Source organism: Mytilus californianus, unplaced genomic scaffold, assembly GCF_021869535.1.
Source record: "Mytilus californianus isolate M0D057914Y unplaced genomic scaffold, xbMytCali1.0.p SCAF_44, whole genome shotgun sequence".
Taxonomy (NCBI): domain Eukaryota; kingdom Metazoa; phylum Mollusca; class Bivalvia; order Mytilida; family Mytilidae; genus Mytilus; species Mytilus californianus.
Window position 1 is genome coordinate 1,719,093 of NW_026262695.1, and position 72,089 is coordinate 1,791,181.

General features: G+C 32.1%; 1 protein-coding gene and 1 long non-coding RNA gene across 2 annotated transcripts; both read right to left on the bottom strand.

Annotated features, from left to right (window-relative positions):
- Window positions 1-7,748: 7,748 nt before the first annotated feature.
- Window positions 7,749-36,818, bottom strand: LOC127699935 (uncharacterized). Its single transcript, XM_052203313.1, has 12 exons — window positions 36,696-36,818; window positions 36,067-36,129; window positions 30,619-30,737; window positions 28,626-28,731; window positions 21,685-21,843; window positions 20,897-21,015; window positions 19,723-19,754; window positions 18,558-18,618; window positions 16,278-16,479; window positions 14,437-14,560; window positions 9,471-9,592; window positions 7,749-8,640 (listed from the first exon to the last, which is right to left on the bottom strand). Exons 1-12 carry the CDS (start codon window positions 36,816-36,818, stop codon window positions 8,383-8,385), a joined length of 1,488 nt encoding a protein of 495 aa, XP_052059273.1. The 3' UTR covers window positions 7,749-8,382.
- Window positions 36,819-39,873: 3,055 nt separating this feature from the next.
- LOC127699939 (uncharacterized) lies at window positions 39,874-44,905 on the bottom strand. The gene is made up of 3 exons (XR_007981306.1): window positions 44,843-44,905; window positions 43,106-43,309; window positions 39,874-39,909 (listed from the first exon to the last, which is right to left on the bottom strand). It is a non-coding gene; the product is annotated as an uncharacterized LOC127699939 (long non-coding RNA).
- Window positions 44,906-72,089: the final 27,184 nt, after the last annotated feature.

Here is a 72,089-nt window from a genome sequence, read left to right on the forward strand (position 1 = left end):
GACCTTTTCAACAATTGTCTACACCTACAGTTGACAACGACTACGACAGGTGAGATGTAATTGGTCGTCACAAAAGTAGTAATGGTTGTATCTAATAATAATCGATATATATGCCTATTTGTATCTACTTCAACAATATTTTTCTTGTTTTGGCAAAATGACAAAAAAAATTAAATAAAAATTAAGAAGTAAACGTTTAATCAAGCATTTCTACGATCATTTACAATCGATATAGGAAGATGTGGTATGAGTGTCAATGAGACAACTCTCCAGCCAAGTCACAATTTATAAAAGTAAACCATGATAGGTCAAAGTACGGCCTTCAACACAGAGCATTGGCTCACACCGAACAGCAAGCTATAAAGGGCCCCCAAAAAATTACTAGTGTAAAACCATTCAAACGGGAAAACCAACGGTCTAATCTATATAAAAACGAGAAACGAGAAACACGTATGAACTACATAAAACGACGACAACTGTACATCAGATTCCTGTTATTTTTTGCCTCGATTGCTTTCATATTGTACTTTATACTTAGTTCTTTTTGATTCACCAATGTTATGTTCAATTTAATTATGTATTCAGTGACAGTTTGTACAGAACATTTACATATTGCGAATGTCCTATTTCATGTTTTGGTCTTATTCTATTTTTTATGTTGTTCCTATAGCAAAAATAGACTTTGACAAGAATGAGAAAAGAAACAGACAATCACAGAATGCAACACATAAAACAGACATTCAGAGTTACCGCGCGATCTTCAATACCGTCGGGGAAACCACCAACAAACGTCTACATCTAAAAGGCCGTAGCATTATATTGTAAACTTAAAATTCTACCGAGAAGAGGATATACACGTACCATTGAAAAACATATTTCGGGGTTGGGACAGGAGCGTAACATATGCGGCGGGGGTTTTACTAATTTAATTGGATCCAAAACCTTCTACTTAGTTTGGTCAAGGGTGAAATAAAAAAGAACAAAGGGAAGCATAGTAAAACTACATAAGAGAAGAAAACCGAACCGTAGATTAACAAAAAGAAAAAAAATGTCAAGAAACAAAAAACAAATCCTGGGACAAGAAAACTAGAGGCTCTCAAGAGCCTGTGTCGCTCACTTGTATCTACTTTGGTTTGGGAAATCATGTAAAATACGGTTAAAATAAAAAAAGATACCCTTATAATGATTGAGGCCAAGTTTGGTTTAATTTGGCCCTAGCAGTTAAATTAAAAGCAGAAGATTTTTTAAAAAAATTACAAAAATTACCAATAAATTGCCGAAAATGACTTTAAAGGACAATAACTCCAATAAGATGTCAATTGCCAATTTTGGTCATGTTTGACTTATTTGTAGATCTTTCTTTGCTTGATTTTTTTGCTGTTTACAGTATATCTCAATCTAAAATGATATTCAAGATAATAAACAAAAAATGCAAAATTTCCTTTCCTCCGCTCCAAAATTTATTTCACCCAGGGCCTGTATAATGCTGGAAATGTCTTTAAATGTGGTCGGGGGGGGGGGGGGGGGGGGGCATTCAACCAATATAAGTATGCTGAAAGAAAAGATATGATAATGGTTTTTAGAAAAAGTAACACTGAATAATTCTGAAAATGGAACATATCAAGGAAGAATTATTAGCAACCCCCACCCCCTGAAAAAAATTGCATCCCCCTGGAAAAAAATCAAGTCATCCCATTGTAGTCTTACAATAGTTACTGAAGACCCCTTATTATTAAAATTAGTTTTCAAGTTTTGACCATTTGAAATTGTTTTTTTACATTTTTCCCATAGACTTCTATAGTAAACACCTATATTCTATTTTTACCCATGGCGACCATGTTAGTTGTAGAACAGGGTCATCAGATACATTTTTCAATCAAGATACTATAATAATAATTGTGGCTAAGTTTAATTTCATTTGGCCAAGTAGATTAAGAGGAGAAGTTTTTTGTAAAAGGTTACAAAATTGTGAAAAATTAACTTTAAAGGGCAAAAACTCCTTAAGGGGTCAATTGACAATTTTGGTCATTTAACATATTAGTAGATCTTTCTTTGATGAACATTTTTGCTGTTTATAGTTTATCGCTATCTATTATAATATTCAAGATAATAACCAAAAACTGCAAATTTTCCTTAAAATTACCAATTCAGGGGCAGCAACCCAACAAGGGGTTGTCTGATTCGTCTGAAAATTTCAGGGCAGATAGATTTTGACATGATGAACAATGTTATTTCGTCAGATTTGCTCTAAATGCTTTAGTTTCAGAGATATAAGCCAAAAACTGTATTTTATCCCCATGTTCAATTTTTAGCCATGGCGGCCATCTTGGTTGGTGGACGGAATCATTGGAAACATTTTTAAAACTTGATACCCTAAGGATGATTTAGGCCACGTTTGGTATAATTTGGCCAAGTAGTTTCAGAGGAGAAGATTTTTGTAAAAGATTGCAAAAATTAACGAAAAACTGACTTTAAAGAACAATAACTCCTTAAGGGGTCCTTATTTGTAGATCTTACTTTACTAAACATTCTTGTTGTTTAAAGTTTATCTCTATCTATAATAATATTGAAGATAATAACCAAAAACTGCAAATTTTCCTTAAATTACCAGTTCAGGGCAGCAACCCAACAACGGGTTGTCTGATTTGTCTGAAAATTTCAGGGCAGATAGATTTTGACATGATGAACAATTTTATTTCGTCAGATTTGCTCTAAATGCTTTAGTTTCAGAGATATAAGCCAAAAACTGTATTTTATCTCCATGTTCAATTTTTAGCCATGGCGGCCATCTTGGTTGGTGGACGGAATCATTGGAAACATTTTTAAAACTTGATACCCTAAGGATGATTTAGGCCACGTTTGGTATAATTTGGCCAAGTAGTTTCAGAGGAGAAGATTTTTGTAAAAGATTGCAAAAATTAACGAAAAACTGACTTTAAAGGGCAATAACTCCTTAAGGGGTCCTTATTTGTAGATCTTACTTTACTAAACATTCTTGTTGTTTAAAGTTTATCTCTATCTATAATAATATTGAAGATAATAACCAAAAACTGCAAATTTTCCTTAAATTACCAGTTCAGGGCAGCAACCCAACAACGGGTTGTCTGATTTGTCTGAAAATTTCAGGGCTGAAAGATCTTGACCTGATGAACAATTTTAATTCAGTCAGATTTGCTCTAAATGCTTTGGTTTCAGAGATATAAGCCAAAATCTACATTTGACCCCCATGTTCTATTTTTAGCCATGGCGGCCATCTTTGTTAGTGAGCGGGGTCTCCGGATATGTTTTTTAAACTAGATACCCTAAGGATGATTTAGGTCAAGTTTGGTACAATTTGGCCCAGTGGTTTCAGAGGAAAAGATTTTTGTAAAAGTTAACGACAAAACGACAACGACGACGACGGACGACGACGACGGACGCCAAGTGACGAGAAAAGCTCATTTGGCCCTCTGGGCCAGGTGAGCTAAATAGGGCAATTTCTCATAGAAAAACCCAAGTTAAATGAGAAAACACAGACCCCTTAAAACTCAGATCAACGAAAGTGCTTTAACAGGGTAAGCAGTTATCGCTTCTTTCAAGACACTCGACGTGTTTCTCCTAAAGGTCATGCTCGGGAACGGAGAACATGTATCAATAACAAAGAGACAAGGTCTGATATCATTCGTGACGGAGACAACTTTTATAATTATAACGGTTAATTATATTCATATAATAGAAAAACAAAGGATATGGGGTATCCATCCATGACACTAAATCAGTACATGCACAGCAAAAGAAACACAACAAGCAAAGGCACAGTCCCTTTATTGTTGTTCTCCATCTTAAAGTCACAGTGAGGCCACCAAAACGGAGCTAAACAACTCTCACCTCACTGCAAGTTTAAGACTGCTCCTAGCACCGGCTTGAGCGGAATTCTTTGCAAAAACAATTTGGATAGACTCTGTAAGATGTAACACTACCGTATTGGGCCCAGTAAAATAAAACATACTGGAAAGTAGTACAGATTTAAAACAAAATAAAATGTGGTTCCTACGCATAGGTGTAAATATAAAGCTATGTAGACTATATTTTAGTAATTAAGGTATCAAATGAAAGGTGAAGGACTGGTGATCCTTGTAGAACACATATTATATAATTATATACAACACGTCCAGTGAAGACCTTTTGAGAAACACAACGTCTACAGTGTCCACAATTGTATTTCGGACGCGTTACGGACGGACAGATAGTCCCGTTACAATATTCTCTCCGTAACTTTGTTACTATAGGGATGATAAAATACAGAGTGAAAAATGGCAGTAAATACGAGTTAATGGCTATTGGCAGGCGGTGTAGTCTTCCATGAAAAACTCGAACATATAAGCATTAATAATGATAAAACTGAAGAGACAATGGATTCGGATGTGAATAGATTGCACTGAGTATTTTTTTTTCGGTTTATAGAATGGGATTTGGAATGGTTTATGTATGCATTAAATAAGTATTATATGTGAGAAAGAAAACAATGAAAATTCGCAAATAGCTATTTGCTCAATATCCGTTTTTTCTCTCAAAATAAAACCGTTTGAATTGAATATGTACGTATAATCTACATGCATGTTACACCTGAATGATCTTTATCTTTGATACGAGCCCTTCATTTCACATTGTTAATCTACATTTTGTTCTTTTATTTTGTAAAGTGTCCCATTGTAAAGAATTAATCATGTTGGGAACTGCACCCGGTATTTATAACCACTATATAGATATCTGGCTGCCTTACGCTGAATCTGCTCAACCTGAGTGATGTGATTCTTTTTGTAAGGATCCCAAACAGGAGAAGAGTATCCGACGACTGGACGGACAAGCGATGTGTACGTAAGGTTTTGAACCTTACGTGTGCAGTATTTTAAATTTCTACGAAGAAAGCCTAAAGTTTTTTTTGCCATACAGATTATATTATTTATATGTGTTCCCCAGTTGAGATCATAACAACACCTAAATATTTACTATCTTTAACAGATTCTAATACATGATTATGCAAGGTATAATTAAAAGAAGAAGGTATAATTAAAAGAAGAAGACTTAAGTTTTTTTAGATATATATATGACATAACATTTTTCAGGATTAGAATTCATCTGCTAGTCCCTTTCCCATTGCACTAAACTAGATAAATCATTTTGAAGTAATTGTGCATTATAATCATTGTTTACATATCAATATAGTAAGCAGTCATTTGCAGAAAGTCTTGCATTGCAAGTTACATGTTCTGGTAAATCATAAATAAGAGTAAAAATAACGTTGAACCTAATACTGTTCCCTGGGGAATACTAGAATCAACAGCTAATCTAAAAGTACATGCTGTTGCCTGTCAGCTAAACAACTCTGTTGTCCAATTTAAGTTTTGTTTTCTAGTACCTTAAAAATCTAATACGTGAGCGAATCTTTGACGAGGAACTTTATCAAACGATTTAGAAAAATCTAAAGTATAACATCTATTTGATTGTCATTTGCCAATGATTTTGCTAGATCTTGGAAACTGATTATGAATTAGGTCTCGAATGACCTTTGACTCATAAACCCATTTTGACTGTTATTTAATATGTTATTGTTTGTAGGATGTTTTCAGATGTTACTTGTTAAAATATGTTCTAAAATTTTACAGCATATTGCAGTTAGTGAAACTGGTCTATAATTTATAGCGTTATGTTTGTCACCTTTTTGGGCAGTTAAGCTGTTCTTTGCCTTTTCCCTCGGGAATGCTGAAAAATGTGCCATTGCCTTTATCTAGCAGGCTGGTAGGTTATTTTTAACTAATTGGAAAATGTTTCATACTTTTAATTCTGGAATTCAAAAGATATGTCCAGAATAACCTTACACATCGTCGAACAACCCAAAATAAATGACGTTGCACATAGGAAATAGTGCTCAATGGAAAGTTTTGCATTGTTTTTCTTTTATTTTTTGTGTTTTTTATAGGGATGTTTAAGAACAATTGTATGAAATATTTCATCGCCGAAACTTTTTATATACGAGTCGTTTGTAATTGTCAAATGGCAATAGGCGCATGAATATTGTTTGGCGGTAATTTTAACTTGAAGACGAGAAGTAAATTTCAAACTCTATGCGCGTTATAGCAGCCTCAGAACTAACTTCAATGTAATATGTGGCAGTCATGTATTGACCACTTAACGCGAAGTCTTCAGTTTTCTTTCCTGCATGTATTATATTATTCTGGTTTATTCCATAACTGGCCCTGTCAAATCTAGTTACAGGTGGACGGCAAAATGCCAAGGTCAAGACATTGGTCGTGTGACGAAAGCAGAATTGATGAAAAACTCGTCGGACACGATTGACAAAAAATGACGCGGTCCGAGTGACATAGGTATCATGTGGGTCCCTTTGTCCGGTGAACAATTTCGATCTTTTAGGTCCGTAAAACGTTTTATTTTTAAAGTCGAATTTCAGTTTCAATACATTAATTTTGACTGGTCCCGCAGTCACTTCGTAAACAGATAAGTAGAAACGCACAGTGCCAAAGTTGACATCTGGGTATTTGTGAATCAAGCGACTGCGCATGATCAATCGATGTGTACACTCGAGTCGTCCTTAATCACCGTTCGTACCTACGTTTTTGTAAATCTCTTATACGTCTCTTCAACACATAATATTACAACTAAATTCAGTTTTAAATACGGAAACAATAATGATTCCAAAGTTGAAGCATCATATAGGGAATTCATCGACTTAAATGTCTTTTCCTTATAACTTGTCCGTCAATATAGGGACAGAGATCTACATTGAGGCGAGTAAAACTATTTGGATACACGTCGTCACCAATTAAAAAAATAGCTGTGTCCGACTATTTGTAACTAGTTCTTTCTTTGTTTTTGTCGAGTACTTGAAAATTTGTCAATGACAACGAGTTTGCCATTTGAACCAGGTCATCTGGCAGTCTGAATAATTTTTATGTTTACGATTCATAAAACGTTCCGTGCTTAATTATTTTTTCAAGGGATTCATTAGTCCCTCTTTATTGGACTATTCCATTTAATATCTGAGAAGGGGGATGGATGGTATTTTCTGAGGGGTATAAAAAGTCATTTCTTAGGAGTACCGATTGGCTCATAATATATCTAATGGGTACCCATTTTTTTGTTTCTGATAGGTCTTTTCTTGTCTAAATGTGTAAAAAAAAAGAGGGGTTGGTGGCTCGATTTGGCATCGGAGTGGTTTAAAAACCAAGCATCTGAGGGATTGAAATTTTCCTGAAATTTTCTATGGGGGTCTTTGAATTGGTAACCATCCACCCTCCCCCTCCCCATTCATTGCATGTTGTAACAACTACCAAAGGTTAACTTTCTACTTTATTATTATCTTTATGTCTGCTGACATTTATTTAAAAACACTTGAGAATTAGTGCCAAAGAACACACACATATATGAATGTGCTGAATAAAATTGCTTATTGTAGTGAGACAACATCTTCTTCATGATCAAGAAATATCATGTGAAGAAAAAAGTGATTTGTTTTTCATTTTGTTCCGTATTTTACTGATAAATGGACTTATATTTTGGCAGTGAACATTATATGTTTACACGGACAGCAGCAATCACAGGCAAGATCCTGGGTTCTGTGGAACCTTTAAGAAATTTTATAGAATCTTCATTCATTAGGAATGTTAATTACCTTTAACCGTCAATGTCAAGGAAATGGCCAATATGTCTATATTTTGATAATGGTTATTCATATGTAAGATTACTCATATCAATAGTCTATACAGATTTTATTATAATGCATCAGAAAACTTATAATAATAATAAAAGCAAAAAAGCAATATTAATACATTCAATTCTTATAACATTAATGGATCTAAAGTATTGAAGGTATAAAGCAAAGATGTGCCTGATATGAAGTACGCTTAAAACAGTTAGCTGCCATTGTATTTTATGTTAGATATAAAATCAAAATATTAATTTAAACTAGTGAGTTTGACATAAGTAGAATGAATGATATTAGAGGGAGAATCCATATTAAAACACTCTGTAATAAGACGTATCATATTATGTCTCTGAAAGATGTCGAAGAAATCCCAAGTTTGTGGAAATCATGTTTGAGATTATAAACATAACATCATACAACCTGTTATTTTATTCATGGTTTAAATGTATGAGTTTAACTAAATTTTACCAAAAAAATAAAAATTGTCAAGCCTCTAAATTCTTCACATGAAAAATACATTAAAAGGCAATAACGAGCGAAATATATCATTTTCAGTATTTTGAATGTACTTTCACTTGTTCTTATTGCATGCAAAATGCATAGAAAGCATAGCGATTGTCTATTAACCTCCTTACATATAACCTAAAGGAAGAGAATGTCATTGGAAATTAATAACCATTTCATGACGAAGTTGAAGAAACTGATTGCGTTTCCTCATTTGTATTCATAAGCAAGTCATTTAGTCTTTTATAATCCCGTTGATTTAACACATGCTTTGATTCTTCGATGATTGAGTGCACATTTTTGCCTTGAAATGATTCTGCTTTAAGGACATGTTGCAAATTTTTAGGGTCTATTAGTGTCACAAAAATCTCAACTAAGGTGATGTCTAATTTTTCTATAGCGCACATTAAAGGTGTTCTTCCAGTGTTGGTTTCCTGTAATAAAAAATAAAATTCATTATCATATTTTCTTTATCTATAAAGTGAGCATAGTGGAATATAATATTTGTATGCTCCTTTTGTAGCTGATCTGGACAAAATTTGGTGTAGATAATTGTCATCAATTAACATTCGTTGTAAACTACTTAAAATAATCTTTCACCCACAAATATGGCCACCATCCGTTTTAGGTATTTAGTTTCCATATGATATTTTGTTTTCCTACTCTCCAACAAATACGGACTTCATTAGGGTAAACATAACTCAAAGTGTTGATATGTCATTCCCCGTTAATTGCTCTTTCGAGAATACTTGTTAGATAGTCTCAATTAGTTTACACTTTTAACCTATTTCTGCTAGTATGCAAAATGATCATTAATTGATAAATATAAAATGTAAAAAGTTGAAAGTTTTGTCCACCCTTTAAAAGCTCTTAACATCAATGTAATGAAGGTATTCAAAAGAAACCCAAAATGAGTCATTAAACACATAAAAATTATGATCTTGAAGTACGAAGATTATATTTTGACATCTAAATAATAGCTGTTTTGTAATTAATTCTGTTGAATATTACATAAGAAGTTGTCATTATAAATGTTGTAAGTTAATGAACATAAGGTCACGGATCTTTTTTGTTGTATCATATCCTTTTGATGTTTAGACAGAATCGGATAGCCACATGCAATGGCAATGCAAATGTGAGTCTGTTGCTTACATAATCAATCTGTTCAATTTTTACTTGAAATTAACTGTTAGTGAAATTCTATTTAACGTTTGTCAGCCATGTTTCGATTAACCCAATAAACAAGTGCATAGTTTTTCATTACCTGTAGGTTAGGATCAACTCCAGTCGCAATTAGTTTCTCAATTATATTTACACTATTCATATTCTCTCCCTTTGATATTTTACGCCCATGTGCCATTACTGCAAGGTGTAAAGCTGTGTATCCTGGAAGTGCAATTTCATATTTCAATATTCAATGTCACAAATTTTATGATATGGATTTACTTGTCTAACATAAAGTATCAAAAACTTTAAAAAAGATGTGATGCATTTCTAGCAAGACTTAAAAAGAAAGTTCTCTCTGTAAAAAAGAATAAAAAAAAAAAATACAAAACATTTCTAACTGAAGTTTATATACACTTTTCACGCTTTATAAATATGCATACATTGTATATGCAAATACTGTTGGAGTTTTGATTCATTGTGACGGGTGTCTGATAATCACGTACTGAATCTAGTGTGTGTGTATAAGATATATAAGTGGTATTAACCATATGTGGATTCTTAAAAATTCTAAAGAACTTCTGGACAATTTTAAATCTCGGTCTATTTCTGAAATTAATTCTAACATAACTTTTGATTTTTTAACCCTGTATACCAACATTCCCCATGTGAAATTATAAAATTGTTTTGAATAAACATTGAACGACAAAATTTCTTCTTATGTGACGTTTACATTTTCTGACGTCAGACACGCGAAGCAATGAATGTGGTTTTTCATTTGATAGATGCTTATGTGCTTTTTTGTAAATGATTGTTTGTTTTGATATTGTAACACAGTGATGACTGCTGTACCCATATTGTCTATTTTATTTATTATGTCTGTTTTGTTCACGCATCGTTGTAAATATAACGGAATTTGACGAGACTGTCGTACACCAAGTGAGAGGTTTAGCGCTATATAACCAGGTTCAATCCACCGTTTTCTACATTTGAAAATGCCCGTACCAAGTCAGGAATATGATTGTTGTTGTCCATTCGTTTGATGTGTTTTGTCATTTGATTTTACCATTTGATTAGGGACTTTCCGATTGAATTTTCCTCGGAGTTCAGTATTTTTGTGATTTTACTTTTTATACAATAGGAAATATTCAATATGTTGATAAATAATTATAGATTTCATAACGAGTGATAATTGGATACCGCTTGTTATCAGCTCGAGTTGTTTAATTTCAATATAATAATAAACAAGCCTTCGGCGAGTTCATTATTACTATTTAGATCAAATAACGATAGTTGATATTAAGTGATATCCAATTCTCACGAGTTGTTAAACCTATTTCTCTTATGGTCAAATCTCTAATATTGTTTAACAAAGAAAATCCGCCAATCGTTGATCTAGTCTTTTTGCACATACCAGTATGACGTCACATATCCTATTCCGGCGTCAAACTTTAACATTATACATTTTAAAACTTTTTGTACTTTTCAAAATGTAATCAAATTTGACAAATAGAAGATTTTTAGGTAAAACGTATGAGTGTTTTGTTTATTATTGAAGACATGACATGTGTTCGTTGCCATGGAAGAAATGTACATCGTCTTAACCTTTGAAAGTCACCAATGACCTAACGAATAGCCAATGGAAATGTTGTAATATCGTCTCATGATGCTGGATAAGCCAATCAAATTAACACAGTTTTCGTATCACTTTTTCGTATCACACTCCGTGCAGTGTGATACGAGAAAATTCTGTTCATGCAAGAAATAGACAACAGGCCACAACCATACAAGAATATAGTGTATATGTCTATCGGTCATTTGTAATTTTAGAAAGCTTACACCGCGGTGTTTACTTAAGATTTTAATTTAAAGCTTTATATTTCAAAAGGTAGCATCATATCTTGTAAACAGATCTAGATGTCTTACGGTCTAAAATTGCCGTCTTACTGATGTCCGTAGTTCATTATCTCGTTTTCATGATGGTTCCATGACCGCTTAAAGCTGCTTGAATGCCTCTCAAATGAAAGTAGAGGGCATTATGCTTTCTGGTCTGTGCAGATTTCTCTCCGTTTACGTTTTTGATTAAGGTAGTTTACCATGAAAAAATAGTCACATAATCTTGACACCTGGTACACATTTCCATTATTATGTAAATTTTGCAAAATTATGTTCTAAATTACGGTTTTGACCTCAATTAAACGGTTCACTGAACATATAATTGTAATTGTGGGAAATTAGTACATTCTCAGGTTAAATGATTGCGCAAGCGGAACAGTTGTCCTATCGAAACATATTCTTGTTATAAGACACTTCTATTTGGTACATATAATCATTCCATCAGACATTATTAGCCTGATCTTGAACTCATTCATGATTCAGTGATGAATGTTAAGTTTTCGGGATAATGACTTTAGGTAAAAGGTAGCTATATCGGTGTATATACAGAATTATTGTTTGGCGTATAGGTCCGTCAGATAGGGTTCATCTGACCTTGGCACCATTTTCATGGTTCATTCATAACATAATCAATTTATGTGATATCTGTGGTAAGAACCTATTCTTAAACACATTCACATAAATTTCAATCATAAATAGTTAATCTGGCTAGACACATCAGCGAGTGCACTCTTGTGTCCCTCAAATTAACAAAAAAACCTAAAAAAATAAGCATGACAAGGTCATATCACAAAGGGTACACACTAGTTAAAACGAATTCACTATTTTGAACAGACCCGTTTTTTAAAAAAAGCTATACATCACAGCATTAAAAATAACATTATGACCATACGACATAATTAACTAGATTATTAATCCTTAGTGAACAGAAGAATACAAATGTCTTTGCATCTGATAGTCTTCATTTACCTTACTATCAGAGGCAAATACAAATTTCATTCACTATACTTATTCAAATATTGCACATAAGTTATTCAAGATTTTAAAATTTATTCTATTCTAGGTAGAAACCGATGGTTTAAGAAAATTAAAAGAAATTTAGTAAAAATGGATATATGTTTTTCTATCCGTTCCGTTGGTTGATAATGTTTAACCTTTGATTTGTCAGTTATTATGGACTTCCCCCTTTTTTCGTTGGCGGTCAGTATTTTGTGATATCGTATTATTTGCCTCGATATAATCTTTCCAAGTGATCTCAGCGAACGAATCAAAAAAACTTTACTTTTTTTAAACATATTTAATTGTTCAAAATAACAAATTGATCAGACACAATATCACTGAACTAGTATATATATTTGTTTAGGGGCCAGCTGAAGGACGCCTCCGGGTGCGGGAATTTCTCGCTGCATTGAAGACCTGTTAGTGAACTTCTGCTGTTGTCTGTTCTATGGTCGGGTTGTTGTCTCTTTGACACATTCCCCATTTCCATTCTCAATTTTACAATGCTTTACATTAGTTGAACGTATGATATTTAACGATATCTATTGTCGTAATACTCAATATATGTTTATTTAATTCTGATATTTTCTTTCATCCCTAGATTTAAAAAAAATTTGATTGTTCATCGGAAATTAAGCTTAAGAATTGGTCGATCCATACGATGTGTCTTTGTCCAAACTAACTAAGGACATTTTTACCACGTGTTAGGGTGTGGTTTGACATTAAGTCGTCTGATCTCTTAATTACCGAACGTGACTTATTCCCGATTGTGACTGTTTTGCTGAGTGTGAATTCGCATTGCTATAAGACGTGTCACGGTACTTTTCTATCCAAAATTTATGTATTTAGTTTTGATGTTATATTTGTTATTCTCATCGGATTTTGTCAAATGTCTTATCGTTTGTAGTTGTAAATCTTATTTTTTTTCTGTTGTATTCGTGTGTTATGGTAAAGATAATTATTCACCTAGTTCATTATAAGATTTTAGTTTGGGTCAACTAAATTTATACGATATATTTGGTTTACAGTTTGATTTAGAAGAAACACCGACATAGCTAGATAATATTATTAATTATCTAATAACTACCACATTTTATATTAATTAGTATTGTAATTTTCATTGTTACTAATAAATGTTATATGAGTATTTTAAACCAAATCTTGAATTCTATCCTAATTTTATCCTATTTTGGGGAAATTTCAGAAATTCAAATGTGACGTCACCCTTTTTTTCGCGTTGATCTCTTTTGCTTACTCGGCTGTGAATTTTTATGTGCTGGTTTATGTTGTTTTATGTATCCGTTTTTATTCTATAGTTTGTCACCACTTCGGTGTTACCATGTATATCCATTATATAGTCATTTGTATAAATTTACTGTTTGCAAAAGTATGAATTATTCTAATACTAAGGATTTTCTTATCCCAGACATATAACCTTAGCCGTATTTAGCACTACTTTTTGGAACTTTTGGTCCTCAATGATCTTCAACTTTTTACTTGTTTTTGGCTTTCGAACTATTTTGATCTGAGCGTCACTGGTTAGTCTTGTGTGGACGAAACGCGCGTCTTAAATTTTAAACCTGGTACCTTTTGTTAGCTATTATTCGTATGTTTCTCTGTCCTATATGTTCTCCCATTTATTTGTATTGTATTCCTGTCATGTAATGTTGTCATTTTAATGTTATATTTAACATTGCCATAAAAGCGGGAGGTTTGGCTAGCCACAAAACCAGGTTCAACCCATCTTTTTTTTTCTTAAAATGTCTAGACCAAGTCAGGAAAATGGCCACTGTTATATTATAGTTCGTTTCTGTGTGTGTTACATTTTAATGTTGTGTTTTTGTTGTGTCGTAGTTCTCCTCTTATATTTGATGTGTTTCCTTCAGTTTTAGTTTGTAACCCGGATTTGTTCTTTTCTCAATCGATTTATGCATTTCGAACAGCGGTATACTACTGTTGCCTTTATTTGGTTGCCTTATGAATCTCATTGTATTTATATAACAGTAAACATGAATTGTATCCATATAATATTGTGTATATTCAATAACAGATCACGAAATATTCTACGTCTTAATAAGTATCATATATATTTTTACCAATAAAGTATTCGTACTCATACGACTCTCTTTAGTGTGATATCCATTAAAACAAATTCAATACTTATGCAATACCTGCACCGTTAAAACTGTTTAATGAAATAGTCTCGTCGGCAAGCAGTGCTGTTATTGTCTTTAAATACTGGTCACCTCCAGAAGCAGCTATATGGATAGGTGCGTCGAATTGTTCTTCTGTAGCCTAATGAAACAATATATATGTAACAGTACTAAATATCTATTTTCAAATCTATAAATGTGATAGCAATATTTTATGTTTAGATTAAGATGGGCGACTGCGGGCTGCATAACCTTCGCCACTGACAAGATTTATAACAAACATTTATCAAATTTGTTAATATTTTCATTATTTTATAGAAAATATAAAGTTCCAACTCACAAAAGTAAATTTGACCACTGTAGATTTGTCTATTCCTTTTAGTCTCATTTTGTCCTATAGTTTGTAAAGTATTCATAAATCCATGGGTCAAAATTATTTGGATTTGGATTTGATGAAGGTTAATACAGAAAACCTTTCAATTTATTAAGTACTATTTTCATTTTGTAATCTGTTTTTATCCTGAAAGTTCGTTATAGATCACAACTGACAAATAATGAATGCATTTCCTTGTCATGAGATTTATGTATAACAAGTTTCTCGTTATCATTCTGCCAAAAAAGGGACCAATTCATGAAAATAACAAAAATCATTTTTGTAAGTCGAACTATTAAATCAATTTCACTGCTAACAATACCATTAAACGTGATAGATATTTTAATAGCTATAGCACATGAATGTATACATGTAAAAACATCTTGTAGAATCGAATTAATTATTTAATTAGAAGTGTTAATATATTTCATGTTAATTATCAACATATTCAATGCGATTCATAATTCCATTTTGTTTATAATTGAAAGTTAAGCAAAGGGACGTCATGTAATGTTGCATTTATTACTGTGGTTTCGTGTTGCTCAATCTTTTTTTTATGTATTGTTTATTAGAGTTTTGATTGTCTTATCGTCGTTTTTCGTTGTTTTTGTTTGTTATGTTTTTGTTATTCGTTCTTCGACTTCCAAGTTTTGATTGTCCCTTTGAAATTGTCCTTCTCTTTTTTTTTAGTAATACACGTGTAAGATAAATAAAGTAGACATACACTGGTTGAGTATGTAGTAGAATTTGTCACGTATGGTTCAGTCTTTTCGTCGAGTATGGTTCAGTCCTTTCATCGAGTATGGTTGAGATATTGAAAACAATTTGATAACTGGTTTAAATCAGGTCATATAAAGGGCAAATACAGGTCGAGAATGGGTTAAGTCGGTTTCAGCCTGGTCGAGTATTAGGTTCAGATTTTTCATTATGGTCCAGATTAGGGTCGAGTTAAAAAAAGTACAAATTTTAAGTACAAATACGTATACTGTCCATTTCAGACTTTTAACTTTTTTATATAGTGATATACGATATGTTTAATCTGCTAACTTGCTAAATTCCTGTTTCCAATGATGCACAGTCCAACTCGGCCTTCGGAAATTAGTGACATTGTCATTACATGTGGTTTTTGCTGATAAATGGATTGTTGCCAGAGGAAACCGTTTGGCTTATATGCCTTATTTAGGTACCTTAAAATCGGTTAACATCCTTGTCCTTTCGATATGTTACTTATAAATATATATATATATATATTTGATTATTTTTGACAGTTGTCTCATTGTCAATTATAGCACATCTCCACATTTTATAAGTAGTTATTGCAATAATATGAGGTATACTTCAATGAAACATTAGTTGTTTACAAGGGGCATTTCCATTTTACCCAAATTTGAAAGACACGTCAAGTGGTGATTATCCCTTGGAAACATTTATATCAGTAATTAAACCCTGTAACTGTTTACAGAGTAAAACGAAAATAAATATTTACCTGTGCAAAAATATTTGGATTTGCACCATGTTGAAGGAATAGTTTAACGATGTCTGAATCATTTCTCAATACTGATATAAATAATGGCGTCATCCCTTTTTTGTTCTGACTATCTATGCAATTCAACGATGCTTTAGAAATTATACCCAGTAAAGAGGATATCTGTATACGATCACTGTTTTGTGCAGCAACGTGTAGGCAACTACAAAATATATTTCTACAATTAAGATCGTATACATAACAAAATAGAGTAACTTAGAGGGTTATGTTGCAACACAAAAGTTCCGTACACTTTGCAGAAGTTTGCCTATAACAAGATAACCTAATTAAATCGTTCAAATTGGTCACGTATAGAAGTATTAAAACTATGGGTATCTATCTGTGGTTTCAACACTGAAATAGATATCTAAATTAAAATTCAGAGGAGAAAGGTTTACATATCCGACTGAAGTTTAGTATCTTTCTCCTCTTTTTGTTAATATGGGTTTCCAAATTTGAGCATGCAATTCATCATGAAAGATTAAACATCACATATCAGAAAAGAGAAACAGCAAACTTCCATTTGAAATGCAGTTTAAGACTAAAACATAATTGTGTTTCACTGTACATTTGTACTTGTGAATGACTTTGGATATCTCGGGGGGAAAACTACTACTACTACTTCTACTACTACTACTACTATTGAAAATGAAGAAATAAAAAATATTATTTTACATAGTGTACTTCACCATGAAGAAATAAAAACCAAGTTTCGCTAAACGTTTATTAGTCAAGGTGTGAATCTTTATACTCACAAAAGTAAGTGACGCATTTGTTCGTATCTGACATTTGTGGCTGTTTTGGAAATGCCCTTTATGGTTTTAATGTCGTAAACCTTGAAACATTAGGGTTCATGAAATATTCTGAATGTGCACACACTACGCCTATCCCAAGATTGAAGATTGTAGTTTGCGTCCTGCTTTTGGCTTACTGGTAAATTTCATTGAAATTAGAGAAACATATAGATTTAAAGAAGTAACTTCTGCAACATTGCAGGACATTTTAAAAGTAAGTCTAATCGGAGAGTTAGAATGGAGGGGAACATGTTTTCATATCTGATTTAAGAGCTATACTGATCAACAAATATTTTCTTTGGTGTATATATTGCTAAAATCCACCAAATCTTAATCGTTAGAGTACCTATTGATTCGGTTGACTGATTTCAAACAGACAACTATCAATCAGATTGACAGTACAGTAATAATTCACATTCTTTTATCGAGTCTATTGTCGTAAGAAAGACAAATCTGCCAAAGATTATAAAAATATAGAATTAGTTTCCAGAAAATTAGGTATGAAATTTTTCAATTAGTAACAACATATATCACCTGCGTATGGTGTATACATATTACAGATAGATTGGTTTTCGAACATTGAATTGCATGAGAGTACAGACACTTTTACAGAAACTGCTTATTCATGAAGAAATCGTCACGAACAGGTCGATCGTTTTCTGTATGTAACAGAAATCACCATGATAACCTTTTATAGTTCAATGATCACTGTTAATTTTTTGTGCCGAGTTTCGCTTGCCATTTGCTATAAGTTCATGAAAAAGGTCGCCTATATTGGATTATAGCATTATTGTGTGGGTAAAGATTGTCTGAAAGGCCTCACCTGAGCATAACGTTTTTGCACCGAAAAGAGAAAAAAACAAAAAAAAAAACAAAAAAAAAACAAAACAAAACAAAAGAGAAGGGACGAAAGTAGGACTGAATTATAGATAGTACAAATAATAAACGTTAGGTTTTCGTGCTGAAGTCAGTTTCAAATATTATTTACCATGATCAATGATATTTCTATATTTTTATATCTCGTAGTTTATGACTGACATAGAAGTTTTTTTGCTACGTGCTACCTCGAATGATTACAATAAGGCAGAAAATGATAAGTCATATAATTCTTACTGTGAGCTGGCCAAACTTTTATCTGCATATCAACTGCAACGTTATTATCGGGAAACAAAATCTTAAGTCTCTTGTTTTCTTTCATTGAACAATCTTGGGTCCTTAGAAATCAGTAGGAGCAAGCTTCACAATGGATACGACTTGCATAGTTAATGGATTGAGAAGATAAAATGACCGTTAATGGTTTTAACCTAATGTATTTACCATTCAAAACAACGAAGAAGTCATACACACCTAATAAAATACATTGTTTATAAAACATACACAAAAAACTAAAATTTTATTATGTCTTTTAGTCATATCATAAATAATATTTAGTAAAAGAGATACTTACATATCACCCTGATCATTCTTTGATTGTATTTCTTCTAGGGTTATTTCTTGAGTTTTTTTGTCTATGAGAAATCAAAGAAATACTGATTAAGATGATCAAATATTTTCCGTTCATTTCAGATACTTGATAATTTTATTGACACCATAGTTGTTACGTTTGGAGTCTCCCGACATTCGGTATTCCTATGGAAACCTAATGGTCTCCTGTTAACTGGCTTGTTTCTTAATTCTTATCGGCTGATTTCATAGCTTTGGTTCTAAACTTTACTTTTCGATATATATATATATATATATATATATGATGCACTTATACTGAATAACAGTTTGGCCAGTATGTTGATCGCATCAATCCCATTGAACTTCAAATTATCGATAATACGGATACCGTTAAGTCTAATTCATCTCTTTACTTAAATCTACAAATTGACAATGAGGCTTGGTTGAGAACTAAATTTTTGCGAAAAAGAGATTATATCCATTTTTCTTAATTTGAACTTTCCATTTCTGTGTAGCAACATTTCAGCAGCGCATTCATATGGAGTATACATTTTCATGTTGGTACAATATTCCAAAGACATGAATTTCTTATCATCATTTTTTCTTATAGAGGATTTACAAGAAAGCCATTGGACCGATGGTTCCACATGATTAAATTGAAATCATCCTTTCAAAGGATTTACGTACGCGATGTATTGTCAAAAATAGAATATTTGTGTCACATAAATGACCACGGATATAGTTTACATGTCGTAGCCACAACCTTTTCCTCATTTTTTCGATGTAACTTCACCAAACGCGACTTATTTCTGATTTTTTACTTGTAATTAGTTTATACAACGGGTCCCAGTCGGGAAGCAGGAACTGCGTACATTGTCTTTAAATATATATATATGTTATGTTTACGGGACTTTTTGATAGTTGTATTTCCTTTTGATCATGATGTTGCTTGTTTGTATTTGTCTAATGGTTTTTAATTGCCCCTTGGTATCCTCTCCAGCCTTTTTCTATGTAATATAAACTTATCAAAGATACGAGGCTTATAATTTTGTACGCCAGATGCCCATTTCGTCTACAAAAGACTCATCACTGACACTATAGAATACATGCAAGGAACTTTCAGATAGTTGAATTTATATAAATGCACTGCTACAGTAATAGGGTAATACCTCTCACTTTTCTTTTCTTTGGTTGTGATTCGCTGTAAAGGTAATTTTAGAAAAAAACATGAATTAATAAATACGAATATTGCATTATATTACAACAAAAACCAACCCAGTATCATACTTCTCGCGACTAAAAGATAAATGTACAAGACAAGTATACATATAGCTCAACCACCGCACAGTTTAAATACTTTATTAAATGTGTCTTTGGTCATATAGAAGTCTAGGATTACATGAATATGAATAACAATAAAATAGATTAGAAACTTTTGATATATTTCAAAAAACATCTTTAAATGTATATAAGTTCTAATCGGATTTAATCAAATCAAGCATTACAATTATGTTAAAAGTCGACAAGCTGGCAAAACAAACATATGATCATCGAACTATACCTTGATAGATGGTTCCAAACAAACCCAATGAAATTGATTCAAAATAAAAACGTCAGTTATCTAAAAACCAAAATTATTGAATTTTTCTCCGAAGCATTAATATCAATATAGAGGTAAAACCTTTTAGAGTACTCAGTTAAAAAGTGTCTTTTTGACCTACGCTACCTTTCTAGTGCTAGTAAAAAGTACTTCTATTTCAAGGTATATTCAAGAAAAAACTAAGATTTCGGTGAAATAATAATCAATATATGGCTGTAATGTGAGAGTAACTTAAACAATACACATAAACAACATAATCTTATTATTTCGTTTATTTTATGTCCTAAAATGATAGGTTTCCTCCACTTCCCTATTACTTTCATCTACATAAGTTTAGTATAAGTAGAAAATCGAATTTATCATCTAGAAACCAAATATTTCTTCCCCCCCTATATTCCATTGGAAACAGTTTTCTTGTTAAATCATGCAAAAAAAAAAATAATAATTTCATCTCAAAAGCATTTGTTTGAAGAATATATGATTTTTCGTTACAGGGATCTTGAACCTTGGCCTATTTGTCTAAAATCAATAGGCTTCTGTCCTTGCTTTACATCTGCTATTGGTATATATTTGGCTGTACTCAAGTAAGAGAACACAATATTTCATCTGGAAACCATTTGTGTCAGTCCCATGAACGGATATACAGAAGGCTGGACGGATGGACAAAGCAATGACTACATGCTCTAAAACGTTTTTTTCGGGAAACATAAGAAAAGATAGTTGCCTCAAAATAAATACGTCACCTTTGTATATTGGAACCTTCTTGATATATTATTCTTTTCCGTGGTCCACCTTTTTTGTTTCGGCGCTTTGTCTTTTTATTTTCTGCAACGCTACTGTAGCTGTGTTTCCGACAATGTGGCTGAAAGAAATATTTTTGGAAGTTTATTCATGACGTGTGTAGACTCGTACGGTTATAATATACGTGTATTTGTTTCATTTCTTAAACTCGGGTCTCCGCTAATAGATTGCATATAAAAAAGAAGACGGCTATAAGGAGTAAAGAATGCAAATCGAATAGAAAGCGGCAACACTCTCCCCCTCCAAAAAAAAAACCAAAAAAAAAAACCAAAAAACAAAAAACAAACAGAAGCTTACGAACACATAACACACAATCAAAGATTCAACAATACGAACCTAATCAATGCTTGGAAGAAGTCAATTGCTGCGGAATGTTAATATTTCTAAAGATGAATTTTCTTTTTGTTTTCGAAGTCTTGTTAACGAAATCATATTATGAGTATATTTGATACAGGTTTCTTCCTCAACTAAAATACTAGTATATATAATTGATTTAATGAAAGTAATGTCAGAATTTTCTGAAATAGATGCTTGGTAAACTTCTATAAAATCAGTATCTTTATGTTATTAAGACCAGTCAGATATAACCCTTCTTGACACTGCTAAGCAATGCACCATTACCACTCCCTGGCCAATTTGAATTCGTATCTGTTCAGCTTTTTTAAAGACGCCGACATTTGGATTTCCGCACCTGCAAACCAGCGTTTTGACATTTTACTGCAAATTATACCTTAAACACCAATTCTGGTTCTTCAATCATTTCCATTAGCAAATTGTTTTCAAAACCACATCTACTGTGGAATGCCTTGTAGCAGCCTTTAACGCAACATTGAATGCAAGCGCCCTCCTGTTGTTTACAAAGACAGCATGTCATCGTCCATCGCTCTTTCTGAAAATTTCATGTAAAGCTGAACACGATTTAACTCGATGAACTACGATACTGTAAAGATATGTTATGTTATAGGGAATTTATATTGTATACTTCTTAATTTTTTTCCTTTGACAATTCTGAACTTAGAAAAAATTAGTGTTAAATTAGCGATCAATATGAAAAGAATATTTCAAGTTGGTTACAAGCCTCGAACCAACTCAAAGTATGTCTAAGAACGGACATTCATTATCAGCTCAGTTCGTCTTTAATTTGAAAGTGTTAATATGAATTTTCATGTATGTATAAGTTTTACGGAGTTGGTGTGGTGGAATTCAATTTTTTTTATAAAATATTTTCACTTTTGCGTTTGTGTTTGAAAAGTGTTCTATTAAAAAATTGATTAATTAATTCTAAATAAATGATAGAAATATTATGTTCATATCAATTTCAGGGAAAAACATCTATCTTTAAGCATTTAATTCATTGTATATTTAATTTTGCTATTGTTTTAAAATGTGTATTATGATTAAAAGTTTTTTGTCTGATTAAATAAGCATTTTTTGTTGTATTTTTTGTTGTTGTTTTTTTTAGTAATATCTTTTATTTTAAATCACCTGGAATACACAAACCCTATGCAGTCCAGGGCAGCTGACAGAGGGGTCCCTGCTTTCATTTAACATATCCCATTTGCCAGGGAAAATACAAATGGGTGAAAAAAAAAAGAAAAAACTCTTATATAATATATATTCAGTAAATCATAGACAGATGCTGTTTTTATATATATATTCAGTATATATATATAAAAACAGCATCTGTCTATAATTAGTTACTGTATTCTTCCCTCGATTCTTTACACTTTGAAATCTTGCATTTTCATATAATTTTATCCGTTTAAGATACAATTATAAAATTATGTATAAGAGTTATTTATATTGTTTTCTTTCTAACAATTTGCACTGTTTAAAGTTCAATCCGAGCTCGTGTAAATAAGAGACAACCAATTATGAAATCTTTTGTTATTTAAATTGTGTTCCCGGTTAAATGCCTGTTAGATATTGACATAGCCAAAACACGTGCTTCAGTCACCAGAATTTTCGATGAATGGTTATTTGAGAAATTGTATGTTCACTTATGAACAAACACAGTCTGTGGTGAGTAAATTCTAGTTCAAAAAGGTTTACAATTATATAGTATGTAATATAAATATGTATTAAGTATAAACTATAAAATAAACTTATATAAATAATGGCGGTTGTTTGTAAATAAAGGTGTAAACAATATACTAGTTCAAAGTGTGCTTTTTGTATTCAAATGATAAATATAGCTATAATACCGGGGCACAGGTTCTTTCATAATTATATATATAATTCTGCATAATGAGCAAAGAATAAACAAGTGATGTCAAATTCGACCATTTATAGTGAATACAATATTTGAGATAAATGTTCAAGTTTGTCTATTCCGAATAAGTTCTTTTTGTTTGATTAAGCGATCATTTTGATAAAATCATTCATATCTTTCTTAAAAATTCGGAAAATGGATGTTTCATTAAAAAATTGTTTTGTTGAATTTAATGTCGTTCCGACCTTTCCAAATACTAAATTTCCCCTAAAAACACTATCAAATTTCCAATATTTATTTCCGTTTTATCAATATCTTGGTTATATCCAATAATCATGTTTTGGACCTCAAAGTTAAGTGTTTTATCTATGCACAGAGATAGCAATATTTTTATTTCTTCAATGATTCTTTGAATTTTACAACAATAATAGAATAGATACTCTTGGGTTTCAAAAAATTTGCCACATAAGTTACATAAGCCATCGGACTTTCGCATTTAATACAATTTAAATTCAGTGTAATGAATATTATGTAATGATTTCCATTGAAATTGGAATATATTGTTTGATACAGGCAGCTTGTGTAGCTTTTTCCAAACTGATTGCCAGCCTAGTTCCGTATTAAATGTACTGTTCCATTTTATTTCACATTTTGCACTTGTACATTTATTAAGTATTTTTTTGTAATGATTTTAATTGCATTTTTTCTGGGGGTATAAAATTACTTTTCATATCAAATATTTTGTTATTCTGGATTTTTATGTTCTTCAAATTTGTTGCATTACTAATGGCGCTTCTTAGTTCGTTAATCCAATCACTGGGGATTGATTTCTTTTTTTTTTTTTTGTTGTCTTTAATTTTTCATGGATTTAAACTGCATGCGTTACTATAATCATAATTTACCAATGCAAATAAATATGCAAATGATTTTAGGTAAAATGTATAGCGTTACATTAAGTTGCAAAATTCAGTCCTTTAAAATAATGGACAGCTACAACTTAATTTTGTTTTAACTTTATGCCCATGCTTTAAAGTATGGACCTCATTATATATGTAAGCCTAAAATCTATGTTTTTTTCCGCAAATCTATGTCCTTTTTAATATTGCGTCATAGACGTTCCAAATTTATGTCCTTTATTGTCTCAAATCTATGTCTATTATTGTCTCAAATCTATGCTCTGTATTGTCTCAAATCTATGTTCTTTATTTACTCAAATCTATGGCCATTTTTGTCTCAAATCTATGTCCTTTATCGAAATGTGGTGACGTAAGACATAGCAAGACGTATATGACGTCACTGCATAAAGGGAATGATGGCGGAGCAGGACACTATTCAAAACGAGGGATATATTATATTTAGTAAGCGGAAAAAGGGTTTTTCAAAGGATCCAAATCCAGAAGCGTTTTTGGCGGATATTCCTCACATTCTACAGATTGCTAAAGCAAAAGAAGAACATCAAAACTGGGGAGCAAAGAAAATTGTTGACGAATTGAAGGTGCCGTTTTCGGACAGAATGGTAAAAAAGTTTTTGTCGCTTTACTTTTATGACCAAGAATCTAAATGTATATACAAGAAATCTCAAGACTTAAATAGCAATCATAGGAAATGTTTGGACAAAGAGCAATTGATTGATATGATAAGCAAAAAACACATGAAGGACCACAGAAAATATGAAGCAATTTATGACTGTTTAAGAAGTACAATATTTAATAAGATAAAACATCGAGATACTATTTAAATTAAACGTCAACTGTCCGTGCTGTAACAATGCCGTAGAAATTCCTAAAACAACAGTTTTAAGGCGCCCAATTCCTGCAACTTACGCTATCAGTCGTTGGCAAAAGACTTAAAGAAAATGCCACCAGGCAAAGGTTACAACTACTTTTGTAACATAGTAGATTGCTATTCTCGTTTAGCATTTGGTGGTCCATTAAAAGGGAAATTCGCAAAAGATGTAGCTGAACTTACTTTAAAATGAGTATATCTCTATGGTTCACAAAGAATATTACAAAGTGACAACGGAAAAGAATTCACAAATGCAAACTTGGCTGAAGTTGTGTCAATTTTCAAGACCCGGCAGTTACATGGACGTCCCTATCACCCACATAGCCAAGGACGTGTATAACGCTTCAATAAAACACTAACAGAATATTTTAGAAAAGAGATGTTGTTAGAAAAAGACTGGCCTTCAAAATTTTATTACAACTAGGTACACAAAAGTACAATGCCTTCAACACCATATCAGCTTTACTTTAAAAGACCTAACTTTGCACCACCTATTGATGAACAGGTAACTATAAAAACGAATAGAATTTGAAAAAAAAGAAATATAAATATTTATAGAAAGTCACGAATTACGTTTTTTAAATAAATGATATTCATCTTGTCCTATTATTTTTATTATACTACACATTATATAATACACTTACCTTAATGTTTTATTAATTAGACGCGAATTTAAAAGCTGAATAAAAACCCCCAACCCCAACCCCCAACCCCCAACACAGACACATACTTACACATGAATAATTTGATATCTTGTGAAACTATATGAAAGTTACATACTACATGCATTGTAATTCATTAATGATAACTGAATTATTCTGTAATGCAATGTTCAAAATAATATAAAATGTCAAAGTAATACATGTATGTATATATGACGTATATAAACCTATTGTAGTATTGTTGAAAATATATACGTGCCATAAAACCGTTTTTATTTTTATAGCTTCCATTTGTGCACCTAACTGAAGATGAAAGAAAATTTCTAGCACAGGCACACTTAGATGTAGAGGTTAAAGAAGAAGAGATTGATGAAATAGTACCTGACAGTGACTTAAATGAAAATGGAAATTTTGAGATGTTAAGGAACATGGATGACAGAGATTTAACGTTTGAAGGTAATGATACAAGTCTTTATTTACTAAAATAACAATCTGAAAGTTTTTAATTTTATAAGGCACCGATATCATTTAAACAAAGTTTTTTTTAATACATGTTTATGAAAAACAAATATTAAAATGCATATTTTGAATTTACTGTGTTATCATGTCATTATTCTATATATACGTATGAATTTTGCCCCTGGACGTTACACAACCATCGATAGTACTGTTTAATTTGTTTAACCTAATTTTTTTAAAAGAAGCCATGGATATTGTGTCGGAACCTAACGAAGAAAACCAAGAAGTTCAGGAGACAAACAAAGGAAGGCAGTTGAAAAATGATCATATAGTTACAGAAACCGGGGATACAAACTTCACTACGGAAACAGATGATATTGCAAATTTAGAAGTCGTAAGTAATGTTTTAGTATGATAAAATATTTTGCTACATTAAACATGTGTGCATTGTGCATGTGCGTTTTGAAAAAAAAATGTTATACGCTAATTAAAAAAAAGTTGAAGATTGAGGTAAAGCCGTCATTCACCTTTTCACTTTAAAAAGTTTGAATAAATAAAAACGAATCGAAAAGAAAAATATTCATGTAAATTTAATGATGTCTTTTTTTTTCATTTAATTATTTTTCCACATATTTTACTTTATTTACTTTAAGATGCAAAATAATCTTGATCCCATGGAAGGTGCAAGTCCGTATTACAAGGAACTATACAAAAGGTGTTTTGGAAATGCTAGCAACGATAAAGAAAATGCTATTCAGGTAAGTCATAGATATAAAAAGATCATATGTTGATTGCAAAATTAATTTGTCTTTTTTTCTTATCCTAATATTTTTTATATAGATATAAGAAGATGTGGTATGAGTGCCAATGAGACAACTCTCTATCGAGAAAATCCCGCACCCGGAGGCGTGCTTTAGCTGGCCCCTAAACAAAAATGTGTATTAGCTCAGTGATAATGGATGTCATACTAAACTACAAAATATATAAATATGAAATGAAATTAAAAATCATACAAAACTAACAAATGCCAGAGGCCCCTGACTTGGGACAACCCTCCCCCTATACCTCTAGTCAATGTAGAAAAACAAACACACAGTAATACGCACAGTAAAACTCAGTTAAAAAGAAGTCCGAGTCCGATGTCAGAATAGGTAACAAAAGAAACTAAACAAAAATACAATGATTCATAATTTAACAAAGGACTACTAGCAGTTACTGACATGCCAGCTCCAGACGGCCTTTAACACGGAGCATTGACTCACACCAAACAAGCATTGTACAAGTGGTTCATATGACAAAAGCAAGATTAACATTTTATTTATTAATACAGAGGGTTTTAAAATGCTTTATGATTTTTTTTTAGACTGGAGGAAAATCTGTTATAAATACTGGACTGATGGAGAATTTAAAAACATCTACTAGAGATTTATCCTCTTGAAATGTTTTCTGACAATTATCAGGACATCTTTACTCCGGCTATTGGGGAATATTTACAATTCAGGACAAATCCAGCCATGAACAAATGGACTGCAGTGTTTACATCTGGTTTCTGGAGAGAACGAATATGCCAAAACATAAAGAATGATTCTTCTCGGGGAAAGATTTTCGTTATTAAAGACATAATTACAAATTTTACATTTGAACTAAATAGATATCAGCTAAGACCAAAAAGTTAATATATGTCCCATTGTGATTCACAAATTCTTCAATTAAATATATAAAACACATTTTATTTTTAGCGATTTAGAATGATTTTTTGTTATTCAGGGTAAAACATAGATAAAGTGGTATGAATGTCCATGAAACAGCTATATGGAGGAGAGACAAAATGAAGTATGTTGATATTGCAAAAACATATTCAGTCTTAACTGTTTTTTTAGTGAAAAAAAAATTATGTGTAGTTTCATTCTTGAAGGCCCACAATAATTACACAGGATTTAAATTATTAAGCACACACATGGAGAATTATGGGAAAATCCTATAAGGCCGTACTTATTAGACGGGCATACATTTGCGCATGGCGAAACAAACTGGAAAAAAAATTTAAGAAAAGCTCACAGATTTGAGGCCGTATCTTTTTAAACGGACATAGATTTGCGAATGACGTCACGATTGAAAATAGGACACAGATTTGAGGCCGTATTTTTTTTATGGACATAGATTAGCGATTGACGTCACGATGGGGCACAGATTTGAGAAACTGACACAGATTTCAGGCCGTACACAGATCTGAGGTTTACATATATACAGACTTTTGACGTTTATATGTTCCCATCAAATTGAAAGGACAAGAAAAACGTTGTCTCATAATCAATTATTTTCTATGATGCCTAACGGGGGGTCTGATATTTATATTCGACTTATTGTGACGTGATGAGGCATATTATAAATGTTATTGCCGGCTTTGCACTAGCTGAACCTGTAGGATATGATCGTATCCGCGAACTGGTATGACGTATCTTTTTACTTTCGGTCACTTAAATGAACAGCAATACGAATATGATTGCTATATGTGTGATGAACATCTTTCCATTACGTTGATAAAATACGTACAGGTATCTTATCAAGACTTTCCATTTTCTCCATTCGTTGTGCATCCTCAAACCTAATTTCTGGTATCCACCATACACACTGCACATGAGCCCATTCTCTACCGTCACTATAATACAAAAAAAGTGCTTGTTATAGGAAACACTTGAAAATCATTTTTTTTTCAAACAACATCCTTTAACACTTTCGTCTGTTAGAAACGAATAGGTACATTTTATGATTTTGTCTGCTTTATTTTCTTTAAGGTTTACAACTTTTTGTATTTGACGCAAAACTGCAAACCGTAAAACTAATTGATTTAAGTTTTTTACCGAAAGAGACATATTGAATAGTTTAGTAAATGTCTTAGAAATTATGCTGGCAACCGCTGGTATACGTGTATCTATATTCAAAATTTTTATCTTGTCTAAAATTTCTTTCTCAGGGATGAAATATTTGTTTAAACGACAAAGAGTTAGATATTAAGCAGACCTCAACTTTTGGTATTTGCCTTAATATAATGTTCACGAGGATATATGAGATACATGCACTTGCGGAGATGTATGATATTTGGTGAGTTAGAGGACATCGTCAATACTTTTGTATTCAAAACTAAAGATTGTGGAAAGATGTTCATTTCTTTTTGTCTCTGGAAATGATTTTTATGATTTCGTGTTCATATGAATATAAAAACCATTCGATCTGTGGGGATGAACAATAAGTACATATTGGAATTCCGAGTATTTGTCGAAATATCAATTTTCAAATATCAAAGACATACAATCTCAAATATGCCAATGTTTACGTTTTAATGACACCAAAATGGCATAAAAGAAGAAAGCTTTGCATTTCAGTAGAAAATTGTATATAACCTATTTACCGATAACCATGTGTTTGGTTTAACTTTGAGAGTTTTCCTCTGCATTCCACAAAGAAAAGCAACATTCAGGATAAATGCTGTATCATATTACGCCAGTCTTATAAGTTTTTAGGCGGGTTGAGGCGACAACAATAATAAAATATGATGTGATGTTCCTTTTTTCGGCAGTTTAGTAACATTAATCAATTTTACTGCACCAGATGCACATTTCGACAATTAATATTTCTTCAGGGGTTATACCAGTACCAAAGTACTAAGTGATATTCGTAGGACAAGGCAGCACAACTCAGATCTATATGGGTTAAAACTGTGTGTTTCACTAGTATTGTTGTATTGTTGCTAAAACGTAAAATAACAAAAATACCACAAATACTCGGAATTCCAATATGTACTTATTGTTCATCCCCACAGATCGAATGGTTTTTATGTTCATATGAACACGAAATCATAAAAATTAAAACGGTAAGTCTTTTATCAAATGGAAAAATCAAAAGCTCAAACACATCAAACGAATGGAAAACAACTGTCATATTCCTGACTTGTTACGTGCATTTCCTTCTTTAGAAAATGGTGGATTTAACCTGGTTTTATAGTAAACTAAACCTGTCACATGTATGACAGTCGCATAGAATTCCATTATATTGACAACAATGTGTGAGCAAAACAAACAGACATAATAGGTAAAAATATTAAAAATTGACTACAGGTACCCAATGAAACAGAAAAGAAGAAAATATGCTATCAGGATAGTCAAAATCTTTGTAAAGCAACAGATGGATATATATTGAGTAGTCAATACCTGTATGTATTTTTGATGCATAATGCTTTTTTATTAGCACTTATTTGCTTTTCTTTTTTTTGGCATACCTAATTTTGTTGGAATGCCTAATTTTACTTTCCGGATCACCTTATTAACTTAACATTAGAATTGATATTATTTTGAATTTTGAAATTTCAGTGGCCAGATCATATCAAACCTGCTTTTTTTGTAATTACAAAAAAGTAAATATATATGTTTACTTCGTAACTGCTATATAGAAACATGTATTCTGTAATTTGTTTTTCTCATAAAATAAAAAAAAAAACACACAAACGTAGATGTGAACACAATGTTATATACATTTGTTTTCATAATACCTTGTTTTCGCCATCGCCCCTTTATTTTGGTTACACAAGATGCACTTGGGTTGAACTCCTTCGGAACAGGGTCTGCAAATCCAATCTTCATCAGGAATGTCTGGTATGTAATAGCATCCCTTAAGAAGAAAGACAAAGTAAGGAAAATAACAAGAGCCAAGTTGAAGATTCCGAATATTTGTGTATTCAATTCCAAGATGAAGATAAACAAATGACTAATATCAAAATATTAACATGTCTAAAAAACGTCAGTTTCACATAATAAGATTACACAGAATTATACTATTAAGGTCGTGTAAAATCTATAATAGTTAAATAGATGTCTATTACAACACGTATAAGTTCTATACAATCGTTTTTAAAAGTAAAACAGTGAGAGCGGTCGTTCCATGGTGCATTTTTGTAAAAGCCTCATGTGACTTTGAGAATAAAAAAAATAATATTGTATTTCCTTTATGGTTTCGTTAAGTGCATGCATGAATGTCGGACCATGAAATAATATACCAGATTTTCTCTCTTTTTCAAAACATTGACAAATTTTGCCCTGTTGATTGGCCAAAGAAAGTTATTCCGTGCTTCATGTGCTACTGTCAAGTATGTAAACTAATGACGTATTTATTCTTGTGATAACTTTTCTTATTTGAATTACATCACTCGTTCATGGTTTGGTTTGTTCGTTTATCAAAAAAGTAACATGCATATATATTGTATGTTATTCAGGTCTCAGACAGGGTACATAATGTGACATTCCCGGCTTAGAGTTTATATTCCCTGAGCCGAAGGCGAAGGGGATATAAACCCTAAGCCGGGAATGTCACATTATATACCCTGTTTGAAACCTGAATTACACATATACTACGGATTACCCCTGCCTTTATGTTTTTTCCAGTACCAAATATTTATTAAACATTAACATGCAGTATAAATATTTTCCGCATATGTGAAGGATTATGTAATTTGCTGTAAAAATAATTATATCGTAAAATTGAGAATGGAAATGGGGAATGTGTCAAAGAGACAACAACCCGACAACAGCCGAAGGCCACCAATGGGTCTTCAATGCAGCGAGAAACGCCTGCACCCGGAGGCGTCCTTCAGCTGGCCCCTAAACAAATATGTAAACTAGTTCAGTGATAATGGACGTCATACTAAACTCCAAATTATACACAAAAAACTAATATTGTATGCAATAATTTGTAATAACACTTTGTGACATTAATTAAATATTTGGTGTGTAAATCGCGTGATTTCAAATTAAAAACGTATTATTGGCGGATATCCGTCATTATTTTCCCTCTGTGAGCCTCTGACGTTCTTTAAGTGTTCTGTGTAGCGACTACGTCGCATAGTAACGTTCGTTATGATGACGTTGTTGAGGTTCCAATTTGGGTAAAAATTGTCGTATATACCCCGGCAGTTTCCTGAATATATACTGACATCTCTGTGATGTTATCTAATCACACAAATCGACACATTTGTAATTCGTAATAAATTCAATAAAAGTCTATCCTAAATTGAGGTAAATTGTTGGGCTTTCCAAATACCGTTTCGATTCCTAACATCACTGAAGAGATATTATTTGTCGAAATCCGGATAAGGTGTACAAAAAACGTTGCACATTTTATTGCGGTATATCATCTTTTCCGACTTTATTGTTTTCTGTTTAGTATTAAATTTAAAATTAAGATCCATTTATTACATCGGTGATCCGTTTATTTGGCAATCACCAATGGCAGTCAGAAGGGTATAAGAACATTTGCTGTTCGACCTGTTAGTCAAATGCGTTTTGTTAAAATATAATTTTTCACTTTTTTAGTCTTTTGGAAAATGTTGTTTGTGCTGTATATAGACCCCTCTAACAAGAAATTTGTTTTGCAGCACACGTAAAAAAATTTCGGTTTTTATCCAACGCAATCATAGGTTTAAACGTTGTTTTCAATTTAGACTTGTTTATATTTTTTCGTTTGGGATTGTATCATATTTGCCTTAGGGTTTATATGATCCGTTCATCCTATTTTGACTCCTCCAAATGCAAGAGTCTATCCTAAATTGAGGTAAATTGTTGGGCTTTCCAAATACCGTTTCGATTCCTAACATCACTGAAGAGACATTATTTGTCGAAATCCGGATAAGGTGTACAAAAAACTTTGCACCTTTTGTTTGCGGTATATCATCTTTTCCGATTTTATTATTTTCTGTTTAGTATTAAATTGATAATTAAGATCCATTTATTACATCGGTGATCCGCTTATTTGGCAATCGCCAATGACAGTCAGCAGGATTTAAGAACATTTGTTGTTCGACCAGTTAGTCAAATGCGTTTTGTTAAAATATACTTTTTCACTTTTTTGGTCTTTTGGAAAATGTTGTTTGTGCTGTATATAGACCCCTCTAACAAGAAATTTCTTTTGCAGCACACGTAAAAAAAATTGCGGTTTTTATCCAACGCAATCATAGGTTTGAACGTTGTTTTCAATTTAGACTTGTTTATATTTTTTCGTTTGGGATTGTATCATATTTGCTTTAGGGTTTATATGATCCGTTCATCCTATTTTGACTCCTCCAAATGCAAGAGTCTATCCTAAATTGAGGTAAATTGTTGGGCTTTCCAAATACCGTTTCGATTCCTAACATCACTGAAGAGACATTATTTGTCGAACTCCGGATAAGGTGTACAAAAAACTTTGCACCTTTTGTTTGCGGTATATCATCTTTTCCGACTTTATTGTTTTTTGTTTAGTATCAAATTTAAAATTAAGATCCATTTATTACATCGGTGATCCGTTTAATTGGCAATCGCCAATGGCAGTCAGAAGGGTTTAAGAACATTTGTTGTTCGACCTGTTAGTCAAATGCGTTTTGTTAAAATATACTTTTTCACTTTTTTGGTCTTTTGGAAAATGTTGTTTGTGCTGTAAATAGACCCCTCTAACAAGAAATTTGTTTTGCAACACACGTAAAAAAATTGCGGTTTTTATCCAACGCAATCATAGGTTTAAACGTTGTTTTCAATTTAGACTTGTTTATATTTTTTCGTTTGGGATGGTATCATATTTGCCTTAGGGTTTATATGATCCGTTCATCTTATTTTGACTCCTCAAAATTCAAGAGTCTATCCTAAATTGAGGTAAATTGTTGGGCTTTCCAAATACCGTTGCGATTCCTAACATCACTGAAGAGACATTATTTGTCGAAATCCGGATATGGTGAACAAAAATTTTGCACCTTTCGTTTGCAATATATCATCTTTTCCGACTTTATTATTTTCTGTTTAGTATTAAATTTAAAATTAAGATCCATTTATTACATCGGTGATCCGTTTATTTGGCTATTGCCAATGGCAGTCAGAAGGGTTTAAGAACATTTGTTGTTCGACCTGTTAGTCAAATGCGTTTTGTTAAAATATACTTTTTCACTTTTTTGGTCTTTTGGAAAATGTTGTTTGTGCTGTATTTAGACCCCTCTTACAAGAAATTTCTTTTGAAGCACACGTAAAAAAATTGCGGTTTTTATCCAACGCAATCATAGGTTTGAACGTTGTTTTCAATTTAGACTTGTTTATATTTTTTCGTTTGGGATTGTATCATATTTGCCTTAGGGTTGATATGATCCGTTCATCCTATTTTGACTCCTCCAAATGCAAGAGTCTATCCTAAATTGAGGTAAATTGTTGGGCTTTCCAAATACCGTTTCGATTCCTAACATCACTGAAGAGACATTATTTGTCGAACTCCGGATAAGGTGTACAAAAAACTGTGCACCTTTTGTTTGCGGTATATCATCTTTTCCGACTTTATTGTTTTCTGTTTAGTATTAAATTTAAAATTAAGATCCATTTATTACATCGGTGATCCGTTTATTTGGCAATCGCCAATGGCAGTCAGAAGGGTTTAAGAACATTTGTTGTTCGACCTGTTAGTCAAATGCGTTTTGTTAAAATATACTTTTTCACTTTTTTGGTCTTTTGGAAAATGTTGTTTGTGCTGTAAATAGACCCCTCTAACAAGAAATTTCTTTTGCAGCACACGTATAAAAATTGCGGTTTTTATCCAACGCAATCATAGGTTTGAACGTTGTTTTCAATTTAGACTTGTTTATATATATATATATATATATATATATATATAAAATGAATGACTGAATAATAGCCAACGATAAATCTTTCGGGGCGATGGATCATATAATTATGATACAGTACACTACAAAATATAATATATAACCAGTCTAAATGGGTACAACATCACCAAAAAATAACAATAAAATGAACAAATGTAACTATATTGTACCCTGTTAGACTGGTTATATATATGTACTCCCTCTGTATCAATAATCCGTATGATATGTTGTGTCTCGTTGGTGTGAAATGAATGTATCTAAATGATTATGATATAACGGTAAATTATATAATATAACAATGACAGTATTTGTTAGATTTGTTTTTCCATTTAATTATGGTATTTGTTAATTTATTGCTGTGTCTGTTGTCAATGCACATGTGTCAGTTTATCGAGACATTGCAAAGAACTTCAATCATATTAATGATAGGGACTGACTTGACCTTGCAGTAAGATGCAATTTTTTATCCGTATGAAAGACCTGATTGTGACTTTGCAAGGAATGACAACAATCGGAGCACGGTTCCGGTTATTTAGGTTTATTTAAGTGCGTGTAGAAATTTTGTTTCATGAAATAATACAGCATAATCCTTCGTTTCCATATATCGATAATAGGAATTCAGAGCAAGGTACATCAAAAACAGTTAACAACAGTTGACTGTTTGGTGTTAGTGAAATGACCTGTTCGGTTTTTATGCTATCAAATATTTTACATTTTGGATTTTTTAAACGTTTGACAACGAGCGTATAAGATAGATGATATACCACAAACACGTGTTGTGAGTTTGAAAATCCCATTAAATTAATTTGATACATTTAAAGAAGGAACGCTTGCTCTTTTCTACAGTTATTGTGACTGTTATATAGCTCTTCAATTGTTTCGGTTCTTATACATCATTGGCTTTCAAATATTCAGCTTTGAGCGTTCCTGATGAAAAACACTGCAGAAAATTGCTTCGGAAGTGTTGTTTTCATTTTATTACGACAATGGGTCGACACCTCTGCTGTTGAGGGAGTCATTAGCTTAGTAGTCAGTACTGACATGAAGTATATATAACAAACATTTCTGAAATTGTCCGTTTAGTAAATTTTGAAATTATTAAGAAACTAAGGTGTCAACTTCCTCAGGCAAAGTTGACTTTAGATGAATTTGGTTTTTAATGTCCTTTTTGGTCATTTTACCCTCCAACTGTTTCGGTTCTTTTACATCCTTTGCTTTGAAATATTCAGCTTTGAGCGTTTCTGATGAAGGTAAATCCAGAAAAGCGCTTCGGACGAATGAAGTGTTGTGTTCATGTTTTCTTATTTATTCATTCAATATTGTATTACTTACCTGGTGAACTAGAACTTCACACATTCCACAGTAAACCAACTCGTTGTTATCTTCCTTTTCTTTCTAAAATCAGTTACAGTTCAATTCAAAATAGCATATATTTACAAATATGAAGTTATTCTTGAAATCAAGGTAAGAAAAATTACAGCCTTATTATGATTGACTAAAAGGATATTTGGGGTATACTTCACTGATACAGCAACCTAAAGACAACAAAATAACCAAAAGACATATAGAATGAAACATACAGTCTGTAGCAATTTTTCTAAATAAATTCATAGCTTTAAATTCAACAGAGTCTGATAATGATTGCTCTAGAAACAAAGAGAATGTTTACATGCAAATAAAAGTCGCCGTAAGACCTTTAACGTTAAACAAAACCCTTATCGTTTAGTAAGCAATGAACGAACGGTATTACAAAATGTGACTAATACAATCTACTAAGACTATGATTTGAAATTTTAGAACTGGGTAGTTGTAGAAAACAATAGACTATCAAACATATACTATCAATACCAAATTCGCAAAATAACAAAAAACATTAGGCTTGACAAAAAAGTCACTAACAAGGTTCCTGACTCTGGATAGGCACATGGACATGAGGGGGTGAAACTATGTTATAAACTTACGCCTCCACAAACATCACAAGGATCATCCGTGATTGACTCTATATCCTCTGTCTGTTCCTGGTGATCTGCTGTAAATTCTAAATGTAAGTGTAAATGTACGTGTAAACTTGTCAATTCTTTCATTATCACAAATTACTTAAAACCTTTAATACATTATTTCATCCATACAAAGTTTTGTTTGAAGTTTTCATGTACCTGTTCAAAACCTTTAACAAACGGGATTTCACATTCTAGTTTTTACGCTGATGTTGCTTATAATTCAGAAACGGTCCATGTAAACTTGTTGATCCTTTCAATAAATGTATTCTTAAATAAAATTGAGAATGAAAATGAGGAATATGTCAAAGAGACAGCAACCCGACCAAAGAGCAGAAAACAGTTATCAAGGTTATCAAATTAACATTGTTAGATCTTTCAATACTGACTTTATTAGTACTAACAATGCTTTTAACTTTAATAGTTTGATACATAAATGAACGTTCATTGCTATCCAGTGTTGTGATCTTACAGCATGTAGATACATTTATTTTAGCTTTTCATAGAATAATCAGGAATTTTTAAACGAAATAGGTTGGAGGTATACTGCTGGATATCTGGGAATACTTGATTTATTTATTACTTGAAGTTCGATAGTGAAAAGCTTTAAGTATCTGCAAGTATCTGATGAGTCAAGCACTTTGAAACTGATTTTATAGTATATCCCTTACGTTGGGCTATTAAACTGTCCAAGAAAAGGGAGAGAGTTGAGTGCTCAAAAACATAGTTCACCCGGCCACATTGTTAATATGTATGTGCCCGTCCAAGATAAGTCTGAGAATCTGAAATCAAGTGGTTGTCGTTGGTTGCTATCTATCATATCTGTTTTAGCAAAAATCACGCCGTGGTGTTTCTCTTTTGAATTGTTTCACATTTTTTTCATGCCAAGGCTTACTGCGTGGTACGGGTTGTGCTCTATTTTGAAGGCCATACGATGGACTGTAGGTGATTACATTATCGTCATGTGGTCTCTGGTATATAGTTGACTATTTGGCAATCGAACCACATGTAACTTATTTTCATATAAGTAAATGGGAGAATTCTTAAAATGTTATTCAATTGTTATTGAGAAAGAAAATCCACAACAATAAAAACTGCAAGTCAAGATAGATGTTGGATAAATTAAACTGACAATGAACACCAAATTACTAAAAGAACAAAACTATTTAGACAAAAATAAAAGAACTCGTGACGAAGTTATTTTAAATCCAAGTTTTCCTCTGGTGTCAGGACAACCATTTTTGCAGATTCTGATCTAATAGAGAAAAGAATATGTAAGGTATGGACTGTTAATGACGTCTGTACACTAAATCCATTGGATACTAGATGTTTACTGGTTGATATATTAGTCTTAGATACATTATTTTTATTGGCTTCGAACTGGCGTTCGATGACTGCGGTTGCTCTCAGGTATGTTTTTTTGTGGTTTTGTTAGGGTTTTTTTGTCATTTGTACTGATCGGATAAGTTGAGCCCTTTTCAACTGATTTTTATAGTTTGTTCGATGTTGAACTGTTACACAACTCTCCCAGGTAAGGAGGAGGGTTTGGCGCCAACAAACATGTTAATCCCGCCACATTCTGTATGTGCCTGTCCCAAGTCAGGAGCCTGTAATTCAGTGGTTGTCATGTGTTGCTGTTTATCGTATTTGTTTTTCGTCGTATTGTTTTGTAGGTAAATCATGCTGCTATTGTTTTCGTTTGAATTGTTTTACATTTGTCATTTTGGGACCTTTTTACATTTATAGCTTACTATGTGGTATGGGTTTTGCTCATTGTTGAAGGCCGGATAATTGTTATCTTCTACGTCATTTGGTCTTATTGGAAATCATCCTACATCTTCTTATTTTTATATTAAAGTAGTTTCCTTGAGATTTAACAAATGAAATATTCGTTTTATCTCGATCAGTGGAACACCAACATACACATAATAAATATGCAATAAAAGTACTCAAACTATGTAAAGTGAAATCATACCGTTCTTTGCATAAATATCGGGGGCGTTACTTAAAGTTACGTTTCATGAAGCAACGTAACAAAATATAATGAATTTTTAATCTTAGATCATCTGAAAATCTTACCATTTTTGCTTTGAATAAAATAATTAATATCTGCAAATCATTTTGTTCTCATAATTCTATATATAGTATGTTGTCATTCTTCACAAAGTGTGGAATAACATCGATGTCTACGTGGTAACGGCTTATGCGTTTCAACAGTGTTTTAATAAATGAAAACAACACATTATGAATGTCATGCTACAAAAAATAAAGGCAACAGTAGTATACCGCTGTTCAAAAGTCATAAATCGATTGAGAGAAAAAAATCCGGGTTTCGAACTAAAACCGAGGGAAACACTTCAACAAAGCGCTTTTCTGGATTTACCTTCATCAGGAACGCCTAAAACCGAATATTTGAAAGCCAAGGATATCTAAGAACCGAAAAAGTTTAAGAGCTATATGACCAAAAAGGACATAAAAAATAGCCAAATCCATCTAAGGTCAGCTTTGCTAGAGGGAGTTGAAACCTTAGATTCTTTATAATTCAAAAAATTATAAACGGATAATTTTAGAAAGGTTTATTATAAATCATGTCATTACCGAAGTACTGACTACTGAGCTGATCATACCCTCGGGGACTGATAGTCCACCAGCAGAGGTATAAACCCAGTGCTGTAAAAAAATTAAAACAACACGTTATGAATCTTATGCGTCCAAAGCGCTTTTCTGGATTTACCTTTCAAATATACAGAAAAATAAAAGTGGAAAAATATTAAACTTTTGCTGAATTACTAATACAAACGGAACTACCTTTAATGAGTAGGTCCTCTTCCTCTGTCTTAACGTATATTGGGGGTGGTTCTAGAAATAAATACATCTGATATAATATTGTAGTTGTAAGAGAAAATTAATCAAAATTTAATTAATCCAAGAGGAAATCAAAAACCTTGATTAAAAAAGTAGTATGAAAATATATTTATTGATATATATTGAATAAGTTAAATTACTAATTTTTATGTAAACACGACAAGATACGGCAAGAAAAATATTGTTTTGTTACAATACAAGATGGTTGATTATTCCAAATAATACAATTCCAATTTGAACTAGAAAAAGAAAAAAAAAATATATTTTTTACCTTGAAATTCATTCTTGGTGCTGATCAGTCCTTGCAACACACCTATAAAAAATAGTGTGCAAAAAGTGAATATTTAGACACCAGTATTATCGTCTGATATGTAATTTTACCGATTGTGTTCTATTTCTGATTGTGACATTTTGACTAAATGTGGATTTGCAACCCAAATTTTTTTGGTTTATTACAATATCAAAAATCATGAATTATTTTCGCAAATTTAATTTACATTATTTCAGGTTTTGTGTTACATTTTACGGTAGATTGAATAACATGCCCTGTATTTAATTACGCGTTAAGATGTTGATTTTCACGTTATTACTGTAGCGTAAAAAAATAATTCGGTAATGACAATTTTTATAATAGTATTAATTAAACAGATTAACAATGAGTCAGATGTATACGTCATTTATCAAGTTACTAAAATCATTTTTTAACTTTCTTTGATTTTTTCTAAAGAGGTCTTGGTTAAATTTAAAAACATTTTGATCACCATTGGTGACAACATCATACTGAAAATAAGCAAATAAAATAAACCCCTTGAAACACTTCAAATAATAACCAACCACAATATAATTGTAATTTTAATAAAACAAACAGTAAACTATAATGATTTTGTAGACAACTCCTTAACCTTATTGCTTTATGAACAATATTACTTAACGAATTGGTGTGAAATGCTACTTTTTCAACTTCCTGCATGTCGAATCATACACCCACAATGTTTTCAGTACTTTGTGATTATTACGTTCCGGTGAAGTATAAATTGTATAAAAGTATTTGTTATGGTACGACAATGAAATGAAATACAATTTGGGAGTACAGTGATTACCGTGAGAACTTATAATAGTAAGTCTACTAAGAAAAGACTACACGAAAATGTTGTCTATATATATCTGAATATATTGTTGATGATTGTTTTTTTATAAAATGGAATTTAGTTTGACCATTTTTAACTTAAGCTATAAACTGAGCTTCATAACAGCAAAGAAATACAAATGCGATTAGAGGGGCATATTTAGTAGATGTAGCATTTTAATTACATTGTGGTTTACTTAATGGCCTAATTTCTTTCATTTGAAAATAAAAATTGTGTTTGTGTTATATTTTATTAGTGCAAAAGATATAGTTCAATATATACCAAAAAATGTCAAATAGACCTTTTCGTCAAAAAGAAAAAAAAAAACAACTGTGATAAGATTATTTGATAGTGTCTTATACACAGAAGGAAAGTCATACGATGCAAAATCAACGTCGAGAAGAAAATACACGACAGGGAGTTATGGAGGACATGTTGAGGGCATTTTTTGCACCAATGCACGAAAAAATTAAGTTAAAAAGTTATTACTACATACCGTTATTAAAATAAGCTTTTGAGAGCGAGTTTCACACACACAAATAGCTATTGTTGGATATTTACAGGATGCAGATATAAAACAGATTTGTTTTATGTTTTGTATGTATTCAGTTAGCTATATCATTGTGGGAACTATGTGATGTTCAGTATTGTTTAACATATGGCAGTGTATTTATCAATTTTGAATGTAAGAGAAGTAATTTCCCGATTTGATCTGTTATGTTAGAATTTATTAAACATCGTTTCAGTTAACCTAATAGTATGTATAAACTAAAAATAGCAGTGACTGCTTTCTATTTTGAAAACAAAACCAGTAAAAGTGCTTGTCATTGCATGTGGCAAGCATCATGGGAATGTGGAATTGTCATTTTTTTACTTTTGTAATTTTAGTGGAATAGCCGTAGTCGCATACAGGTTCAGTTCAACATATCACAAATATATGTTGCAAATCAACACGTGTTCAAACCTGATATCCAGTATAAATGTTCATATGTTATTTTGAAATTTTTTTCGTTTTTTTCTTCTAGTAGTAAAGATTTACCAGTTTATTCTCGAAATATGTCTATCTTATTTCTCCTTTGTTTTGTTAAATTTACTGTGTTAAACTGATTTCATGTTCATTGTAGATGTATGCCTGTTTTACTAATGTTTCAGAATTTTTGAGATTCAAACATATTGAACACTTCGCGGCGTTAGTCAGTTTTCTCCCTTTCTTTTTTCAAAATGTTTAATATGCAAGACTTTTTTTTATTTTGATATTTATATATGATTACATAATTTAATATTATATATATATTAGTAATATTAACGTCGTCATCATAGAATTAACCATTAAGGCAACAGTAGTATACCGCTGTTGCTTTAATGGTTAATTCTGTGATTTTAATAGATTGAAAAAAAAACTAATCCGGGTAACAAACTAAAACTGAGGGAAACACATCAAATATAAGAGAACTACGACACAACAGAATCACAACATTAAATTGTAACACACACAGAAACGAACTATAATATAATAATGGCCATAGCCCCAATAAGATAAGAAACACATAAAAATTAAACCAATAAACAAAATAACCAAGGTATTATATATTTTGAATATTAATCAAAGAAATTTATTTAGACATCAACACAATTTAGATACTGACACAAAATTTTAATGCAGCACTTTCGAGAAAACTTTCAGCTGTCTTGATCGAGTGGTATGGTGCACGAAATGAGAATATAACTGTGACTGAGATAAACGCACATAAGTTCGATTCTCACATGTGGCATTCGTTTTTGATAGGATACATTGCTAGTAGGATGAGGCTTAACATATGAAATAACTAAACTGGACGGTTGATTCTTGAAAAATTTCCTTCAGTTAGAACGATCAGAGAATTTGGTAAAGCATTTTTCGACACTGAAGGGCAGTTAAGCTTAACGTTTGGTCAGTCTGTAATTACATTCTTTCGTACACAAACAAACAGATTAAACGTCCTATTTTATTAAACGCAAAAATACGGATACAACAACAATAATATTGTTAACTTGAATTATCACATTTGACCGAAAACAGAATGAATTATGTTACTACGAAAATAAAATGAATTAGATCTGCAAAAAATACATGAATCAGACTTTCAAAGAGGGGAATTAAAATATAACACAACCAGGAAATTATATTATATAATAGGCCATACTGGATAATGAAAATTATATCATGAATGCGTTACTATAATTATTTATTTATTTATTCATTTATTATTCCTCACACTTATGTTGCCGTATAACATCATGAGCTTCGCCCTGCACTATGAGTTGCGGTCGCTGTCTACATTGTTATTAAAAAAATATTCCTTTGGCATGTTTGAGCTATTTGTAAATACTTAATGCACTCACCCATGACATGTCGAATCTGTAAGTTATAGCTCCCCCTTTTAGACATAAGGTTTTGCATGATAAGAAGTTTTGAATTACATTGACCACATTTGAATTTGTTATGGCACTTTGGACATTCTACGATTTCTTCACTGTCTTTCTGGAGTATTTGTAAGTTTCCCTTCGTTTTTATTGCTCCTCTTATTTCTCTGGCATCTTCTATATCTATATAAATATATATTGAAACAAATTGTTACAAATGTTTGACTAATCCCCAAAATGCCTTGATAAACCTGACGATGAAAAGTGATATACCCAACATGTCCTTTTTATTCCTATCGAAGTTAAATTTAACTTCAGTGAGAAAAGACGCAAATGTGATCACTTACTTTTTGAACATGTAAGAAATGAACTCGGACGTTAACCTCAATACAAACCAATAAAGCCTCCAATGTAGGCCAGAATAGGATTTTTTTTACTGTCTTTAATGTATCCTTATATTTGTATAGGTCATGTACTATTTAAAATTACGATCTGAATCGCCATTTTGCATATTATGTCAAACCAATATATATATATAAAGTTCATAGTAACTTGTCTCTAATGACAGACTCACATAATCTCATTGATCTACTCTTACACCAATTGTACTATTGCATGTCACTTAGTATCTGAGATCTGAACTCAGACCTACAACTTGACATAATTAATGCAGAGTAAAGTTTAAATCATAGTGACATACTTTTGTTTCATTCTGTCAAGACCTCCAAATAGTAATGATGAAGTAATCTCTTCTAAAGATTTACACATGTTACATACTCTATCGTGATTTGGTCGACCGTTATGGAATATCTTTGTCTTTTTTGCTGGTAGCGTTCGTGATTTTAAGTTCCTAGTTTTCCTTGCAATGTTTTGTGGACTATTGTTTGTCGTTTTATTTGGTCATTGTTTTGATTGTTATTCTTCGACTTATAATTTAATTCATCATTGGTATCTTTTGCCTTTTGTTAGCTATTATTCGTATGTTTCTCTGTCCTATATGTTCTCCCATTAATTTGTACTGTAATCCTGTCAAGTAATGTTGTCATTATAATGTTATATTTAACATTGCCATAAAAGCGGGAGGTTTGGCTAGCCAGAAAACCAGGTTCAACCAACCATTTTTTTTTCTTAAAATGTCCTGTACCAAGTCAGGAAAATTGCCATTGTTATATTATAGTTCGTTTCTGTGTGTGTTACATTTTAATGTTGTGTTTCTGTTGTGTCGTAGTTCTCCTCTTATATTTGATGTGTTTCCATCAATTTTAGTTTGTTTCCAGGGTTTGTTTTTTTCTCAATCGATTAATGAATTTCGAACAGCGGTATACTACTGTTGCCTTTATTCAATAACATTGTTTGCAATATCATTGTCAGTTCGTTTTCGACATGCGAGTTTGAGTATCACTTTGATATCTTTTGTCTTTCTGTTAGATAAAACAGTAATATAGAAATGATGAGAATGACGCTATAATTCGTTAAACAGGCACACATGCCTTAAAATTTTGCTCTTTGTTAATTTAGCAAAAGTATTCCTTGTTTAAGCTATCTCACTTTAATGAATGAAAATAACATTTTTTAAGTTCGTGCGTCCGGAACGCTTTTTAGGATAAAATCAAGAAATGACATTGAATTGGAAATACATATTAAACCGACGCTAATATGTTTATGTTGTTAACACCTTCATTCAGAAGTATTCTCTGCTTCACCAACTGCACATACCTTGAGGTAGAAGTATTTCTCCTGTGGACGTCATGTTTTCTTCTGATTTGTTTCTAAATTCACTTTGATGTTTGGACGACTTAGAGAAAACATTTCTTAAAACGTTTTCCTCCTCTGTGATTAAAAATAAAAATAAAATGTATATAAGATAGTGATCACAGAATTATATGCCCGCCTGCAGATGAAGATTACAACTGGGATAAAATTATGAATCATTTGGACAGGAAATGTCTTATGTCTTTTCTCATTTTATAGGGTTAACATGCGGCATAAATTTATATAACATCTTTTGTGTTTTACGATGGACAGAACGCAAATTATTAGTTCTTCTTCACAGGAAGTACCATAATTCACATGGAACTAAGTGTTCTTGAAACATGATCTTTGAATTATCATCTGAAGACCACATCATCTATAATGATTTTAACAATCAAGGACAATAATCATTTAAAAACAAAAACTACAAAATCAAACTGAACCAGAGGTTATTGATTTAATACACTCCCTTAGAGTACACTTCTTAAAATTTACTATCTATTTCAAGAAGCAGTTTGTATTTATCGTCTGTAAACCATATGTCGAAATTTACATCTGATGCAGTAAAACTGGTACTGTTATTGCTTTGCTTCCTCTGGTAATCTACAGGTAATCAGAGCTATCCATGTACATTGACATATGAACTATGGTAATAACGTCAAGATCAAATGAACCCTGCCAAACGGAGATGTACACATGACAATCAATCCATACAAACAATATAAGTGACCTATACATGAAAGTGACCTTACCACGTAAGCAGGATATGCTTACCCTTCCGGAGCACCTGAGATTACCCCAGTTTTTGGTTGGGTTCGTGTTGCTCAGTCTTAAGTTTCTATGTTGTGTTTTGTGTACTATTGTTTGTATGATGGTCTTTTTCTTTTTTAGCCATGGCGTTGTCAGTTTATTTTCGATTTTAAATGTTTGAATATCCCTTTGGCATTTTTCGCCTCTCTTTTACAAATGAGGTCAAGGACAATCGAAAAAAACAGACAGAAACATAAGAGCATAAGACATCTGTATACAAGATATAAATATGCAGATATTCAATTTATGAAATAGTTTAAAGTGTTATGCAAAGAGCGCTAACACTGCCACCCTCACTGCCGCCCAAGCTACCGGATTATCATCCCTATAATTCAGTTTATGCGATATTATTATCCAGTACCAGTGTATTGGTAACCTGGCTGGTGATACCCTATGACACTTACAGTCCATGAGCCGAGGTATCGACCCAGTGGTATAAATCATATAAGACAGTACCAAATGAATTGCAACAAATAGCATTTCGACAACAAATGTCTCTTCTTGAACATGTTGAATGCTGAAGGCCAAATATTTGAAACTCCAAAATAGTCTTCAAACATTATAGAAGTGATTAAACCAATAATAGACCAAACGTTGAGCGTAACCCGGACAAGGAATCATAGCTGTGCATAATGCAGATACTTTCCTGAATTTAAAATCATTCCCAGGAATTTCATAACAACAAATTGTAATCAGTCAATATCTTTATTTTAATGTCATTACCGAGGTACTGGCAATCGGGCTGGTGATTTATATATGTGTGCATAGTAGATTCCATATCCTTTTTAGTAAAAGAACATATATAATTGTTAAAATCTACTGAATTGACATACTATTGGTTAAATAAATAAATATGCGATATCGACAGGACGTCCGAATATAACTAATCTAAATATAGATTACCCGAAGAGTTATGGCAGTACATTCAATATGGGTGGACAAGACAAAGATTATAAAATATATGAAACTCATACAAAACAGTGTCTGCTTTATGATATTTGTATAAATTTTGTCTGCTTATTATTGAAATGTTTTACTAGATTGTGGCAGTCCTTTATTAATTGAGATGTAATTTTGCTTGATCCCAACCTGATCATGAACGTTTTGAATGTATAACTTTGAATATCGACTTTTTCAAGAGATTATACTTAAAAATGTGATGAATGATTCAAACAAGCCTTTTGTCATAACATTACTGTTATAAGCAGATTTATTGGAGATTTTAGATCAGATTTATCGTTATTCCTATCATAAGCTTTATGAATGATCATGAAAGAGAAGTTTTATGGTCATCATAACGAATTGGTTGACGGATACGAAGTGTCCAAGTCTCATCATACTAGCGACATATTTTCTGAAAAAAAGACATATTGTTGGATTTGAAAATTAAAACTTCACGTTGAAAAATCAACGTGGGGTTCCTCTCAATAAATTGAGAACTTTTCATAAAAAGATTTATACCTAGAATTTGACATAAGCAGTCATCTCAGTTTCCTAATCTATGACCAACGAGAAGATTTTGATTTTGAAATTATAAATTTACCCCACCTTAGCAGCAATATACCAACTTCTGATACGTATGGGATATACATTTCCCTACTCAATCGGTATTAAAGAGCTTGCAGCTGCTACTCAGACTATATAAAACATCACATGTTTTCTGAGCAGAAAGTTAATGAACCAAGGTAATGTCAAAGAACGTCTCGTCTTTTTTCTAAAAATATTCGTCGAAAGAAACCATGACCTTGTTTATAAATATTCCGTATCAACTTCACAAAAAATACATGATGGTCTTGAAGTATAGATTTTAGGAACTGACGTTGTTTATCATCTTAATTACTTGTTCATGTTGTTATAGTATTCTTTTTATTTGTTTTTGTATATTTTTTACCTTTACTGTTTAGTTCATTATTGGTAATGTCCTTTTGGCGTGGCTCTATATTTATACATCCCGCCATAGTGTTATTGTGCTATGGTAATTTTTTGTATTCTTATTTTTGTTTATGTGCTTTGTGTATAGAGTGTCTATATGTCATTTTGTTTTTCTTTGTTGACATAGTTGTTTGTTTTTTAGTGATTAAGATTATAACACAATGTTGACTGCTGTACCCGAATTTTTAACATTTCTACCCATCATGTCTGTTTGTGTTGCATGCACATTGTTGTCAATATATGTGTATGCAACTGTCATACAAGTGAGAGGTTTAGCTAGCTATAAACGTTTAGTCCACCATTTTCTACACGAGGAAATGCCTGTACCAAGTCAGGAATATGACAGTTGTTTTCCATTCGTTTTAAGTGTTTGAGTTTTTGATTTCGCCGACTTTCAGTTTTGAATTTTCCTTGGAGTTCGGTATTTTTGTTATTTTACTTGTTAAGAGATTAATATAAAGCCTTATGGAGTAATCAAGGCTGAAATGGTTAAATAAGATTGACGAAAAATTACAGTTTATTTTGAGACGATGAACTTCTGATAATGTTAAAAGCTTGCTTTTCGTTGTCCATTACCGGCCATCATCCATAGGTTTTGTTCAAAATAGATATAAGAGAAGCAGTCGTCATGCGCACATAAGCCGGTATCATTCAATTTTAAATACATCTGTGTCTATACTATCAATGTCCCAAGTAACCATGCACACGGTAGTCTTTTGTTTGGTTCAAAAATCATCTGATTTTAATGATACATACAGATATAATCGTAATTTTACCATTCAAACCTTTCCAAACATTTTAAATTTGTCTCGAGTGTATCAAATGAATTTTCTTTAAAATATAAGTATTCTGGATCCTAAAATTGGTGTCATACGTTTTGGTTTTTGTTTTTAAATTACATGCCCATTACAGTCTTCTGATCACTTTCACTGTCACGTGGTGTGATAAAAAATGGATGTAATGAAAGTGACCAATTTGTAAATTTATAGTATATAAAAATAGCTTTGAAAATGAGCCACAATAGTGTTCGTTACATGACTCACCTGTTGTCAAAGGACTTTTAACATTAAATCTAATATAGATTTCTGCCTGCTCAGAAGTGTCCACTTGTCCTGTTATCAAAATTCTCTCAACCAATGTTTGCATTCTGGAATTAAGTATATGTTCACTTTTGAAAGTGTCTGGCAGTGTTCTTATTTCCAGTAATATGCACCCTTATTTAACGTTGTCAATTTTCCATCCGTCATTTCTTTCAAACGATTTATCCTTTTCTAGACCATTTCTCATCTTATCTTCATCTAAGTCATGTTGTTTTATTTTTACCTCTATTTCCTTGTTATATTCTACAGTAAAAAAAAAAAACACGCAGGTTGACATTGTATTTTTACTTGTACCAAGTCAGGAATGTGAGAGTTGATGTAGCCGAGCTTTTGGTTTTGTCAGTTTTCATGGACTACCCATTTTTAAATTTATCTTAGAGTTTAGTATTTTTGATATTACATTTTCAATAAGCTTATCGAAATAAATTAATTTTGCTTATTAAGGAAAACGACAGCAATGTCATATTTTCTGTGTGGCTAAAAAAAGATTTGTTCAGACATTCAGCATTGATGTATCATTTTAAAAGAAACTAACTGAGTAACATTATGTATTCAATACACTTGTTGCTGTTTCTGAATTTTCATTTGTTAATGCTATGATTTACATGCCATCTATTCATCTGGAATTTGTAGCCCTATTACTTATTCCCACGTGTTTATTAAAAAGAAAATAGATGGAGAGTACGTGTGAAACGAAGACTTGGAGGTGTTATGGCCGCTGAAAAGGCCACACTTCGAATTATATTTCAGATATTTAAGATGAAATTGAAGTCGAAGAAGCAACAAAGCGTGACGAAAAACTAACAGATGTCATACAAGCAAATAGGGAGACGGTTCTTTGGGGACAAAAATTGGTGGAACAGAGAGTGCTGCTACCAAAAGACAAACAGAATACGGAGTTATCATATTTAAGCATATAGTCCATATATTTCTTTTCTCTAACAATCACCTTCCCTTACAGTGTCTCTTAGATATAAAACATATGCATTTTCATACACATGTGCATAGGTAAAAAACCATTACCATATATTTTAGGCCAGGCAAGAAAAATGTTCCTGAAACCAGGCCTCAGAAGTCATATAAATTTGACCTTTTTTTAATGAAAGACTGATTAGCGGGTTTGCATACAACATGTACAAATACTGATAAAAAAATACCTATCTTGAAAAGTACATTCAAAAATGTTATGTAACAAACATGAAAAAATTTGACATGTGAGCATTTGCCACTTTATTTGAGAATTCAAATTAAACAAGATTGTTGTTGTGTATCTGTTGTTGATGATAATGTTCCCGACAGAGAAATTGTTGGGCAGGCCCTATAAGCAATCAGCCATTTATGGTCTGCAAATTATCAAAAATTATCACAAGGACCATAAGAGCTACGTTTCCGCAGTTATGTATCAGTAAAAAGTCGGAATGTTAAAATTTGAACGGGTTGATCCAAACAACACTTTACTAAACTAACTTAATAATAGTCTTAAAGTTATACAATGTCCAATAAATACCTTCTGATAGAAGTGAGCCAGATGTTGATGAACTTGTACCAGGTGATATTGACGCTGAAAAAATGGCTTTGACATTCTTCACTTCTTTTGTCAGTTCTCCCAAAATGTTACACACTTGATCTGTATTAAATGATACATGGCGTTTTAAATGTATTTTGTTAAAATAAAACTGTGCAGGTAGCGCTGTAAACGGTAAACTACGAATTTATTCTAATGAGATTGTTTTTAAGTTAAAGTTCTTTAATCTTTATTTTTCGACAGGATGTAACAATACTAAAATCGTTAAAAAAATTCAAATGAGAAACAAAAATTACACACAAAAAACAAATAATACACACATTTCGCTCATGTTTGTTATATGCATACACTTCAAATGATTTAATCTTGAACATATATAAGGTTTCCAATTATTTGTTGTTGTTGTTCAATTGAGTTTGTTGTTGTTTCTATCTCTTTTTGTTTGTTTGTTTTTTCTTTCTTTTTTATCCTGTAAAAGGATACATTTTAATCAACTCACTAAATGCTGACTAAGTTGAATATTATAAGTTAGATGAATAGATAAAAGAATTATTTACCATCTCAAACAACAAACGTTAATATTACTAAATAAATCATGAATTTAAAACATTGGTATAGAAATTCGGGACAAGCACCGACTCAAACTTTCTGTTAACCGTTTCATTTTTATGAATACAGTGCTATTTTCATTTATCTTCATTAATATCTTCTTTAGAACATAATTTTGTTTAGATTTTTAAATATGGCACAGACTTTTGGTGAAGATCACATAGCTTTCTTTTAATTTCTTTTGCCATGCTTTGAATTGCTTTTATGTTGAATGAATAAACCAACATGTCTTTTATGCAATATAAAATAGCATGAAAACCATAGTCTTGACCAGTTCATTAACTTCACATCACTTAGTCTTTAAAACAAATGACCTAACGCAATCTCATTTGCTATGAATGTGTAATTACGAAATCAATGTGTACTGTTATTGAATATATTACAAAACGCGAAATACTAATAAGTCAAACTATGTTTCAAAGTGATTGCTTATTTAAGTAATTGGACAAATTTAATGATGATATAAACATTCCTAACTTTATTTTGCCTCAGTTGTTAACAGGACATGCTTTTTAAGCTTTTTAAATTCAAATGCAGTCCTGTATTCATGATAATAAAGTTAGGCCAAAAATTGATAACGTTACAATAAACTCACCTTGCGTAAGAGTACAATAATAAGTAAAAAATCTTTAGTCATGGGAGAACATGATTTATGTACTAATTGTTATCAGATTTGATCTAGCTTTCAGTAACTGCGAGTACTCTTGTATCTTTAATCTGTATGGCAGTTGTTTTTGAGCTTTGTGTCAAAATTATGAGTCAAGCCATTTTCAACTGATTTTTATGGTTAGATTTATGCGGTGCTGTTTCACCAATGGCCAAGGAGAGGGTTGAGAACTAAGAAACATGTTTAATCCCATGTCAGAAGCCTGTAATTTAGTAGAAGTCGTTGGTTGCTTAGTCATATTTGCTTTTTGATTATCGTTTTGTCATAAATCAGGCTTTTAGTTTTTAATGTTGAGTTGTGAACGTTTCGGAAATTCAGAGCCTTTCTACTTACTATACAATGAGTTTTGATCATTTGTACCGTATGGTGACATTTACTTGCTTTAGTCATTAAGAATCTGGTAAATTTGTTGTCTCTTTTAAAATCATACCACATTTCCTAATTTTATTTTTTAGTAAGAATCTATTTTTGATTATATACGAACTATCTTCAAATACCTTTAAATTCTTTATTTTGTTCTTCCTGGCGATTTTGTGAATCTCTTATTTCCCCCAATATAGTTGTCAGTCCCTCCGTCTGTTTCGTTTGTTCTCTAATATGGTCTATGCACATTTTGGTATCCTATAAAATAGAAGAGAATGGAAGACCTGCACGAAAATGTATAATATGAACAATCATTCTAGATTCTTTTTTAAATTTTATAAATAACTATATATTTTTGATATATTTTCACACTGAAGATGCCAAAGAAAAAATAGAATTATTTTGTTCATATATTATTGACAGGTGACACTCCTTCAGAGGTACCTGACCAAGCGGTCTAAGCAGTTTGATTTCAGTGAGTCATGGACTTTCAACACCGGGGTTGTGAGTTCGAAATTCGAAGGTGTTTTTAACTTCGATCTGAACTGAAAAGAATTGTCATTTTTACCGCGGAAGGGTGTTTGTTCTCTCCGGTTACAAAAGCATTTCTCTATCAACAAAAGTTGGCTGCCATGGTATAGAAAAAGTTTCTAAAAGATGCGTTAAACATCAACAAACGAACACACATTCTTTCAGAAATCGTACAATAAACAAGGTAAGATGGGCGGGATAGATATTGAGGATGATCTACAATTGTATCTTATGTTAGATAAACATGACCAAATAATTAGCCATACCGTTAAAACCTGGTCAACGTTCGAAAGTAATCCCTGAATTTCTTTGTCATTCAAAACGGTTTGCCTTGTAGTTTTGATTAGCCTCTTTATATATTTTGCATGATCTGGAGACAATAGACATAATGCATCAGAAAATTCGGTCCACATGGAATTAAGGTCAGTTTCTAAAAATATCTTGCTATTTACTGCGTGACATACTTTATTTCTTATATTTTTTAACAAGTCTAGTTGTTCTTCTTCAGATGATGTTAATAACGTTGACAATGGAGAATTCCGACATAAGAAATTTAGGTCGGTTAAATCTAAGTCTGCGATAGAAATGCTCTTTTCTGTGTAATCACATATGCACTTAATAATTGATGTACCATTCCTCCTTGTGTGTCCAAAGGAACAACCCCCTGATTTGCCATACGCATACAGTTTTTCGAATATTGCTCTATTCAAATATCCTGTTGGTCGAATTGAACATCCTACTTTTGGACATTCACAACACAACTGATTTTTCTTTGCTAATTGATGATACATATGGTGCTTAATCTTTTTTAGAAAATCATTACAAAAATTAGTTTGATAATTTTTCTGTATCTTTTCATTTGCTAAGTCTCGTACAACCTCTGCACCCAAGTCTATAATGCACTGGAAAAATAGAAGAAAGTCTCTTTGGTTCATTTTTCTGCAAGAAACAAAGATAGATAAAAAGAAATTAAATAGCGTCTGCTTTTGAATACCATTTTGGTAGGAATATAAATAATTTAAAACACATTGTTTAACCAGATATAGTTCGAAATTTTATTCATATCTTTATTGTTGTTAAAATAACAGTAGTTTCGAAGGGAATTCTGTGAATCGGCGTTTGCATACTTGTAAGAGGTGACACAGAAGAAGCAACGAGCAAATAAAGTCCAAAGCCGATTAGAATTAACAATACAATGGCCAAAAGAAATAAGACAAAAAACTCAAAATAGAAAACTTAAGATTTGATGAACAGGGAATAACTTAGTGATGAAAGCATAAGGTCTAAAAAGAGTAAAACAGTTTCTATTGTTTTAACTCACGTATAAAGAGACATACAAGAGGGAAGAATATTTAGTGAGCCTTCATACACATTCGATAATCTTGAACCGAAATCTTCACCGTTCAAATAAGGCTGTTCATTTTTCAGATTTTATAAAATGTCATATGTATGTTATTGTGAATGTCACAATTATTATAGAAATTCTAAGCCATACTCTTCGTGAATATATATGAAAAGTAAAATTAAAAGTGAAAAGTACATATGTGATGAAAGACCTGGCTGTTTTGTTTCCAGAGAACCGAGGCTGCTTATACACAAAAAAGATATTGATTAATAAATAAAGTTTGTAAAGATTAGCTTGCTATGAGCATTATACATAAATCAACAATATACCTCGATATTTTAACTATATATACAAGTTGTGTCATCTGTTGAATTATAAATGTCTATATCATTTCAAACTTTATAGTACCGAAATGCAAATGTAATATGAATGAAGAATCACGTTTAATTAAAATAAGATAGGTACACGTTGATGCAAGTAAATCAGAAAAAGATTTGAAATCAAAATAATCAAAATGCAACATCAATCTTAAAAGGACCATATAGGGAGTAATCATCTTCGTATATGCGATTATCACAGAGAGTTCAAGTTAAAAAATATACACATTAGTAAGAATCAAGGTCACGAATGTTCAAAAAGCAGCAATAATGACCAGTAGAAATGTCAGGCTGATGACATAATCTTCAAATTCCTAATATACACTTCAGAAATAACAAAGTAATGATTTCAGATGTTTTCCAATTAATCTTAATTTTTCTGTGTAATGTTTTGAGGATTTGTTTGTATATTCGTCGTTTTTCGTTTTTAATTTGCCGCTTATTTAGTTATTTTTTTACTTGTGTGTTTTGAATGTATTCCTGGTATCTCCCGCCTCTTTTTTGCATCGTTACCTTATTTTAGTCAATTGTTTTACTAAACATCTCATCGTTTAGATAGCAAAAAGTAAAATAACAAAAAAACCGAACTCCAAGGAAAATTCAAAACGGAAAGTCCCGCATCAATTGGCAAAATCAAAAGCTCAAACACATCAAACAAATGGAAAACAACTGTCATATTCCTAACTTGGTACAGGCACTTCTTTATGTAGAAAATGGTGGACCAAACCTGGTTTTATAGCTAGCCAAACCTCTCACCTGTATGACAGTCGCATTAAATTCCATTATATTGACAACAATGTGTGAACAAAACAAGCAAACATAAGAGGTTAAAATGTCACAAATAAAGATACAGCAGTCAACATTGTGTTATAATCTTAATCACTATAAAAACAAACAAATATGTCAACAAAGAAAAACAAAATAGCATATAGACAAATCACATAAGCAACAATGAAAGACAGGAATACAAAATTCCGAGTATCGAATAGTAAACATACAAATTTTGGCAGACATATGATTGATTTTTGTACTGATTATAATACAGGATATATGATAGACGAAACATATCAGTCGAGTTTCATAATGTGAAAGAGACAATCCTGTATAAGCTACAAACAAACAAGACAAAAAGACTGCACATATGTAATGATACAACTATGATTATATATTATCAATAAAATGAAAAGGCTCAGCAAAAAGTAAGAACTTTATATAACAAATAATATTTGTTTGCTTTAATGTAATATTAATATGTACAATTCGAAAATAGTGAAACAACGGTAATACAAAATAAACATGATAAAACTCAATGCGAATTTTGACTCTTCCACTTATTTACTTCCCAAGCATCAACTGTAAAAAATGTTTATTAGCCAATGTTGTAATGCTAGATATTTAAAATCATAAAAATGGTCATTAAGATTAAAAATTATTTTTTTTCATATTTGACACAATATTCGTAAAAGCAGATTAGGACAATATAAGTATTCAAAGGAAATTCGTGTAAAAATTTGCGCACATCGATAAATTGATCACTGATTAATTTTCGTCATATTTAAACAAACAGAGTTTCCTATATTGCCACATATTTGCATTGGACCTAGTTGATCGATCAAAAAACAAAGCAAAAAATGAAAATTTTTTGTTCATTAGTTAACAAAATAAGAAAGTTAAAAAAAGATGCGTAGTCATGGGAAAACAAATTTAAGAAGACTGAACATGTTAAAAAAGAAATGTCGACAGCAGGTATTGCAGTGATTTGAATCCCTTAATACGTAAATGTTTAATGGTTATGAAAACAATTGCTACTTCAGATATGATATAAGTTTGAAAAATCAATCGATTAAACACCTTAATCTATATACTTTACTCAAGTTATTAAGATAACAAAATAAGATAGTTCATGTGCAAGTCGACAATGAGATAATGGATATCATGTGACTACTGCCTTATATGGTTAAACCTTTACGACTTTGTGTGATTGACTTATCTATCATTTCATGCGTCCTTATTTATTCAAATGACAGTCTATTTAATGAAATATATTTACTTTTGTGTGTTTGATATACGACACTTTGAACTTATCTTCTGCAAGAAACTAATTTGAATCAAAAGTGTTATTAAGGCATTGTAAAACGGTCATAACAATCTCTGTAATGATCAAAAACATCCATCATCTTCAGCAACAAAGAAGGCAAGAAAAAGCACCTTGGGTATACGCGGAAGGTTTAGGTACATTTAAATCAAAATTAAGACTAATGTATCAACAAAAACGAAAGTAAAACTAAACATTAATAAAAGCACAAACAACAAAATAAATCGCATAGTTTTAAGAATAATAATTTATCCGTTTGGACTTACCTGGTTTACTCTTTACGAACATACACTTGAATACATGTGACTAAACATTCATTTACAGTACTCGCCATTTTCAGGTATTCAAACGAGAAAGGCTTAAATGTAATGCGCATGTGTTGACATTGACTGAAAGTCCGCCAAATTTAAAAACAAAATATCAAAATCCTGTGAACCTTATTAGTATCTCTGAAGCAAAATGTGACTAGTGTTTTACATTGTAGAGTAATCAGAGTTGACGAAAAACAGATTAAAGCTGTGCTTGAATAAAAATATAAACAGTTTCTAAAAAGTATGTAACTGGATTGAATACAAAGACTCCCGACTGTATCCCTCATGCTGCCAATGCAAATCATGTCTTTGTAGTAGGCCAATAGAATAAAATACAAATAGTTTCCTGATACGAAAGTTCAAAAGCATCGGAAACAGACGATAAAATAAAGTGAATTTGACATATTTGACGCAAAAACAAATGGAAAGGTCTAAAAGCCGGTAAATGCGATTAAACTTTAAAATCTAAAACTTCAATTGACTTTCTTGCTTCTCTTATCTCGATTGATTACAGCACAAAATCGCCTAGCTCTTCCTGTCTTCTAGAATCGTTATGTCTGTGGTTTTACTGTAGTATGCACGGAAAATATGAGAATTTATTGGAAGCTGACAATATATTCTGTCGTGATAAGTTAAGTTAATAGTCTGTACCGCAAACATCACCAACACTGAATTATGTAATAACAGAGTCATGTGCCGGAACGCATTTTTTTCTTGAAACTCGCTTCTATAATATCTATGAAAACAGTAGTCAGTATAACATGCAACAAATACTGATTCCAGTATATGACAAATAAGAACTTGTGGAATATGTTGGTTTTTTTTTGTCTATTCTGAGAATACTTCATGATCAAACGTGTGTGTGATATATAATCACTCACTTATGCAATTATATTATTGTATGAGGACACTCGTAATGGATACTGTATGTTAAAGGATTGTTTTACTCTCCGATTGTTACGCGTTTAACATATTCTATGAGAAATGAAATCAGGTGTTTGGAAAAATTAAAACACAGTGACTAGGTCCCAAAGTGATGGTGTTAGACCACCAAGTCATAATTCCTATCTATTCAAACACATTTGTCAATTTTCACAGTTTTCTAAATATTTTATTTTAAACTAACTTCATAGAAACCAGATATGTTCTGAAATGTACATATATCACCTTTCTACATGCCATTTTTCAACCAATGTCTAAAGTCTTGTTACGAAATACCACCGTTCAGTAGGCAAATACTACTAAAAATAACCCCTGGTTTTCTTGAAATCTTAAATAAGTATACTATGGACATGATTGATATGAATTAATCCTCAATTTTTAACGAAACTCACGGACAAGTAAATGTTGGCTCAAAATGGTCTAAATATATTTCTCTTTCACCAAAAGTTTCATTTCTGCAAATGTGCTGGTTAGATTAAGTAAACAATGAAATATAAAAGACTATTTTTTGTCAGGGAAGTGCTACTTTTACATACGTGAGTGAATTGGTGGCCTGACACTTAATGTATTCAGGTTAGTCTTTAAAATATCTTTAAAGGACACAAATACATATTTTATGCAACAATAACATTCATTTCCCGCGTAAAAATAAAAACATACCTCCTCCCCCCAAAAAATTAAATTAGACAAAAAAAGACACGCACCTACATTTTAATAAATTTTGATGTTTATTAGCACATAGAACAGACCCTATCCCATGTTTCGAAAAGTGCAATAAACGAATGGAAGCTTAACTATAACATGTATAAATATAGAAACAATAAACAAGGTATTAGTGTCATACCAAGTACATAGTCACTACTACATGTTGCCCTATTGGATAATTTCAACAAAAGATAACGTCTAAATAAACAATTCAAAGCGTCTCAAAAGAAAAAAAAATCGGTATATCAAATAAGTTCGTTCCTATAGACGCATGATTCACACGATAATAAATACGAACAATACAATAGTCATGTCAATCAAAACTCTTTGCACTTAAAAAAACGCACAATATAAATAATACTTACCATGCTAACACACAATACATTTTTTCGGTCAAAACTAAACTTTTAAACAGCAAATTCCGATGATTCAATATAATGTATTATTGTAAAAATGTAAACAGCCGAGCGGATTAGTAGAAAAGGCTGCAAATTAACAAATAGTTATAAATAAAATAATTTATTATGAAGGAATATTAATTTCAATACGTTCAGATACAACTAATTCACATAATTTAGATCAAGTCAAAGAATGCATAATGTCAGTGTTTAGACAAAAATAACGAATATCAATAAATATATGTTTCAATAATAATCGAACAATTCCAAATTTAGGCCCGGTTTGGGCTAAAAATGTTTCACGGCAAAAACACCACCGTCAAGTACAATGTGTAACGGAATTCATCGTCTTTTTACACAAATAATACATGAAGATGTGTAATTAAATGCTAAAATAGCTTAACTTAACTTCTTTCATAAATTCACAAAGCCAAACGTAAAATGAATAGGTCAGGCGAACGAAAAGCAGCCGTTCTCTGGGACAGTTAAATTTCAACTTACCAAGTTGTTTACCAAGATGGTATTATCACGGAATATTTCCCATAATTACTTACATTTCGAGGATCTCGTGTACGCGATCATTACACTGACAAATATGCATGACCATACATTTTATACAATAAATAGTTTTATTCCGTTATAACAATATTTCAATAAGCACACCCGGAATTAAATCCCGTATTTCAGAAATAACTTCTTTGTTGTGATAAGAACGACAACTTTTGCACAAAACATGGAACTATTGTTTGGCGGAAAATGTATCAACACAGTACATTCTACTGAAAACGTTGATTGATAAATGAAACGAGACTTAAATGTGCTTTTTCAGGTCTGTCATACCATTACACAAATTGGGCAAACTTAAATAATATGAAAGGAATGATATTTCATGAGAAATCATCATTAAAGATCGAGATTTGTCCAAATACCATTTCAGTTTCACAACACTACCCCTTGAAGAATACATTTCGTTCCCGAGGTTCCATAATTTAATTCACCAAAATAGTATGCTTATGATTGATTTTGATTTTTGGTGTTTTAATGCCACTTTTAATCACTGCTTTTGGGCTATTCGTGGCGGCCAGTTTTTATTGGTGGAGGAAGCCGGAGTGCCGGGAGAAAACCACCGACCTTCGATAGGAAAACTGACAATCCTAGTCAATTAAGATTGGAGTCGAGCTCAAATCTTCGAACTCACAACCTCAGTGTTGACTGGCTAGTGATTACAGTACTGTAGTAACTACTTAAACCACGCGGCCACCGAGTTCCCTTAGTATGCTTATTAAATATAATAAAATTCACTAACTATGTTTGACGCTGAGGACTTCGTCTCCTTTAAGTATCACATTAAATTTATATATAAAATATATACACAATAACAACGAAAAGTATTTGAGGACTTCACCTCCTTTTGAACACTTAAATATCTTATAAAGTGAAGACAAAATTGGTTTTCAAAATTAAGAATCAATAAAACAGGTAAATGATTAAAGCTCCAAATGAAAACTAATTTCATTTCATATTTACACCTGTCATTTAAAAATTCATTTTCTTATTTCATATAAAGATTACGGGAACCAATTTTGTCTACAACAAATGCATGCATATGACATTTCAATATAAAGATAAAGATTAACATAATGTCTAAAATATTTTTTCACAACATAGGCTTTTAACTTCTTCCTTGGCATCTCATTTTCTTTCTCATCATCTGTGTCATCTTCCTGCACTCTCAGTTTTCTCCTCAGAACTTCCACTTCACTGTCCTTATGTCGGAGTTTCCTCTCTTGTTTCCCTATAAGATCGTCTTTTTCCTGTAATTGTTTCTTGCTTCCCTCTTCTCCCTTCCTAAGTTTCCTTTCAGCTGACTGGACATCCTCTTCCTTGGCTTTTAATCTTTGCTCCAAACGGGCAATATAGCTTCCAAATCTATTCAATTCAGCCTGGTGACTTCCTTTTAATACATTCATCTCCGCCTTAAGCTCTCTGGAAGATAAGAACTCACCACTGTTTTCCATAATTTCGATGATATGTTCCTCTACCTCTTCAGTTACAGTACAGGAGTGATCCTTGTATATGGCATCACAAGATACGTCTGTTCCCATTTTTACAAAATATGGATTAAAGGATTTAATAATACAACTATTGCAATAATCTATATTGAAATGTTCCATCTTCTCTTTGAAAATTTTCCAATTCTTTTGTAGTGTACCCACTAAGCCAATTTGAATCAATTAACTTGGAATTTTGACTTCTTGTGACAGCACAATTTTTTTAAACAAATGGCTTGTCACTTAAATTAGTGAAATTATCTACATCAGTTTTAAAATCTACCCAATCAGCATCCATAGATTTGCAATTTTTACATTCAGGATTTCTAACTCCCTGTTTAATATGATCACAGAGTGATATGTCATATTCACGTCGTGAAAGCGAGTCAGCATTTTGATGTTTAACCCCTGGTCTGTGTTGAATATCAAAATTATACTGTGAGAGGGTCTCGAGCCAACGAGCCAACTGCCCCTGTTGGTCTTCAAAATTAAACAACCATCTCAAGGATGCATGGTCGGACCTTAGCAAAATTTTCGACCAACTAAGTAATGGCGAAACTGATGTATAAATGTAATGACTGCTAAAAGCTCACGTCTGGTCACACTATATCGTTGTTGTGGTTTATCTAATTTTGTGGACCCATAGGCAATCACCTTTTCCTTCCTATTTTGAATTTGAGAAAGTACTGACCCAATTCCAATATTAGATGCGTCAGTATCTAAAATAAACTGACCTTCTGGTAATGGATATGCCAAAATTGGAGCTACACACAAAGCTTTTCGTAATATTTCAAATGAACTTTGTCATTCACTTGACCAATTAAAGGAACATCTTTTGTAGTTAGTCTACTTAAAGGAGATGCTATTTCATTAATCTTCTGAACACATTGTCGATAGTAATTACAAAGACCCAAAAATTGCTAAACTTCCTTGACTGAATTCGGAACCTGCCATTTACTCACTGATTCAACAATCTGTGAATTCGGACTAATGCCATTTTTATTGACAGTATGCCCTAAATAAAGGACTTGATCTTTAATAAATTCACACTTAGAAGGTTTAAGTTTCAAACCAACATTTTGTAATCTACCTAGAACTTCATCTAATTTATTAATATGGTCTTCTAAATTTGAACTATAAATTATAATATCATCCAAATAAATCAAAAGGGTTTTCCATTGCATTCCACGAAAAATTAACTCCATACATCTTTGAAAAGTTAAAGGAGCATTACACAGTCCAAAAGGCATCTTAGTGTACTCAAAACGACCATATTTTGTAACAAATGCAGTTGTATTTCGATCTTCTGGCGCCATTTCCAATTGCCAATAACCAGACTGAAGGTCCATGACTGAAAATATGCTAGCGCCGGCTAGACAATCTAGGCACATATATATATATTTGGTATCGGGTAGGCATCCTTGATAGTCGACTCATTGAGTTTCCTGTAATCTATACACCACCTAACCGAACCGGCCTTCTTACGAACCAAACAAATATTTGACATCCATGCTGATGAAGAAGGTTTAATGACCCCCCTTTCCAATTGATCTTTCAAATACGCCTCTTCCTCTCCTTCAAAATTTTTAGGTGTACGTCTCAAAGGTTGACTAGTAGGTGCTGCCCCTGCAGTATCTATTTTATGTTAAATAAGGGGACAAGAACCCAAGTCAAGTTTATCTTTTGCAAAAGCACCCTGATTTTTCAATAGAACTTTGGCTAATTTCAATTTTTGCTCTTGGTCACTAATCTTTTCGCAACTTTTCTGATATAGTTCAGAAAGAAAATCTGGTAGTTTTGGAATTTCGGACTCAATTTCAAAACTATCAGTTTTGGTACTCAACACTTTAAGACTTTTCCAATTTTCAGGAATTACTGGGGTATCTATTATGTCACCTTAACTCATGCCAATACAGAAATCTTTATATAAAACAGAATCATACAATTCAACATCAGCATTGCTGTCAATGAAGACATCAAACTATTCTACAGAATGTAATTCACCTAATAATTAGTTTGTACGAATTCTTATTGGATACTTTTCTACATTTACTATTCTAAAAGGAATAGTGTCCTTATACGGATCAACCAATGACATAATTTTTCTTTCATCTTCAACGTCACTTTATCTGACCTCCTAGTGACGTCACAATTAATCCATTTACCTTTAATTTCTAAGCCCCTCTTAGTATTAATTGTGATATCATGCTCAACTTGTTCTACAGGATGTAATTCACCTAATAAATAGTTTTTACGAATTCTAATTGGATACTTTTCTACATTTACTATTCTAACAGGATATAACACTACAATAACGGGAATCAAGTATTTCTGAATTAATACTTAAACCTGGTAAAATCACCTCTGAATTAGCTTGAATAGTAACTGCTTCTTTCAAAACAACCCTCGCAACTTTATCTAACCTCCTAGTGACGTCACAATTAATCCATTGACCTTTAATTTCTAAGCCCCTCTTAGTATTAATTGTGATATCATGCTCATCTATTATATCACAGCCTAGCAACAACTCGTCACCAATAGGCGCAATATATACAGACCAAATAAAATTCAATGGACCTATTTGACATGAAAAATCAGCCATACCTAAAGTTTGCATTTCCTTGCCTGCCTCTGCGACAACTAAGTTTCTCTCAGCTCGATATATTTTTGGACGTCTATTCTCTGGAATTTTTAAGAACTTTTCCTGACTCATAACAGTAACCTCAGCACCTGTATCAATGACTGCATTCAAATAGTCACACTCAATAATAATAGGTACCCTCAAAGTAACTGCCCTAACCCTATCTATAACAACATCAACACTAGTCATATCAACAGAAGGGTCAACAGCAACATATTTATCAAGAAAGGAACTGTCTGACATATTTATTTCAGCATCACCAAACTGACCAGAAGCTACGGCGAGCTTTGATCTGTCAGGCTCATCACCACTACCTTGATATTTTTTATTTGGACAATATTTACTGATATGTCCTTTTTTCTGGCATGAAAAACAAATAGTTTCATTAAACCTCCTTTTGTTATTCTGATTTTTATTCAGACTGGTACTCAATTTACTTATTTCTCCCTTTAAATTATTTTCAACGGCAGAAAATTCAGTTTTTATTTCTCGAGAGAAAATTTCTAGTTTTTTATCTAACCTCTCTTCAGTTACAAAACGAGTATTCCCTGAAACTTTTCTTATTTCATTCTCTTCAATAAGCTCAGTATGTTCATACTGATCCTCAGTTTCAATCTGTCTTACCTCGGCACGCTTCTTAAAAATATTGCCATTACAACATTCATGCCAATTAAAGCATTCAATTGCATCATCAATACTTTGTGGTTTTCTGATTTCAACCTCGTATGCAATACTTTGGTCTGGGAGCCCGTTTAAGATATTTTCAACTTTCAAGGTATTTAATAAATCAATCTCTTTTAAATGTGGGTACCCCCTACAAACTAATTTTTTTACTCTTGCAGCGTATTCCGACAAGGTCTCTTTGAAGTGCTTTTTAATGTTTGCCAGATCTTCTCTATACCAATCCGGTAAACGGTTATCTCCATATCGTCTTTGCAAAGCATCTCTAAATTGCGAAATATTATTTTGCACATCCGGGGACAATTTACATGCGAAATCCAAAGCGTCATCTTTAAGGGAACACCATAAATTCTCTATTTTTGCTTGATTATTCCATTGGAACTTTTTAGTGCCAAGTTCAGAAATAGTCAAGAACCCCTCAAATTTACTTTTCCCATTAAAATATGGTATTCTGAATTTAGGTTCATCAGAATTATTGGTATTTCTGTGTGCACTTCTATTGAACGAAACTGAAGGATCGGGCATATGGGTAGCCATAGAAACCATAGGCTGGACCGTGTCTTTCACGCCTTCTCTTGCGTAATTACCATACGTAGGATTTTGCTGATACCTAATTTCTTGATTGTTTTTATAGATATTTTCTCAATTCAAACTAGTCTCCATCTGTCTATTATCTACTACCTGATTTTTGGCAATTTTGGACTGAGCAAATAATAGATCTTGCTGTATGCGATTTAAATCTGGTTCAGTGTTTTCTAATACATCTGATTAAAAGCTTCATCTTTACGTCTCAACTCTGCATCTTTTGCTTCATGTCTTACCCTTGTTTCAGCTAGCTCTTTCTTTGTATTTACTAATTCTCTCCTTAATTCAGCACACATCTCTTCTATATTCGTGAATGATCTGTTTTCTGTACTTACTACACTTTCACTTGTGTCTGACATATTTCTATTTTTTGCATAATTATCTGATCTGAAATCTCAATATCATCGGGAGTTTGAGATCTACGATTATCGTACTCTAAAGCTTTGCTAATAATACTATCACCTGTGTGCTTTTGCTTTTCTTCTGCATGTACTTCAATAGCCTCAAACTTAAAAAAGATGAAATTCTAGCTATTGTATTACTACCTTCCTCAATATCCATTTCTGTTTCATAAGTACTCATACTTTAACTTTAACCAAATTTACCTCTACCTCTCCCTCCTTTAAAAGGTTGTGAACGGGTCAGGGATCTAGAGCGAAAGGTTTTCCCGTATCAGACATTACAATGTATCAAAGATCGATTTTACTGCTCTTTTTTCAAAAGTCAAATGTATTTAACTCAAATCTCTTCCAAAAAAAAAACAAAATTAAAATGCAAATGTACTTCAAACTTCAAGTAATACCCTGTTGACTTCTCAACTACAAAGGCTATTAATTTTTACTTAAAATGCTGCATAAATAAAGCAACTTCTCAACTATAAAAGTTGTTTAATGCAAACGATAAAAAATATGAATATATATAACCTGTTCAATTCACAACCACAAAGGTTATATAATTCCAAAACTCATTAGGATTATAAAATCCCGTAACAATTAATAATCCAACCGCTGCCACCAGTATTGTAAAAATGTAAACTACCGAGCGGAATAGTAGAAAAGGCTGCAAATTAACAAAGAGTTCTAAATAAAATAATTTATTATGCAGGAATATTAATTTCAATACGTTCAGATACAACTAATTCACACAATTTAAATCAAGTCAAAGAAACCTGCATAATGTCAGTTTTTAGACAAAAATAACGAATATCAATAAATATATGTTTCAATAATAATCGAACAATTCCAAATTTAGGCCAGGGTTGGGCTAAAAATGTTTCACGGCAAAAACACCACCGTCAAGTACAATGTGTAACGGAATTCACCGTCTTTTTACACAAATAAAACATGAAAATGTGTAATTAAATGCTAAAATAGCTTAACTTAACTTCTTACATAAATTCACAAAGCCAAACGTAAAATGAATAGGTCAGGCGAACGAAAAGCAGCCGTTCTCTGGGACAGTTAAATTTCAACTTACCAAGTTGTTTACGTTGGAAACAAAGATGTCATTATCACGGAATATTTCCCGTAATTACTTACATTTCGCGGATCTCGTGTACGCGATCATTACACTGACAAATATGCATGACCATAAATTATATACAATAAATAGTTTTATTCCGTAATAACAATATTTCAATAAGCACACCCGGAATTCAATCCCGTATTTCAGAAATAACTTCTTTGTTGTGATCAGAACGACAACTCTTGAACAAAACATGGAACTACGGTTTGGCGGAAAATGTGTCAACACAGTAAATTCTACTGAAAACGTTGATTAATAAATGAAAAGAGACTAAAATATGCTTTATCAGGTCTGTCATACCATTACACAAATTGGGCAAACTTAAATAATATGAAAGGAATGGTACTTCATAAGAAATCATCATTAAAGATCGAGATTTGTCCAAATATCATTTCAGTTTCACAACAGTATCATTATACATTGTTTTATGAATAACTGATTGTTGTTGTTAAGACTTTCCTTCAGTCCTTTCATATATAGCATGACTACCAGTGTGTATTTGAAGAGACATCCGGAGTGACTTGAAAGAACCACAGACTACGGAAGAAAAACTGACAATTATTATCAAAGTTGACAACACCTGCTACGAATGGGGTTTACCCTCACAACCTCAATCTTGAAAGGCTATTGATCACTGTAGATGAACTACTTAGACGACTCGGCTTCCTGTTATTATTGAAATACTGACTTTTTATCATTATGATTTTTAATAATTATTATTAATATTACTTTTATTTCAATCCTTGTTATTAATTTTATTATTATAACTATCGTTATCATTTTTATTTTTGTTTACGTAGAGTTTCGTCCCCGAGGGTATCACCAGCCCTGTAGTCAGCACTGGGTTTCCATCCCGTGCATAGTTAGCCTCAATCGTATTTTGTACAATTTTTTTTCAATGAAACTTTGGTTTTCAATGCTTTTCATCTGCATTTATGATTTGGCCATCCAACTGTTTTATTCGAGCACCACTGATGGGTCCTATGTAGACGAAACGTGTGTCTGACTACAGAATTAAAAGGCTGGTATCTTTGACTATCTTTTACAACCATTGGGTTTATTCCACTGCTCGTTGACATTTCATTCCAAAGGGTATCTTCAGCCAAGTAGTCATACCACTTCTATGTTGAAATGAAATGTCAATGATATGTTAATGTTCTATATATTTACTGTGCATAAAATGTCAAATTATTCGACCTTCTCAGATTTTAAAAAAAAATAAACAACAACGAAGAGACGTCCTATGGAGCACAAGACGACACTTTCTGTCTGATATTGAACATTACTTTGTAACAACATAAACGATGAACGGGTTTCAAGGTTAGTCACTCATTCGAAAGGACCACCTCGATTATTGGACGAAAAGGGTTTGTAACACCTCCTTCAGGTTAAATCATTAAAAAAATATTCATTCGTCTAATTGGCCAATATCAACGTGCCACTGAAGCGTCCCTAACAACGTATCGACCGATAACGTTTTATGATCAATTTTGAACTTTTTTTGTCAGCAGATTTAGTATACGATTCTTTCAGGTAATCTTATATGTTCCAGAGCCTTCAACGAAACTCTTCAAGATTCCAATTTGTTATACAGCTCCTGAGGAAGAGGCTCATACCAGTCTGACGTGTTTTGAAGTGGTGATCTGAATATCAATTTTCCTAGAATAATTTCTGGTGACAGAAAAGCCATCGGGTCAAATATTGAGCTAATAGTTGGTAGTATGCCTCGGCGTGCATGAGGTTTGGATTTAGTTTCAAGCTTAATGATGAACGCATCAAAATCTAGACCGCAATGTAAGCCTAGACGTCTGTGAGCTGGCAATATATCTTCAGACAAACCAACTTCTTTCGTTCATAACTTTAACAAGATTTTCCTAATGAAAAGGCATTTATAACTTATAAAGCCAGACTTTGCTCTCTGAACTGAGAGCCATTTGAGTCCTTAGCATTAAATAGATAGCAATAGATTATGACGGGAGACAAGTAAGTCAATCATCGACGCAAAAGTCTCTTGGGACAAAGTTAACGACATCAGGATCAAATTTGTCCGCACTTATTTTTGCTGTTTTTCGTAACTCGTAATTTGCAATGGTATGGACTGGTTGGTTACCAAAACATGCACGCACATTAGATATTTTATTAGCTGATTTTTTGGATTATTGTCGTTAAGAAGGCTGTTGTCGAGGGGTGTCGAGTGACCTTGCTCTTTAAGCTGCTTGTTCTTCGTTGAAATGTAATTTTGATTTATTGTTTCGGAATGGAATTGACAGTCCCTCACATGATCCCAAACCAGAGTCAATTAATGTAAGGTTTGGGATCATTCCCATGTTATTTTTCGCCTAAGATAGTCCATTTAAGTGAAATACGTTGTGCATAAGGTGAGCTACCTCGTCCAATTATTTGTTCCAGGACATGATGCACTGTAATAATGTCTCGGCCTAAGAGTAGAAGAATGTTTGTATTGTCATCTAGCGTTCGGTTGTATTATTTGATGTCGTTGCGGTGAGGATTGTATAATGTAACATATAGTGTTGCAATATCTGAGCACTTACCAGGTACGTCGGTACACTCTTTGAGTGTAAGCAAGTTGAGAAGCATTCCTATCAAGAGATTCACAACAAGTTCTTGAAGTTTCATCCTTCCACCACAAGGCAACAACGAATTGTTAATTTGTTCACATTTAATCTCGAAGTTCTAATTTAGCTAGTGAATTGCTTGATTGATCATCACTAATAGCATACAACTTGACAGCTTTATCGTGTTTTGATATACTTTGGATATAAATGCATTGACTAGGAATGTTTTAGCACACGATTTTCTCCTAATGTCTTTCCGTAAATTTAGGAGCATCGTGATTCAAAGAACCTAATAACGTGAATTATGCAGAGGACAATGCTTTTCACTAAATGAAATATTTTGCACTGATTGAACTGTTTTGTGTATTCTATATAACTGATCTTTAACCGATGATTTATGAAATCCTCGCTGTCTCTTTCCTCTACTTTTCACTGACTAATCATCATAGCTAACGCTTGGATTGTTTTTAATTTTGCTCTGATCTCTGCTAAGCTTTACAAGACAGTATATGGAGGAAGTGTTACGTAATGAGTGTTCGTGTATTTTTAAAAGGTCCGTTAATAGCATTAGAAATTATTAACTAATTCAGGCAACATTTGCCCTTAGATGTATTTTGCTATAAATGTTAAGCCCTTTTTGGGATATATGTCTGTTGTCATCTGTGAAACAGATTATCCAGAACGGTCAAACAACTCGAGATGACGTCCATAACATTTTCAAAGGGATGACTTCAACTTTATTACAAACAGTCAAAATGTTGTAAAATCTTTTGTTAGTACAACTTTGAAGGTCACTAGCTTTTATCAACCCCAGCTGTGGTGCGTGTTACTTAGTCACACATCAAACATTCATACAGTTATATTAGCAATACATTTTGAATATCTATTTATCTATAACAATAATGGTATCAAAGTTCCATTTTCTTTTATTTTTGACTGCCATTATCTTTACTAAATTGTACATATATTTGAGGTTTTCTTTAATGACACTGAGTGAAAGATTCTTTAAAAAACATCTACTGTTGTATATATATTGTTTCATGTATAGAAAAATCAAATTATATGGGTCACCTTTTCGAACTTTTGATAATTCTCCAAAAATAAAATTTAACTTATTCAATGGCTGGCGTACCCCAGCAAATAAAAACCAATAATCAATATATTGTAAAACATTTTGGATAATCTCACAATTCCACAGAATATGTTCAACAGTTTCATCTTCTAATTTACAAAAAGTACATAAAGGGTTATCAATAAGTTTGATTTCACATAAACATTTATTTGTGGAAAGAATTCTGTGGTTGATTCTGTACTCATGCCACTGTAGTTTAGTATTGACAGTGACTGTAAAAGGTAGTTTGAATATATGTTTCCAAATGAGATCTTCCCCAAATATTTCACCCCACTTCAGTTGTCCTGTTGGAGTTACATTGTTATTAATAAGTACTTTCTACATATCTTTAGAACCTTTTCTACTTTTAAAAAAGATTTGTAAGCAAGCCGGAATGAATGGACAACATAACTTTTATTAATCTTTCTTGTAATTATTTGCTGCCTTTTTAATAGCAGAAATAACACTCATGTAATTCAAAATTAAAAAAAAAAAACATTGATATTGTAACATTGCTATAACAATTCTAATGAAATATAAAATCCATTTTCATCTATTACATCATTTACATATTGTAACCAATGTTGATAAAAAACAGGTTTATTGCCAATTCTGATCATATTGTTAAACCAAATAGGGCTAAATAAAAAATATTCATAGTCCATATTTCTCTCTTTATCAATTATCATTTCCCATGCTCTGAATACATCTTTCCAAAAACGGATTTTAATATATAAACAAACTTGTTTGATATACTGAACACCACAGTTAAAAAATTTATTTTTATCAATATCAGACATCAGGATACTTTGCCACTTATTATCTCTCTGAAAAATCCTTCTAATCCATGATGATTTTAGTGCCATAGTAAAACTATAAAGATCTGTCATTTTTAATTCACCCTCCAAATATACTTTAATCAATACGTCTTTCTTCACTCTATGTTTAGGAGAGTTCCATACAAACTTATAAAAAATTTCATTATTTTTTTTGGAATACACTGTCTGAAGGAGTAGGCAAAGAAATAATAAGGTGGTTTAAAAAAGGTAAAACAAGAGTTTTTATCACAGTTATTCTACCTATTTCTGTAAGGTTTCTTTTTAACCGCTGTTTTATTATGTTCTTAATCTGTACAACTTTATCATTATAGTTGATGATGACAATATTTTCTAAGTCCACATCAAAATGTATACCTAGTAATTTAAAAGTTGTCTCTCCCCATGAAAGGTTTACATCAAGACATAAAATGTCCTTGCTATACTTTTTACTTCCAATCAAAATTACTTGTGTTTTTGCTAAATTTATATTTAGGCCAGATATTTTTTTCAAACCAATCCAACTCAGATAAGGATTCATATCAAGATTTTTCACTACCATCTAAAATCAATGAAGTGTCATCAGCAAACTGTGACAACTAATGCTCAACTTGAGTAACTTCAATACCACAAATTTCCTTATTTCCTCTTATCTTGATTTCAAGAATCTCAGCACATAGTATGAAAAGATAAGGTAAAAGCATATCACCTTGTCGACAGCCCCGACCTATGTTAAAAAATTCAGAAAGGTTACCCCTGTATAATTGCAGACTTGATATTTTTATAAAACGCTTTTATCCAGTTGATAATTGATTCCCCAAAATTAAAGAACTTTGAAACATTTAGCAAGAAATCCAAAGAAATAGAATCAAAAGCTTTTTCAAAATCAATTAACAACAAGAGCCCAGGTATTTCATGATCTTCTGTATATTGCATGCTATCATATAAAAGCCTTATATTTTCTCCTATGTACCTCCCACAAATAAAACCAGTCTGATCTAGATTAAAAAGTTTGTCAAGGACACTCTAATATCTGTTTGCAATTATTGCTGACCCAATCTTATAGGCAGTGTTTAAAAGTGTAATAGGACGCCAATTTCCGACGAGGCTTATTTCCTTTTGGAAGACAAGTAATAATTCCTTGTTTTTGTGTTACTGACAATTCTGCTTGTTCTGAATCATAATTTAAAGATTCAATCACAAAAACACTGGAGATCTTTAAAAAAAAAATGAAAAATTCAGTTGAAAAGCCATCAGAGCCTGGAGTTTTATTATTTTTCATATGTTTAATGCTTGTCCGGCCACTTTGAGTGTGATTCTACCCTCCAAGCTCTCCTTCCCATCACTTAAAAGTATTGAAACATTTACATGTTTAAGATCTTCTTTCAGATCAGCTACTGAACTTGAGTTATATCTCTTTTTATACAAATTTTCGTGGAAAAGCTTTAAATATGGTTCTGATCAGTAAGTATAACCCCATTATCTTTTTCAATTTTTGGTATAATTTTACTCATAAA

Bases quoted from the DNA above. Each gene is read 5' to 3' on its own strand.
- LOC127699935 (XM_052203313.1), bottom strand. From the start codon at position 36,818: ATGAAAGAATTGACAAGTTTACACGTACATTTACACTTACATTTAGAA. The intron at 21,844-28,625 runs GTACGTATTTTA...TGAAATTTTCAG, and splicing joins AAAGTCTTGATAAGATACCT to AAAGAGCGATGGACGATGAC. The intron at 16,480-18,557 runs GTAAGTATCTCT...TATATTTTGTAG, and splicing joins AAGAATGATCAGGGTGATAT to TTGCCTACACGTTGCTGCAC.